Genomic DNA, 72,089 nt, shown 5'->3' with positions numbered 1-72,089 from the left:
ACCCGAGGGCTTTTTAGAGGAAGGAGGCAAAGATGCCCCATCTTGCCGCCCTCTAAACTGTATGCTAATAAAGAACGAGAACAAATCTAGCAAAAACTAGGAAGAGAGGGGCGCGCAGAGGATGAGGGGAAGGGGAAAAGATGCAACAAGTGTATATGTAAATAAAGCAAGAGAAAGAAAAAGTAAGCATGGGCCATGAAAAAAGTAAACAAACGAAAAGGAAGAAGTTTTTTACCTGACATGGCGGCTAGCTTTCCGAGAAATAGAGTATTGTGGTGGCTCCCTTATATAGGGTATAAAGTGTAACCTAGGTTTCCAAAAATAAGGGGTCAAAATATAAAAAATTGGGCCACATCTTTTGGAGTGCAGTTTTTTAGTATTCTCGATCATCTTCAAAAAAATTAAAATTGGTCGAGAGTGGGGGGCTTATGATATTTACTAGTTTAAAAATAATTATGTTTTAGTATGATGAACATATTAAATTTGGGACAAATTCATTTGGAGCCTATATGTTGGAGCCCAAGAGAGAGACCCATATTTTAGGAGGCCGATGACCCATTAAAAGATGTTCTAGAAATAGAAGACTCACTTCCATTCTTGAAGGTACACTTACTTTCTATCAATTTATGCTCTAAAAGTTCTTTAGTTTTTGTGAGTACATATTTTGGGTAGATCGCTGACTTGAGCTCAGAGGGTTTTCGTCGGGCATCTCTCGGCGCCTCTAACCTCATTTTGTGACGCAGGTGACCACCCTAGTTTTGCTGAATTGGATACGTGAGGAGTGTTTGGCTTCCTAATATTTCAGTTTACTCTAACTGACTGGAGCACGCGGAAATCCCTTTTCAGAGTAGCAAGGTTTCGTGTAGCATCAATTTGTTTCAAAATTTTGATGGGGAATAAATAGGGATATTAGTAAACAAAGTGAGGAAAAAATGTTTTCATAACTGTACGAGTGATCAAATTGGTCTAGTTTAAAAAATTGTTCAACCAATATTATTCAATACTGTCACTTGTTTCACGTCATTTCCTTCATCGGCTGTAGGTGTATCAATGAGCGTGGAGAAAGGAGATGGAGATGATTCGCCATCAATATTCTTAAACTTCTTGGTCGCATTTTCCGCATCGCCTTCGTATTTTGCAAACGACCATATCCTTCATTTCGGTTGATCCTTAAGGACTAACCAAGCTTTCTCGTCGGACCATGTGGTTCCACAATCTTTCTCAAACATTGTTTGAACTTGAGCATACTAATTAAATATTTTTTTTTGTATTTCAAGTAGAATAAAATATTGTGATAAGATTTTAAGAATACCTTCATCTCAAATGACGATCCACTTAGATTGAGAGTTTCTAGTTCGCTCATTTTGTTTTGGAAAAAGAAAACTTTTTTTGCAAGATCTTGGAAATGATGGCTCTTGTTGTACCTTGAACGAACTTTTCATCTCATTAGCAACTCTTGGTTATATTCTTTTTCAACCAATCCCAAACACTAGCGTTTCTTTGGTCATTTCCAAGTGTCGGATTGGTAGAAGCGTTGCACCATGCCTTTGCAAGACGTTCATCTTCGTCTTTCAACCACTTTTTCCTCGTGATGGAGTCATCCCCACTTGCAACAACAACTTGTTTCCTTTTCCTTTTTGATTTTGAAGATGTGGTTTCAAAAGTAGGAGAAGAGACTCGTTTGGATTTTTGAAGAATTGAGTTTGATTGAACATGTGGCTCAACATTTGCTCATCGGTGTATTAAGATCGGAAAAGAACAATTTATTGAGAATTGAATTGCGAAAAGTTTGGTGAAGGACAATTGAGATCATCATTGTTTCATGGATTCATTTTCGGATTTGGATGAAATGAAATCAAAGATAAATAAATTTATTTTTTGTAGAATGAAAGTAAAAGAAGTTGTTAATTTTTGAAGGAATAAAGAAGAGTATTTATAGAAGATTGAAGAATATAGCCGTTACTAGCCGTTTTTTTAAATTTTTATATATTTATCTATTGTTTAAAAAGAATTAAGGATAGGATGATCTTGGCCATTTATTTACAACGATCAAATCACCTCCTTCACTCCTTGATTTTTTTTTTTAAAAAATATTTTATTATTAATTTTTAAATTTTTAATTTTTAAATTTTTTTAAATAATTTAAAAGTTTCAGATTAATCTGACTATTGGATCTAATTTTATTTAAAAAACAAAATAAAAAATAATATAAAAATAATAATAATAGGGTTGTAGGCTGGGCAACCACGTGGGCTCCGCTTGCAACATCACACGAGGAGTCTTCCTCTTGTGGGGTGGGGCTTCCTCACCCGTTGTACACGCCCTCACATATATAATCAAAATGTAATTTTAAATTACCTCCAAAAAAAATATAATCACAATATAATTTTAAATTACACAAAAAAAATTTAATTTAAGTATAAGAAATAATCAAATTCTAAAAAAGAAAATGGTGAACTGGTTGGATCAATTTTTAATTGGTTGGATTGATTTTTAACTATTCATTGGCTATGAAACCTGTTGTTGAACCACTAAAATTGTTTATGAGCTTGGTCTGTACTGATCTGTTCCAAGGCCGGCTCCAAGGGGAGGTGGCCTAGGCGGTTGCCTAGGGCCTCCCCTTGGCAGGGGCCTCAAATTTTTTTAAAAAAAAATTTTAAATACTTTTTTATATTTAAAATATTATGTAAGTCTATTTATTTTGTTAAAAATTCGAAATCGTGGTCAATTTTTTATATTTTTTTTCATCATTTCTTTAGTAAAAAAAATTATCTTTCTATTTAAACAAAAATCTATTTTTTTCGTTAAATTAATCATCTCAGATGAGTTAGGGTATTCAAATTAGGCTAATCATCTTTTGTTTATTTATTGAATTAGATGAGATTTATTTTTGTCTATTTTTGTACCGCAGTTGATTTTTTTTATTAATTTAATTTTTTATTTCGATAAATTAAATTCTTGTAATTTTCTTATTCGACAGTGAGAATGATTTTTACTTAATTATATTATAACTATTCCTTGTTTATGTTACTATTTAAATTATAATTTTTTTTTTCAGATTTGTTGTGACAAAAATATATTATTTATACTTTCTTAATTTGGAGATTCTTATTCAACTTGTAGTATTCATTAATTCATATCTGACTCATTAAATTTGAGTATTCATTGAGTTTTTTTTTTTGTTTTAGTTTTATTTTTTTATATTTTGATTCAATTTTTGTTTATGTCATTATATTTAGTTACAAAAAGTTGAAAATTTGATTTTTAGATAATGAAATGATTGTATTGATATTTAATTAAAAAATATTATATAGCTCTCTCCCCTGAATATTTGTCTAAGCCTCTAATATTCTGGAGACGACTCTGATCTGTTCTCATTCAAACCAGTCCGTCCGATCCAGTTTTAAAAACAACGAGCCCGAGAAATCATTTTGAACCATGCATCATTTTTATTTTCCAGTCCGTGTAGGACACAACGCAAACCAGCTTTCTTTCTTTTTGTTTTTTTTTTTGGACACAATAAACGAAAGTAAAATGGTCTATTCTTGAAGTTTGGAAACGTCACGCAAGCTTTATTACATAACTTACAAAGATGGACTATACATAGATGAAAATGGATGAAGCACACACTACACTGTTGAAAACAACGAACAACAAGCCTAATAGACAAAGTAGTATCCAAGTCAACGGCAAACAAAGTGACTCTAATCCACTAATTTACATGACTCTTACTTATGTCTTGAGTTCCCCACCATTATCGGTGCCTAACAGATAACAGAACTTTCGAGTTTCCAACCATCTCTTATTCTGTGGTTGCAAGAAGACTTGGCCCCTCCACCTGGAACACCCAAACACATAGGTCATCATCAGCTAGCTAGAGACTGGAAAAAAATATGTGGCTACAAAGGCCATGCTTTTTTAAGTTGGATATCTGTCAATTTTTCAGCTAATGGATTTGATACACGTTAGAAATACTCTGGTAGATCCTCAATATGGTCCCAAATTAGTCACTATTCTTCTCATAATACAAATTTGACAAATTTATCAATCTTGTTCTATCTACATGCAAGATTATCCAGATAGGGTCATCCAGAGTAATGGCATACAAATGTCAAGTGTGCATTTCGAACAAATGTTCGTAGAATCTAAACACTTTTCTTAGTATGCGGATTTGGTGGCCTCTCTTCACGATATGCCCCAAGCTTGTCCTGGTTTTTCGGTTCACAATTTTTATGAACAATGAATCGCTAAAGAAGAGTTCTAGACAATCTTGCTTGACTTTCTAAAGTGCAGAGAGTAGGATTTATATTAACGTGAAAAGGAAATTTGGCCATAAACAAAGGCGTGTAAGTTGAATCGTGCTGCAGCTTGCGCCTTTATTTAAATAGATCAGTGGCCCCAGATAATATGTGATGTTGGATCTTATCAAACAGAATCTCCCAAGAATATACCATGAAGCCGGCTACCAGGTCCAAATACCAATATATGTGTAGAGAGGTATTTGTATGTATGCATAAAGTTATTTAGCAAGCAGACAAGCATAATCGATAGAGAAGAAAAATTGATTTTTACCATGAATTTGGCTCCCCATATTTCTTCTTCTTGAGCAGGAACGGCTGTGATCTTGTTTTTGGGATTCTCGTAGCTTCTAAGTTCCCCAACTGCCGTGGAAAAGAAGCATCCTGAACAATCAAGAACAGATTCATCGTTAAATAGGATAATTACTTGTTTTCTGTTGTTTGTAATTTCATGGTATGATTCTCTGCTACTAGCCGTAGTACATCATTTGCAAATATTGAATGGTCGATGCATGATCTATACTGCAATGGATGGTGAACATCGAATCGATGCACAAACCAACAAACAACAAATCAAAGCAAAATTTGCAATAGAAAGCACGACATCACTTTTGCAGTTTGCCCACTCACCTTGTGGGAAAGAAGCTAGTGACTTTCCACAAGCGCCCTTGAGCAACTCCGCATCATTGGCAAATGCTACATACCCATCAGCGGTGATTCCCCAATAAAGAGGGACCTTGGCCAATTGGTCCTGTCAATTGTCAACACACCACCAACTTAAATTTGTAGGTGAATGCAACTTAAATTAAGCAAGCTTCAACAAGGCAATTGGTAAGTGTTATTACAGTAGCAACAAACAGAGTAGAAGTGGACTTGTCGAAAACGATGAAGGCGAAATTCCCTTGGAGGTGTCCAACAACATGGTTTGGAGGATAAGGTGCTCGATCACGAAGTGCCTTATACGCCTCTATCATTAACAGAACCTCATTTGCAGATTTTGCTAGCCCATACTGTTGCTTCAGACTACCCAAGTTGTCGAGTACTCCTTCAAACAAGCAGAATATTTCATCCTTGACAGCAAATGATCTGCCATATGATCAGCCAAACCAAGTTCAAGATTCATAATTTTAAAGACCGAGACATGCAGCACCAAACAAAGCAACATTTAACAAAATCTACAGCCTTGCTATAGCCGATCTAGTATGGGATGATCAGATGATTCAACTGGAAAAAAAAATTCGATTTATGCAGACTTTTTACAAAAACTAAGTTTCCACCTTCAAGTGTTGTAATCATCAAAGCTGCCAGCTTACCCCGTAAAAATATTATCATGGAACCTAAAAATGTTAATGCTAGATAAATGTAGACAGGAAAATTAAATTTTTTTTATCCCAGTAATTTACCAAATCTCGTGGTCTGAATTTCCTGCCTTGTGATATAAATTATGACCGCATTCGGTGGAATGTTTTCATTCTCCTATTTGCGTTAGAAGTACTAGGCAGGCTATCGTATAATTTTCAAAACCTCGCTCTTATAGGGGAAAAGCAATTAAAGTAAACGATCTTTTACATAAAATAAAATAAAAATAAATTTCAATGGGCTTGGGTGTAATCAAGAAGCCTCGAGATTTTATTACATCTAAAAGAAGAATCCAAGAAATCGATAACAATCTTTGGCCGGAATCCCATACACGTGGAATCATTCAATAAAATCGGGGGCACAAAATTCCAAAGTTGGGACCACGATATCCTCAGTTAATTTTCCCTATTGCATCTATCCTGCCTCTAATATAATAATCACCAAGTACTCTTCATTTTTGTTGAAAATGAAATTTCAAGTCAGCTAAACAAATTTCCCATAATTTATATCGCAATCAATACATGGTCATCATTTCAGAGACCTTCAACTCCTCGCACCAGATAAAGGAATCTGTAAATCAAATTTCAACTAAACATCCAATCAATAACATCACACCACCCAACCTGAATAATCTTATTGAAAACATAAGTTTTTATTTAAATTTTTTATTAAACTCTCAGTTTCACTTCGGGCCTAATTACTGGAAAATAAGATCAATATTATTAGATCGGCAACTGCAAGAGTGTAATCAGTCAAAACCTTCTTTCTCCGATCACGAATCACGATACAGCTGAATACCGGCACAAGTACCGATTAGATTAACTGCCACGTAGATGCTGCAAAAGCACACGGTTTTTGCATCTGAATTCAGTCTAATTACTCCGATTACCTTTTCCAATATCAGGAGTATAATTTAGATCGCCAAAATTCATCATCACGATACCAAAATTCGGCGTCCAAAAGAAATTCCCAATTACAGTTAGCTAACAAACTTGTGCAAATTCTAAGTGCGCGACTGTCACGTACCTAGGCTGAATAGCGGACTGGTTATGGTGAGTGTAGGCCAGCTGCACATCGTCCCCGATCTGCACGGAAACCGCCGAAGAATTGGCCTCCAGGAAGCGCGCCACCAGCTTATCCGCCGTGACTTTCGGCGACGGCGTCCTGCTCCCCGCCGCCACAAGCTCGTCCGGAGGAGACACGATCGAACTGCTGAAAACACCTAGCATCTTAATTCTCTACAGGATTTTAGTACATGCAAACAATGCATGTATTTCTCTCTCTCTTTCCCTCTTTTCTTTTTACTTTGGTAAATAAATGTGAATAATGGAGGTGTTAATTGTTATGGATGATTGTTGTTTTGGATTTATAGAAAGAAAGTGAGGGCTAATTCGTCATTTTACATGGGATTATTCTTTTCATTATTATCGATTGGCCCCTATAATTAGTTTGTTTCCACAATCTCCTCCCACATATATGAAAATAAAATTAAATTTTTTTTTTAAAGTTTGTGTGAGAGTTGTTTTGTTAACATTAGGTCTCAAATCAAATATCTCATCTTAAATTTTGAATATTAATATCAAATAAGCTATAAATTATTAATCTAGGTTCTGGATAGTTTCAAACCCAAAATATAGAAATAAATGATAAATAATGAATTTTTAGAAATGATAAGATAGTGGTAGATGGATGGGAAAATATTTTTTTTTTCTATTAACTTCTTTATTTTTTGTTTTGATTTATTAATTTTTCAAAGTTTGGTTTGATAGACTACTTTTTAGTTTTCGGGTATTTTGTTCCAATTTGCATTCGTGACACCGAAAATGATGGTGTAGCATTGGAAAATACTCACGTGTCAAGTTGTCGCGTCAGTAAATATTAGATCAAAAAAGTCGAAAATTAAAAGGTAATATTTCAAAACCAAACTTCGAAATATTAATAGACCAGAACTAAAAAAAAAAAAAAAAAAAGACAAGTTAATATATCAAAAAGATCATTTTTCCGTAAATGGAATTGCATCTTTATTTTCTAAACGCAAAGAGCTAGATAAATTATATGGTACCTTCTTGTGTGAAGAATGATTATTCATCAACTAATAATACATTTTTGTTTTTATGCAGTATTTTGCTCAAGTTCTACAAATTATTATAGTTATAATCATAATTTTATCCATATATATTGATTTATCATATGTATATCCAATGGAGGAGCTAGGATCCGAAATCCACCCGGGCTAGAAATTTTAACGAGAAACAAAGAATAATGCATAAGAATTAAAATGATGAGTAATACCTATTCATTGTAGCCTTAAAAAGTTTTTCATTAATAAGATCTTCAATAATTTTTTTGGAATCGTATGTAAGATTTAAAAATATTTGTTTGATATCATATCCAAATTTGTTTTCAATATGACATCATATCATCAACATGAGATCAGTGCATAATCTAATATAAATAGAAATTTGAATGGAACACAATTAAAATTTTTATGAAATCAAAAATTGCAATTCTAAAAAAAATCATTTCATTGCAATGCAGTTACTTTTAAAATAAGCAATATCACAAAGTAAATTTTTTTTTAAAAAAAACAATAAGAATGAGTGAAAATACTATTAAAAGATCGGAGATTGATAGAGATGAAAGTTAAATTAAATTAAATCTAATCAAGAAAATAAGGTACGAAAAAAACCAATTTTGAGACATATGGTCTACTTCATTTTTTTAAAATGGGCTAAATGTGGGCTATTTAATTTTTTTAATTTGATTACCCGTACTAATATAACATTTGTCCAAAAATAACATATAAAATTATTTATAAAATATATATAACACATTTATAAAAAAAAATTAAAAAATGTGCCACTATGTGTGCCTCCGCCCTTGTGTATATCATACATCAATAATCATCTACATGAGTCAAACTATGTATATGTAGTATATAAAATAAAGATGTCATCGCCATATGACACATGTTTTCTATTTGATGAAGATATGTGAGTTTAAACTCGTGTGAAAGAAAAAAAAAAAAAAACTCACACATTTACAATTTATGATTTTATATATCTTAATATTCACAAAAGATTTAAACAGTTGTATGTCTCTCGATAAACATCTATTTTACTTCTTTTTCTTTTTCAAAAAAAAAAAAAAAAACAACAATGCTAGTACATTATCATAAATCAAGAAAAATATTAGAAAAATTACATTTGATGTATGCAAATGAATTGCCAAAAGGGCAGTCGCCAAATAAGGAAAAAAAATAAAGTAAAAGGGACAATATGATAATTTAATTTATTCTGCAATGGAATTGTCAGAATTGATTTCATTTGTCAAGTGCATTTGTCTGGTCCTGCTCAAGTATTCCAAAAAGTAGGCGGTTGGAGTGAAACGTAAAAAGGGGGAATATAGGGGTTAAAAGGCAATAAAACAGAAAGTAGGGGCCACTGAATAATGGGCCAGGATTCTCGTGTCTGATTTCAGCCATATAGGTGGATTCTTATGTAGACTTGTCAGTCAGTGGCGATAAAAGCAAGGGAGGAATTAAGGGCCTGTTTGGCGGATAATATTAGCTCACTGTTTTATTCTCAGAGGAATTATCGTCATACAAAATTAAAATAATACACCAAATTTTAAAAATGATAATATAAAACAAACTAATGATATTGTTTCGGATATAATTATATGGGTTTTTTTTAGTCGGAGAAAGAATTATTACAATTAGATCTTGATTTTAAGATCTCATTTCAAATTTGTTATTTTGATAGAATCAAACTACAAATCATAGATAATTTAGTGATTCTCTTGGTGAAGACAGAATGATTTATTTGTAAATTGATTTTAATATTTAACGCATTGATGTTATCCAATAGGTTGAACTTCATTTTATGATCAAAACTTAATGGAGGCCAAATGAGAAGCTAACAATATGAAATGTAAGAGAATATTTGAATAAGATCTTGAATATCTTTTTGTGTGTGTGGATTGAGAAAATGAACACACTATTTATAAGCTGCAAAGGACACACAAGATTCATGCGAGATTAATTAACTCAAATAATCTTGAAATTAACTCAAAAATATCAATAGCCAAAGTTTCAAATTAACTCAAAAATGTGTAGAGCTAAAGGACACTCTCATATTCATAAACCATAATTTTCATTCAAAATTTTAATTAATTAAAACAAATTTCAACAATCCCACACATTAATGAAAATTGATACGAATTTTGGTGATGAAACTTTACAGTTGAATCCTGCATAGGATAGGTACGTGTTATCCTTTGAACCTTTCCTTGTGAAATATATTTGTTTTACTAGCCGACCAGTAGATATGATGTCCTCGAACTGTTTTGACGTTTGTGTAAATTAAGATATAATTAACATAGGACTCTCCCTGATACTATTCAATTCTCATGAATTTGTTCGTTTTGTCCATGAACACGCGTCGTTCTGCAAGAGGTTTAGAATTGAGTCTTACAATTCCTTCGAAGCGGCCACACTTCTATCTCACATAGGTGATTCTATGTTGAATTCCATCAGAATCATTAAAAGTCATATACTTATCCTCAACATTCACTGTTTGCAATAGAAATAGACTGGGGATAACCCCCACAGTGATATACCAAAACAATACGATTAAGTTGTCCCATTGAACTTAGTTCTTGGGATTTCCAGTTAGCATAGGTTGAGTTTTTCTTCGCACCAATTATTCTATAGTCTTCAGTCATATTCCTTTCGATGATTTTGCAACTAACTCTCTGTTTAACCCTTTGGTTAACGGATCCGCTATATTATCCTTTGACTTTACATAATCAATAGAAAATAACTCTTGATATGAATCTTAATAGGCATGAAAAGCAAACATGATTATAGATGGAATCGCGCCCTCAATTCAATAACAAAAAAAGACTCAAAATTGTGTCCCGATATTTGAAAGAAGTAAAAGTTTGGACATTCATCTCTAGTTTACAAGAAACTAACAATAAATAATCACGATAAACAATTGTGATTCAAGAAAACTTTCAAAGAACTTGTCTTTGACAATCCACTATGAAGATCAATTGAAAATCGCCACAAAATTGTTAAACTTTGATAAGTTTGATTTAAAAAAATAAAGAAAAATTTTGGGCAAAATTCTAGAGAGAATTTTTATAGAAAATATCAAATCTGAATATCAATAATGAATTGCGTTTTCTAATATTGTTACAACTTTAAATAGACTAAAAATAATGCAAGATATCAGTGAATATCACAAAATTAAGTTTCCTAATAATCTAAAACTCGTAAAAAGGTAAAATTTTGAAGAATCCAAGTAGAAAAAAGTTTTCTTATCGCGAACGCGCTCGAGCGGACAAAAGTTCTCACTAGAGCATGAAATTTTCTGTCCCGCAGCTTCAAAATCACGTACTCGCGCTCGAGCGGTATAAAGTTGCGGCTCGAGTAGATTTTGAATCGTTTGTTTCTACCTCTTGTTATTGTTTTTTTTCCGGAAACTCCAACAAATCCATAGCTCTCTTAGCAACTTGATTACTTAGAGGGCTATCCATGATCGCATCAAATCCAGTTGGAAGTAGTTGTCTAATGATATTGTGTCTATGACGTATTTGTCTAGACTTACCATTATACATATTTCTTTGTGCCCTTTCGATCGCAGATTGGCTATCACAATATATGCATATAGCCGGTACAGGTTTCACTCATTCTGGAACATCTTCTAAGAATAGACGCAATCATTCAACCTCTTCAGCACACTTATCTAGGGCTATAAACTCTGATTCCATCGTGGATCTGACTATTACAGTTTGTTTAGAATATTTCCACGCAATTGCTGCACCTCCTAAAGTAATACAAATCCACTTGTAGATTTTGAGTCTTTCAAATCTGATATCCAGTTTGCATCACTGTATCCTTCAACAACAGCGGGATATCTGGTATAGTTCAGCCAATGGTCACGAGTGTACCTTAAGTACCTTAGCAATCTGATTATTGCTTTCTAGTGTTCAGCTTCTGGATTACTCGTGAATCTGCTCAATTTTCTTACTACATAGGCTATGTCTTGTCGTGTATAACTCATTAAGTACATCAGACTTTCAATGACTCGAGAGTATTCTAATTTGGAGATACTCTCACCTTGATTCTTCGATAGATGTTGACTTGTATCATCAGGGTTCTAGCCAATGCAGAGTCATCCTTATTGAATTTCTCAAGTATTTTATCCACATCATGCGACTGTCTTAGAACCATCCCTTCTGATGTTCTATGAATTTAATTCTAATTATAACAACGGCTAAGCCTAAATCTTTCATGTTGAATTTTGAGTTCAACAATTTCTTGGTGGATTTAATTATCTTATCATTGCTTCCAATGATAAACATGTCATCTAATAAAGACATAAAATAACATAGCCACTTTTAGTGTTCTTAACGTATACACAATATTTGTCACATGTTGGAGAACTCGTCGATCAGATCAATCAGAATTGATACCCGGTGCAGCGGAAGTTTAAAAATTTTATATGGAACGATTCCATATTGGGTATCAAAACTTTTACGATTAAATTGTGTGTGTAAAAATTAAATAACAATTATAAATTTTTACCTCCAATCTCGAATCGAGATTATGGACACCAACAGATTGCTCTGCTCTTGTTGTATATCCCTGGAACTGATGGACGAACTGTTCTTCAATCAGGTCCACGAACGGATAATTAATCCCTCTGATAGATTGCACTAGAAAATCTATCAGAAGTTTCTACGAAGAGATTAACGAATTTGATCCGTTAAACCAGACTGTAATTCAAAATTCACAGACTGGATTTTACCGAGCAGAGGGGAAAAGGGGGCGGCCACTTCAGAGGAAAAATACTAGGGTTTTTTGAAAATTTTGTGACCTCTTGTATGTAATTTCTGTACTGCAATAACTTATTTATAATGCAGGCCACTAACAGCTTAGGGCCCATTAGTCATAAGTTCAAGCCCGACAAGCAAAGCCCGCATGTTCAAAAATTAATATAAAATTCATCATGACTCCGATTGATAAACTGATTTCACCAATGTGCACAAAAACCATTTCTGCACCTTTTAAAGTCAAGATAAATTTTTCTGAATCCGAATTCAGTGGTTTTCAAAAATGCCCATCTCTATGTCATTTTAGGAAATCTTACTTCTCTACTCATAATTAAGAAGTCCAACTTCTTTGTTCATTAAATTTAACTCTTTAAATTTTACTATCTCAACGGGGATTAAAAATCCATTACTCTGTGTGACCCTCAATGGTTCAGGGATACAGCTAGCCGTGGGCTCACAACTCCTTGTGACTCGGAACAACAATTTCCGACTTGCCCATCGAATCATGGTAAGAGCTCCTAGCAACATCGTCCCATGATTCCCTAGGTATCACTGATAGTGCCTGCAAGAACCAATAGATTTTGGTTAGCGTACAGTACGGTCCCTTCATCCATATATCCCGATCGAATCAACAACCATTGGTAAATCGAGAGTCGTTCGAGATTCGATAACTATGCAATACATCTTGAAGATCAAATAGTGACATCGCATGTGCTACTAAGAAACCATTTCTTAAATCACATCATGTACTCTGGCCAGAGATTCGTCACACTAATATCTCCTCAGATCGCATAGGATATCCACACTCGCAAGTATGTGGTGAATCCTTGACAACAAAGCATCGAATCCTATATGTGTTGTAACTGTACCCAATCCCGACACCTGATGACCCCAATAGAGTCGGTAAACGAGTCAAAGGACAGTACTAGCATATAGAGTCTCAATGATGTTTCAAGTAGTAAGGACTAATGGTGTACAACCAAAACCGCGGACTTTATCCACTCGATAAGTGATAACCACTTGGAAAGTTCGGATAGGGTAGTTCGATCATTCATCATATGAATATCCATTTGCATGCTTCGAACATCTCTATGTTCCTTACCAATGAAACGTGGTACTCTACATCGCAAATGCTAGTCTCAAACTCGAGCGATCCTTATCCTTATTATCGGACGGCTCAATCGACTAGGAACAGTTTAGAATATACAGTGACTATAAGATGTGTTTCATGATAGACATCCCCATGTTCTACCACATCTTACATACACTATAGTATATTCAAGGTCTTTATCAAAACAACAATAGTATATCACAATATAACAATATGAAGAAAGATAAAGTCATTGCCATCAATAAAAGTGTAAATTATATTAAACAAAAGATTGTTTATACAAAGAGTCATCAAAGCCCTTAGCCACAAGTTGGCTCACCGGGCACCCACTCTTTCATCACACTCATTGAATTTAAATCCACTTACTAACATGACTTTACCGAATTTTTCGTGTCCTTGTTTTGATGCTTGCTTTAAGCCATACAGAGACTTCACCAATTTACAATCCTTATTTTCTTGTCTAGGTACAGAAAATCCATCAGGTTGTTCCATGTAAATTTGTTCTTCTAAATATCTATTTAGAGAGGCAGTCTTTACATCCATTTGGTGTACTTCAAGATTCCGCAAGGCAGCAATTGCAAGTAGCACTCGGATTGAAGTTATTCTAGTTACTGAAAAATAGATGTCAATGTAGTGACCCTGCATGGAATCACCTACTAACTGGCAACTAATAGCATGCATTAAACTTAATACAGCAAAATATTTAACAGAGTAAAAACGTGCGGAAACATAATCCATAATTTACATATCAGCTTAGTAATATAATCCAGGCTTAAATCTGTAGTGATACAACCATCGAAATTCTTAAAAGTAAACATTATACAGCTAATAAATCGTGCTGTATAAAAACTTTCAAAGCTCCTGCTCCCTAGTCCTGCCTTGAACTACCAGCTCCGTCCATCCTGCGACCTGCCCCATGGAATAGGGTGTCCAAGATAAAAACTAGGACGTGAGCGTTACGCCCAGTACATAGACATGAGTAAACATATGTATATAATGCATGCAACATGATGACTGGTACAAGGTCATCTGAAAAGTCATGCTCAGAACCGGCGCCACATGAGTGCTGCCACCGCACGGATCAACCTCTGGGTGCAACCACACTCGTCTAGTACACCAGAGTAGACAGACATAAATGCCCCCGCCGTCGCGGTACTCTCAGTGACAGACTATCGAGTATAGAGCTGAGCGGCTCTATAATCAGGTATAACAAGAAATAGGCTCAACGTGTATATGCACATGACATATGAGTATAGAAAACGGTAAATCATACATCATGCCATATAATAATGCCAAATAAATGCAACATATAAACATGTATACTCGCTGGCAATCTCAGTCAATGTGTACGTACCTCTAGGCTAGTTCAAGTATAATAGATCCTAGGTTCCAAGCCTATATTCAAAAGTTCACCGTATCACTACATAAATTCTATAAGCCTTAACTAAGCTAATAAGTACTCCCAAAACTTAAATAGATTCCCGGACCATACCTTCGTCCGTAGTTAGCCTTTTGGAGTCGCTAGTCCCGGATGACTATAACCACACCTTGGTTATTCCAGAACCTCTATTATAACCGATAGGGCCCTCAAGTGTATATCTCACACTATATAACTGAAGAAGGAAACTCGGGAATTCGTAATTGAAAATGAACTCTGAACGGCCCTATTTATAGCCAAATTTCTCGGCCAGGATCGGAACTTCCGATTTCGGGATCGGAGCTTCCGATCCAGCTCATTGCGTGCATGTCTGCCACGCCAGGATCGGAACTTCCGATCTACAGATCGGAGCTTCCGATCTGTTCTATGATCGACACTTGTCAAAACTTACGACTGAGTCATCGATCATTTCTGGCAGCTGTGGATCGGAACTTCCGTTCCAGGATCGGAGCTTCCGTTCCGATCGGAGCTTACTATCCGGGATCGGAGCTTACTATCCGGGATCGGAGCTTACTATCCGGCCCAAAATGAAAAAGCCCAAATTTTACTTCTGAAGTCCAATAACACTCCGAAATTGGTTAAATACCAACCCTTAAACATGTTTAACATATTATTATCTTAAAATGGTATCTGGGTTACTACATTCTCCCCACCTTTAGATATTTCGTCCGCGAAATAACATCTAAAGACAATAAAGATAACAATATGAAACATCAAACTATGTCTTATTACAACAACGGTAATTACATCTTATATGGTAATCAAAAATACAAAGCAAACAACTCAGGATATTCTGCTCGCATACGACTCTCAGTTTCCCAAGTTGCTTCTTCAACGCCTCGGCGCTGCCACTGTACCATCACAAGTGGTATAGTCTTGTTCCGAAGAACTTTCTCCTTCCTGTCTAGGATACAGATTGGTCGTTCAACAAAAGACAGATCTGGCTCTAGCTGAATATCAGTAGATTGAATCACATGAGATTCATCAGCTATGTACTGTCGAAGCAACGACACATGAAAAACATTGTGTATACTGGAAAGAGATGGCGGTAAAGCCAAACGATAAGCAACATTTCCGATCTTCTCCAGTATTTGGAAAGGCCCAATGTAACGAGGAGACAACTTGCCTTTCACACCGAATCTCATCACCTTCCTGAAAGGTGATACTCGCAGAAAAACATATTCACCAGGCTCAAACTGAAGTGGCCTGCGGCGAATATTCGCATAACTGGCTTGTCTATCTTGAGCAACTTTGATCCTATGCTTGATCAAATCTACCTTGTCTACAATCTGCTGCACCAATTCAGGACCCTCGACTTGCCGTTCCCCGACTTCATCCCAGAATAACGGAGTACGACACCGTCGACCATACAATGCCTCGAAAGGTTCCATATCAATATTACGATGATAACTGTTATTGTAGGCAAATTCAATCAAAGGTAACTGATCCTGCCAAGATAAACCAAAATCCATGACAGAAGAACGTAGCATATCCTCCAGCGTACGAATAGTGCGCTCTGACTGCCCGTCAGTCTCCGGATGATACGCTGTGCTCAAACTCAGAGTGGTACCCAACGCTTCCTGAAAACTACCCCAAAAAAATGAGGTAAATCGCGGATCTCTATCACTGACAATGCTTACTGGAATCCCATGTAATCGCACTATCTCCTGGATGTATAAGCGTGCCACGCAATCATAAGAATACTCCCGGTTATAAGGAATAAAGTGTGCTGATTTCGTCAAACGGTCAACAACGACCCAAATAGCATCACACTGACGTGAAGTCATAGGCAAGTGGGTGACAAAATCCATAGTTACGTGCTCCCACTTTCATTCGGGAATCTCAAGATTCTGCAGTAATCCACCTGGTCGTCGATGTTCAGCCTTGACCTGTTGACAAACCAAACATCTCGAAACAAACTGATAAACACTTCGCTTCATTCCCTTCCACCAGAATCTAGTTTGCAAGTCCTTATACATTTTCATACTTCCAGGATGAACTGATAATTGACTCCTGTGAGCTTGAGATAGAATATCATTCCTGAGCTCCGCAACATTAGGTACAACCACTCTATTGGATAGGCACAATAAACCATCTGCCTGAAAATGGAATCCAGATGTATTAACTCCATTGGCTAGACGTGCCAATCGCTGAGTCTTAACATCAGATATCTGAGCATCTCTGATTCGAGAATACAATGCTGGCTCAGATAGAATAGTATACAAACGAACCCCATTCCTCCCTTTCTTGTGCTTGAGCGTAAAACTCAATGAACAGCACTCTTGAATCATATGAGATATTTCATTAGTCTGAAATGCGGACAGTCTCACCTGCCGACTCAAGGCATCAGCAGTAAGATTAGCAGAACCTGGATGATATTTGATTTCACAATCATAATCCTTCAGGAGATCCATCCAGCGTCTTTGTCGCATATTCAACTCTGCCTGAGTGAATAAATACTTCAAACTCTTGTGATCCGTAAATATCTCAAATTTCTCGCCATAAAGATAATGTCTCCAAATCTTGAGCGCAAATACAATGGCGGCTAACTCGAGATCATGCACTGGATAATTACTCTCATGCAACTTCAACTGTCGAGAAGCATAGGCAATAACATGACCATGCTGTGTCAAAACACATCCTAACCCCTGACCAGAGGCATCAGTATAGACAACATAACCTCCTGATCCAGAAGGTAGAGCTAGCACAGGTGCAGTAGTAAGACGTCTACGCAGCTCGTGAAATGACTCCTCACAATCCGAGGACCAAATGAAGGCAACATCTTTCCGTGTAAGCTGAGTCAAAGGCCTGGCCAACTGTGAAAAATTCTCGATGAACCGACGGTAATATCCCGCTAGACCCAAGAAACTACGAATCTCAGCAACCGTCGTCGGTCGAGACCAGTTCAGCACTGCCTCTATCTTATTAGGATCAACAGATATCCCTTCATTAGAAATCACATGACCGAGAAATACTACCCGATCAAGCCAGAATTCACACTTGCTTAATTTCGCATATAGCTGCTTATCTCGTAGCGTCTGTAGAACAATTCTCAAATGCTGTGCATGCTCATCCTTGTCATGAGAATAGACAAGAATATCATCTATGAAGACGATGACAAATCTATCCAGATAATCTCGAAATACCTGATTCATCAGATTCATAAAGACTGCCGGTGCATTCGTCAAACCGAATGGCATCACCAGAAACTCATAATGCCCGTATCTGGTCCTGAAAGCAGTCTTAGATATATCTGAGTCTCGTACCCGCATCTGATGGTATCCAGATCTCAGATCTATCTTCGAATAAACAGAAGTACCCTGTAGTTGATCGAACAGATCATCAATCCGCGGCAAATGATACTTATTCTTGATGGTGACACGATTCAACTGCCTGTAATCAATACATAATCGCATCGATCCATCCTTCTTTTTGACAAACAAAATAGGTGCTCCCCACGGAGAAACACTCGGACGAATATATCCCTTATCAAGTAGATCTTGCAACTGCTGTTTCAATTCCCTCATCTCTGACGGTGCCAGACGATAAGGTGCTCGGGATATAGGCGTAGTTCCTGGTACTAGATCAATACCAAATTCAACCTCTCGAACCGGAGGAAAACCAGGAATCTCATCAGGGAATACGTCAGGAAACTCGCTGACAACCGGTAGCTGATCAATACCCGTACTACTCATGGACATATCAACTGCATAGATGAGGTAGCCCTCCCCACCTGACTCCAAGACATGACATGCCTTCAGAGCCGAAACAAGTGGCATCGGAGGTCGCGCACCCTCACCATAAAAGTACCAACTATCACCCTCAACGGGATGAAACTGTACCAGACGCTGATAACAATCCACAGTAGCGTGATACAAAGTCAGCATATCTATTCCCAAGATACAGTCAAAATCCATCATCGCTAATATCATCAAATTAGCCGATAACACATTACCCTCAAATTCCAGAAGGCAACCCATCACTAGACGCTTAGTTACTACCTCCTGCTCCAACGGAGTAGATACAACTAAATCCATATCTAATGATACATAAGGTAATCTATGTCTCTTAACGAAGCGACTAGAAATAAAGGAATGCGATGCTCCCGTATCAATTAATACAAGTACAGGAATACCACATAACAAGAAGTTACCTGCCAACATGCGATTGCTTCCCTCAGTAGCCTGCTCCTGAGACAGAGCAAACACTTGCCCTTGAGTCTGGGGACGATAACCAGAAGAACTCATGTGGTCAAAGTAAGCAACTTCATAGATCGTGCTTGGCGAACAGCCGGAGGAAAATATAATTTCTGAAACTCCCGACAGAAATCCCCCAAGTCACCTGTCCTCTCTCAGTACGTGCTTGAGCAACCTTGGCATCCCACCAAAAACGTGCTCTATCCTCTAGAACGAATTCTAGAACTTCCAGTTTCTGCTCCTCAGTACACTCAAAAGCTCGGAACGTGCTCTCAAGTTTAGACATCCAGCTTCTAGCTTGTTCAGGATTCTCGCCTCCCACTAAGGGTTTCGGTCCTACCTGCATAAACTTATTAATAGTATAGCGACGTCGACCCTCATGAGGACGATGTTGATCATCCTGATGATGATGGCGACGATGATGATGACCACCTCCCTGGCCAACACTACCGTGACTCTCGTCAGCCATATCCTGAAAAAAATTGCACATTAAAATCCCAAATGCGCAAGAATTACTCAAGACTAAACTAAATCCCAAGTACTAATCCCAAAATCTATGCATGCTCTGATACCAAAAATATAGTGACCCTGCATGGAATCACCTACTAACTGGCAACTAATAGCATGCATTAAACTTAATACAGCAAAATACTTAACAGAGTAAAAACGTGCGGAAACATAATCCATAATTTACATATCAGCTTAGTAATATAATCCAGGCTTAAATCTGTAGTGATACAACCATATCGAAATTCTTAAAAGTAAACATTATACAGCTAATAAATCGTGCTGTATAAAAACTTTCAAAGCTCCTGCTCCCTAGTCCTGCCTTGAACTACCAGCTCCGTCCATCCTGCGACCTGCCCCATGGAATAGGGTGTCCAAGATAACAACTAGGACGTGAGCGCTACGCCCAGTACATAGACATGAGTAAACATATGTATATAATGCATGCAACATGATGACTGGTACAAGGTCATCTGAAAAGTCATGCTCAGAACCGGCGCCACATGAGTGCTGCCACCGCACGGATCAACCTCTGGGTGCAACCACACTCGTCTAGTACACCAGAGTAGACAGACATAAATGCCCCCGCCGTCGCGGTACTCTCAGTGACAGACTATCGAGTATAGAGCTGAGCGGCTCTATAATCAGGTATAACAAGAAATAGGCTCAACGTGTATATGCACATGACATATGAGTATAGAAAACGGTAAATCATACATCATGCCATATAATAATGCCAAATAAATGCAACATATAAACATGTATACTCGCTGGCAATCTCAGTCAATGTGTACGTACCTCTAGGCTAGTTCAAGTATAATAGATCCTAGGTTCCAAGCCTATATTCAAAAGTTCACCGTATCACTACATAAATTCTATAAGCCTTAACTAAGCTAATAAGTACTCCCAAAACTTAAATAGATTCCCGGACCATACCTTCGTCCGTAGTTAGCCCTTTGGAGTCGCTAGTCCCGGATGACTATAACCACACCTTGGTTATTCCAGAACCTCTATTATAACCGATAGGGCCCTCAAGTGTATATCTCACACTATATAACTGAAGAAGGAAACTCGGGAATTCGTAATTGAAAATGAACTCTGAACGGCCCTATTTATAGCCAAATTTCTCGGCCAGGATCGGAACTTCCGATTTCGGGATCGGAGCTTCCGATCCAGCACATTGCGTGCATGTCTGCCACGCCAGGATCGGAACTTCCGATCTACAGATCGGAGCTTCCGATCTGTTCTATGATCGACACTTGTCAAAACTTACGACTGAGTCATCGATCATTTCTGGAAGCTGGGGATCGAAACTTCCGTTCCAGGATCGGAGCTTCCGTTCCGATCGGAGCTTACTATCCGGGATCGGAGCTTACTATCCGGGATCGGAGCTTACTATCCGGCCCAAAATGAGAAAGCCCAAATTTTACTTCTGAAGTCCAATAACACTCCGAAATTGGTTAAATACCAACCCTTAAACATGTTTAACATATTATTATCTTAAAATGGTATCTAGGTTACTACAGTCAAAGTATTCAAGCCCTCCACGTTGACGGTAAATCTTGATTACCAATCTGGCTTTATACTTATCTATTGTTCTATCTGATTTCATTTTCCGTTTAAAAATCCATTTATAACCTAGTGGTTTGCTTTCCAGAGGAAGGTCCACTAGTTCCTTTGTATGATTTTTCAAAATAGATCCTATTTCTAAATTTATAGCCTCTTTCCATTGAGGTCTTTCAAATGAATTCACAACATGCATCCTTGAAGCTTTGAGGTTCACTTTCCATCATGGAAGTGACGAAATCCGGACCAAATGATTTTTTAGTCCTAACTCTCTTCCTACGTCTAGGTTCAACCTCGTTGTTAACCTCTTGTTTCATTGTCTCGTGTAATCTTTTGGATGAACTTGGTTCTTCCTTAAATTTTCAAGGGAACACATGTTCAAAGAGCGAGGCATTTCTCGATTCGATTATTGTATTCTTATGAATATTAGATATTTGAGATTCATATACAAGAAAACTATAAGCGCTATTATTGTGTGCATATCCAATGAAAATGCAATCAACAGTTTTAGGTCCAATCTTTACCTTTTTCGGAGTAGGTATGGCTACTTTGGCAAGACACCCCCACACTCGCAAATATTGGTAGGAATGTTTTCTTCCTTTCCATAATTCATAAGGACTTTTATCTTGATTCTTTCGGGGTATCTTATTTAAAAGATAATTAGCTGTCCGAACAACTTTCATCCACATGTTCTGTGGTAAACCAAAAATCAATAACAGTACATTCATCATTTCTTTCAAAGTGAGATTTTTTCTCTCTGCAACGCCATTTTGCTGAGGAGAATAAGGTGCAGTTCTTTTGTGTCTGATACCATGTTGAGCACACAACTCGGCAAATGGTGATTCATACTCACCTCCACGATCACTTCTTAGCATCTTAATTTTCTTGCTAAGTTGGTATATACAATTAAATTTGTCGACCTTCAAATATGACAAGTACGAAATAATTAAATATCAATAAAACAATTAGCTATTTTTAGGAGATTAAATTCCTAAAAAAATAAATAGTTAATTAATTGATATTTTAATATATTTTGTGATCAAATCAATATTTTAAAATCAAGATTGGATCTTGCATCAAATAGAAGAAAATACTAACATTTTTAGTATTTAAAATCAAATCTTAAACCAAATGGAAAAAAATACTAATATTTTTTAGTATTTAAAATCAAATCTTGTGATTAATGGAAGATAATCACCAAATGAATCATGAGGAGTCAATCAAATTACGACACCTCATCAAATCGAAATGGTAGGAATCTGCATCCTTCAGCTATAAATAGGGGACATATGACCAACAAAAGACACAACACAGAATACTGAAGCAAAGAAGTAGAAGAATTCAAGAGTTTTTCTCTCAAGTCATATTCAAGAAGTTCAAGGCGCAATTCAAGGTGTTCTTCTTCAAAATCATCATATTCGATAAGATCAAGGCATGATTCAAGGGATTAATTGCGTTCTTCTTCAAATATATTTAAATTCATTCAAATTCAAGAAAATCGCGTTTTTCATCAAATTCAAGAAGATAGTGTTCTTCATCAAATTCAAGAAAATTGTGTTCTTCATCAAATTCAAGAAGTTCGTGTTCTTCATCAAATAAATCAAATTCAAGAAGATCGTATTCTTCATCAAAATTCAATAAGTTCGTGTTTTTCATCAAATAAATCGAATTCAAGAAGATCGTGTTCTTCATCAAATTCAAGATAACAAATTTCAAGGCGCGATTCAAGGAGCTCATCACATTCTTCCCCAATTTTGAAGTTTAATTCGATATCAAGGTTCTAACCAATCGAGTTAACTTTATCAAGATATCAAATCAAATTTCAAGACATCAAATCGTCTTCCAAGAATATCAAATACTCAAGAAATTCAAATCCATCAATAAATTTTCATTGAAGAGGAAAATCAAGGGATTATTTCGAGATTGCATCCACTATTATTTATTTAATTTCTCAAATTCACTTTGTATCCATTTTATATTTCTTAATTTCAAGAAATAAAGAATTTTGCGCTACAGTTGATTTTCAACTTCACTTTTGTAGTGGGCAAACTTTTCAATAGCTTCATCATTACTTTTAAAAAGATACACATAGAAATATTTTGTGCTATCGTCAACAAAAGTAATGAATTATTTATTTTCACCACGTGTTTGTACTCATTTTAAATCACATATATCAGATTGAATAATATCAAAAGGTTCACAATTTTTTTCAATTGTTTGAAAATGTGATCTCGTTAGTTTTGCTTCAACACAAGTTACACATTTGTGTTGTTTATTGTTTTGGAATGTAGGAATTCTGTTTAAGTTAATTAATCTACGAATAGTATCATAATTAACAAGTTCTAGTCTACCATGTCATAAATTGGAAGACTCAAGCAAGTAAGCAGAAAACTTCATTTTATTAATAACGGGCTTAATAGCTAGTATGTTTAAGCTTGAACATGTCATTGCTTACATAACATTTACCAATAAACACTCCATGCTTTGACAAAACAACTTTATCTGACTCTAAGACAATGCTAAAACCATGCTTGTTTAAAATCGAACCGGACACCGGATTCTTTCGAACCTCCGGCACATACAACACATTGTTGAGAGTCAGCTCTTTCTCAGAAGTCATCTTCAAGATCACTTTTCCCTTTCCATTAATATATGAGGTAGCAGAATTCCCCATGAACACCATTCTCTGATTCATCCAGAGTTGCAAACATTTTTTTTTCATACAAACATGACGAGTGGCACCAGTGTCGATCCACCACTTGATCCAACCACATTCACTTCAGAAATGATAGCACAGAGGTTCATGTTTGAAATCTCATGGGATATGCTCTCCACCATGTTCACCTCTCGGTTTTTTCTTTGGCTTCTTGCACTCAGACGACTTGTGACCAGTACCATCATAGTTGTAACATTTCCCGGATAACTTCTTCTTCGAAATGCTTCATTTTGGTCCCATTTTCATCCTTTTGTTGGAAGGATTTAAGTTTTTATTTTTTGAGCTTTGGCCATGCTCCACAAAATTTGTTTTAGCAGCAACTGGAGAAAACAGTCGTCTTTTAAAACTCTTGTTGTTTTCCTCGATACGAAGTCGAACAATGAGCTCTTCAACATTTATCTCCTTGTGCTTATGTTTCAAGTAGTTTTTTGAAATGCTTCCATGCTGGCGGTAGCTTCTCAACTATGGCATCCACTTGGATGGATTTGCTCAACGTCATCCCCTCAGCGTGAATCTTGTGAAGAATCACTTGGATCTCTTGAACTTGGCTAATCATCTTAAAATCCAGAAAGCAGCCTACAAGAAAATTTTTGGCCCCCGCATCCTCGATTTTGTACTTTCTGTAAATAGATTCCCAAAGCTCATTGACCGTTTTCTTTTCGCAATACACATTGTAGAGCAAATCGGCCAATCCGTTCAGTACGTAATTTTGGCATAGGAAATCAAAATTATTTCATGCCTCCAAAGTACTGACGGATTCAACATCTCTCTCACCCTCCTTGAGCTTAGGAGCGTCTTTCGAGAGGAATCTATCCAGGTTCAACGTCGTCAAGTAGAAAAGCATTTTCTACTACCACATATTGAAGTCTACACCAATGAACTTTTCTAGATTTTCTCCATGACTTTTAGGCACAGGAACTGCAGCACCACGTGGGGCAAGAGGAGGAACGACACGAGGTGGAACATTGACATGAGGGGCAACAAAAGTGGTTTCACTTGAAGCAGAATCCATTTCTGAAACTATTCACGTAATGAATACAAAGGATTTGTTTTAAGATTGTTATCTAATATGTTAAACTTCACTTTATCACCAAAACTTAATGGAGACCAAATGAAAAGCTAACAATATGAAATGCAAGAGAATACTTGAATGAGATCTTGAATATCTTTTTGTATGTCTGGATTAAAAAATTGAACACACTATTTATAAGCTCCAAAAGACACAACAAGAGTCATGCAAGATTAATTAACTTAATTAATCTTGGAATTAACTCAAGAATGTGAATAGCCAAAGGTCTCAAATTAACTCAAGAATGTGGAGAGTCAAAGGACACTCTTACATTCATGAACCATAATTTTCATTCAAAATTTTAATTTAAAACAAATTTCCAACAATTGAACACTCCGTTCTCTTGCATCAACCAAGGTCCAAGGTTGATTAATTAATATGATAGATACATATCTTGTACACTCTTATGATCATTAACGTAAACCAGCGAAAACGAGTTAGTCTGACTGTCTTATACGAGATTTTGAAATAAAATAAATATGTGATTTTTTCTAAAAGTTACTTATAAGTGGAGAGCAAATTCATATTCAAAATCATCATAGAAGTCTTTCCAAAGGTTCGAGTTGAATTTGTTGTTTTTATTCCATAGACGTTGATGAGTTTGAATATTGTTAGTTCAATTATAACTAAAGTTTTTTTTCCCCCAATTTGAATAGCATTTAAGTACTATCAAATTACTATGATAAAAAAGAAATAAAGGAACACAAAAATTAATGTTGTTATATCGCCTCACGAGTCAAGTTAGATCTATTTTCTAAAACAATATACTTTAAAAATTTATGTCCATCATTCCACACAAATCATTTCTTTCTCCAAATTAAAGGAGATTCATTAATCATTCCCTTGAAATATATATATATATATATATATATATATATATATATATATATATATATATATTTTGAAACTGAAAAAATGTATACCTTGATTATAGCTAGTTGTGGGATTTTGATAGATTGAGATACAGACGTGATTCTTATCCTATGAAAATGTCTTACATGTTAATAATGATGTCTATTTCAACATATGAATTGATGGACACGTGGGCATATGATAAAGTCGCTGTTTCAATTTTTAATCAAACGACTCATATTTAAAATTATAAGGTAAGTAATATTTTTGATATAAAATTAATAATTTTTATGAATTAGGTAGAGTAGAAGATTTTTTTTCATAAAATTGATCCGTAAGATTAATTTATAAGAGTTTTTGTGAATATAATATATATTAATATCTCTAACCATATAATGCATGAATATAAAAAACATTAAATTTTTTTAAAATTAATTAAAATAAAATTTTGTGTAGATTATTTTTATATAATTTTTTTTTTTATAATACTAGCTTCCTAACTAATTTACGACAATAAACATTATTTGAATAAGGAATATTAAACCAAATAAGAGTGAATTTAGCATTCGGGAAAAAAATGTACACACACAATTACAAATAACTATATCACATGGCAAAACACCAATTGTTTGATTTTATGTCAATTTCACGTTAGAGTTGATATACCGTACCGAAAATCATATATCGTATAAAAAACTAAAGTATAAGAAAATGTTTTACCGATATTGTACCAAAACTCTCGGTATACCGAAATTTTTGGTACATATAAATAGCATACCAACCATACTGATATTCGTGTTTTGTTTGCATTTGTTAATGTTATTTTGTTAGTAGTTTGCATGCATTTATTTGTTTTAGTTCATGTTTTATCTTAGTTTTGTTTTTATGCATGCATTTGGCTACATAATTTACTCCCGGGTTTAATGTGTAGGAATTATCAAGTTTCATGAAGAAATCAAATTTTCTGCAAAAGTTCATGCGCTCGATCGAATATACTCGCAGGATCGAGCGTGGCTTCTGATGATTCAAGGCAGTAAGCAGCAGATTTTTCTTGCGCTCGATCCTGGAAACTCGTAGGATCGAGCGCGGCCGAGGAGATTGAAAACAGAAGATCGCATATTTTAGCGCGCTCGATCGGACGTACTCATGCGCTCGAGCACGCTAGTCTGTTCGGGAAGATTTGTTTTAATTTTGGAAACTTTGTTATTTTAGATTCTAGGCTTTATTAGACTTTTAATTCCGTTTTGGAGGATTGATTATCAGACTTTTACAATCGGATTGGAGGCTAGGTTTTGTTCTTACAATTCTCTTTTTCAAGTTTTCTTCTCTTCTTTTGAATTTTTCTTGAGTTTTTGGATGAATCGTTGTAGCTAAAATTTTATACTTGGTTGAGGGAGACGAAACCTTGATATAATGTATTCATGAGATTCGATTTTCAGTGTTTAATTCTTATTAAGTATCAATATTTGATCTATTTTATTTCATGTTTGTATGCGAGATTTTAGGATTGGCCATCTTAGGATTTTGTTTTGCAAACTATAGCTAAATTAGAATTCAAATCCGTAATTGTTTGAATTAACTAATTTGCGAAGCAACTACGTTTGATATTTTCTGCTGTTGAATTTATTACATCGTAGGATCAATTATTGACTAGGCTAAATACAACCGTTGGTGTTTGTGTTGTCTAGATTCGTCAGTTTTACTAGTTTGAATGCTACCGTAAATTTAAATCTAGATCGCTGGAATTCGGGTTAATTTATTGGTAAGGGTTAATTTATAATGCTGTTTTCTAATTAGCTAAAATTTAGGTGAAATAGGAATTTGATTTTCAATGACGAATATTTAATAGGATTAATTATTTTTAGGGAATCGATGATTGAATGAATGAATATCAAGGGTGTAGTCGACCGATATCAAGTCTCGTCTCTTATTGATTTCTCTAGTTGAATTTTCATTCTTGCATGATAGTGATACTTTTAATTTTAATTGCTTAAAATTTTTAGTAGTTAATCTCAAATCTCAAAACCCCCTTTTTGTTTATTTAGAACACATTAAATTTACCTTTTCTCGTGAGAACGATCCCTACTCGCACTACTACATTTTTCATTGTTTAATCTGAGTTGGGTTAATTTGGGCGCGACACGACTAAGCGTTACCAAATTTTGGCACCGTTGCCGGGGAACGTTGTTTAATTTATTATGTTCTATTTCTTTTTGTTTTTCTTTGAGTGCGTTTGCTTTTTGTAGATTTTTTTTAAAAAAAGTGCTTTTTTAAGTTAGCTTTTAAAAGTGCTTTTTTAAGTAAAAGTTGTGTTGATTTCATGTTTGGATAAATTGATAAAAAACACTTTTTTAATTAACAAAGGTGTTTGGATGCATATCATTAAAGTGCTTTTTATCTCATTAATTAATATATATATTATTTCTATTATATTTCTAAACCAATCACAATCCAGCTACTTCTGCTATAGTTATTGACAACATAAAATAGAAAAGATGTGGTCGAACGTTTATCACTAGATAACCAGAAAATGTTTTCTTCTTCTTGATGTTTTTGAACCACTCAAGATTTGCATACTGTTCGAATGTTTATCCCATTCTTCGTCTGTATACTATACAAGATTTTTGTATAGAAAATGTGGTTTAATCTATAAATCATTAAATTGATATCATAACAATAAAATATTGAAAATCTGATTAAAAAACATAAAAACAATGGTTAATGTTTACATTCCAGTGCATATAAATTATTTAAAGACTAACTTATATTTCAATGTCGACCGATTGGAAGTGAATTTCTTATGCCATCTCTCACTTCTTTCATTTCATTAATATTTTCCTGGGTTGGCTCCTGCCATCTTGTACCTCTATCAGGGACATAATCATTTTCATCATCTTGCTCGATCTCTTGTAAATCATCAATATTTTCGAGTTGCTCAAGAATATCTCCAGTCGCATCATATCGCCTTATGAAATTATGCAAAGCAAAACACGCCACTATAATTTTAAACTGAGTATCCATAGAAAATGTGGGCATGTTTTGCAATACCTTCCATCGTGCCTTGCACACTCCAAATGTTCTTTCAATAATTGTCCTTAAACTGGAATGATGATAATTAAATACTTCATTTCTTGATCTGAACTTTGGAGCCAATCGAAATTGAGGTAAATGATATCTAGTATCTTTATACGGTCCCATAAAACCTTTGAAAGTAGGATAACCAGCATCAACTAAATAATATTTACCTGCAAAAAATTGGATTCAGGGTCAAAATATTAATATAACAATAATTAACAAAAACCATTTGATATATATTAGTATCAAACCTTCAGGTGGGATTGGAAAATGTAATTTTTATCTTCGCAGGGCCTCTTTGAAGATTTTAGAATCATGAGCAGAACCTTCCCAACCAGCCCATATAAATGTAAAGCACATGTCAAAGTCACATACAGCCATAACATTTGTTGAAGTAAACCCTTTTCTTCCAATAAATTCTACTTGCTTGCTAGGCGGAACACGAATGCATATGTGTGTGCCATCAATAGCTCCTATACAATCTTTAAAATAAGGCCAGTATCTTTTATCATTCTTAATATATTCAGAAACATTTGTAAATTTAGGATCAACGGGTTTGATGATATCTCTCGACAACTTCCATATGGAATGTAAAACACTATGAAAGTGTCTTGAAACAGTTTCACCTGAATGTTGAAAACGCTCTTGAACATTCCTAACAGAAGCAGGTTGACCAATCATATACAAAAATAATCCCACTTTCTCATATATATCAACTCCTTTTGTTACCTTTAAGCTATATTTTTGGAGTAGATCATCACACAGTTTATAAAACACATGTTTTCTCATTCTAAACATTTCAAAACATCGTGTCTCATTGCCATTCAGTATCTCCGCCACCCATTGAGAACCTGATAGCCACGATGTCCTACATTCTTCTTTCATAATATATTTCAGAACATAATTCGTAACACCACACACTGATAATAAAGCTATTCTTTTATTAGAGACAAGTGTATCTCTAATGGAATCAACGAAAAGTTCAGAATCACTTGATTCATCAGAGTCATCTGATACACCTGAACTTGAATTCTCAGACATCCTGTGAAAATGTATGAATAAAGATAAAATATAGAACACAAAACAAATTAAAATAAATGTTTAACATTCTTGCATGAAAAATTAAAACACACTGTGGAATAAAGTTATCTCATCAACAAGAAAAACAAGTGCAAAATTCAAGTAGTTTTCCTAAAACCATAAATCATATCAATAACGCTTCAAATCATCTTTAGTGAAAGTTGATGCCCAACCAAGCTGCAGTTCTGATTCCTTCAATCCGATAAATGTCTGTCTATTTTGCTTTTTCCCCAAAACTCTAGTAACTACGAAGAATTGCTCACTACCAACCACAATACCAGGCAAATTACGAAGAAACTCCAGACAATTTTCAATGCTATATGGATCATCTTTTGGTGTTTCATATATAGACTTTTGAGTCTCAAATTCTTGGAGCACACGATCAAGTTGATTAGCTAACCTAGTGCCAATAGGACCCCTTTTTTCCCCACTCTCGTTTCTCTTTCTCTTCCTTTGCTGTTTAGAGTTGTCAACTCCCATTCTAGAGTTTTCCATAATTTCCTGGTTTTCAACATTAACATAAGCATCACTTTGAAACTCTCCGTCTAACTCAAAATCCCAATCATTTGTATCATCATTCAAATTATTATGAGCTGGTTCATCCTCTGATGGTGCTATTGCAGCATATCCAGATACAATAGAACCTTTAAATATCTTTTCCAATAAATCTAAATTCTTGGGTCCCCTCAACCGAAACTTTTCATACTCGGGATTCTCCTGTAAAGTGCGATGTAACACAAAATAAATCATAATAATTTGATATGTAATTTTAAATGCATTATATAAATTACGTACCTTGAGTTTCTCCTCCCACCAACTATTATCAGCTTGAACGGTCATCTTGTTATGATCCCAACCAAGGCATGTCTCATTATTTCCGATAAGTTGTGCCCACAATGCAAAATATTTTCTCATAGCATCCCATTTATTTTTGAATTGTTTCTGATTCAAAGAAATTCCTGTTCTCTCAAGAAATTTTGAAACTAAATTCGCATACCCCGTTTTGTTTAAATGCTTGGTAGGCTTATTGCCTGATTCAATTTCTTCCTCACAAATTTTTAAAAATATTTCGGTATTCTGATCACTCCAATCTGCCTTAGTACAATCTGTCTTAGTATTTCCATCAGCAACTAATTCAGGGTCAACAACCTCAATCGTATATCTAGGTAATTGGCTTGGATCCGATAATCTTCTTTTAGGAGCTAACTTCGAATTCATTCTATATTCAAACATTTTGAATCATCATCAATGGAAAATAAAAACATAAAATCAACATAACCTGTGCACATGTTCAACCTATACACATCATCACTCCAATATGCCTTATCATTCCCATCATTAATTCATTACTCATTCAATATATATATATATATATATATATATATATATATATTTCACACACGTAACACAATATATATAGATAACACATTAATATAGTACTACACGATAGATTCCTTTCAAAAAAAAGTACTCCACGATAGATATATAAATATATATATATATATATATCTATATAACACAAACGAAAAAATAATATATATATATATATATATATATATATACACATCACCAAAATATTGTACGTAACACCAAAATACTGTAGGTATATATATATATATATAGATATATATAACACAAAAAATATATATATAACAAACGTTCACTTATCAATAAAATCATTCAACGGATTATTGCTAAAAAAATTGTACCAACAGTTTGATTACCTTGAAAAGAATGGAGGAGAAACAAGGGAGCAAAAAGTTGAGAGACGTTGATGGCTTGATGTTTTAGATTAATGAAAAGCTAAATAAAGCTCTAAATTTGGGCTTCTCAAAAAACTCTATTTTTAGCTTAAAAAAGTGCTTTTTTAAGCACTAAAAGCCCACCCAAACACTTTGGTAATTATAAAAGCACTTTTTTTTTAAAAAAAGTACTTTTTTAAGCTTGACTTTTGAAACCAAACGGGCCCTTCTTTGTTTAATCTCACTTTCTTCTCTTTCCTTTGTTTCTAGTTCTCTCTTGTTCATGCTTTCGTTTGTTGAAGAAGACTTTCTCTACGACCCGGAGATTGAAAGAACTTTGCACAGGCGAAGGAGAGAACTTCGTAGACAACAACAAGAAGTAGCTGCTCAAGCTGCTTTTCCAGAAGAAGAGATGGCTGCTAATGCGAACCTGAGTCTTAGACAATTGGGCACCCCTGACCCCAATCAACAACCTTTATGCATTACTTTTCCTACTTTAGAAAATAATGCTACTTTTGAGCTTAAGTCTGGATTAATTCACTTATTACCCTCCTTTCATGGTCTTGCAGGTGAGGACCCGAATAAACACTTGATGGAATTCCATGTGGTTTGCACGAGTATGAAGCCCCATGGAGTGACAGAGGAGCAGATTCAGCTGAGAGTTTTTCCTTTCTCTTTGAAGAGTGCTGCTATGGATTGGCTATATTATTTGTCCTCTGGTTCTATCACAACGTGGACGGAGATGAAAAGAATCTTTATGGAGAAATACTTCCCAGCATCTAGAGCCGCGAGCATCCGGAAGAAAATCTATGGAATCAGGCAATACTCCGGAGAATCACTGCATGAATGCTGGGAGCGGTTCAAGAAGCTTTGTGCTAGCTGTCCGCAGCACCAGATAAGTGAAAATCAATTAATACAATTTTGCTATGAAGGTTTGTTACCTCATGACAGGAGTATGCTAGACGCGACCAGTGGAGGAGTTTTTTTTGGACAAAACTCCAGTACAAGCAAGGAATCTGATAGAGAATATGACTGTCAATTCTCAACAATTTGGCACCATCAGGAATGAGCATGTACCAAAGAAAAACAACGAGGTAAATGTCTCTTCCCTTGAGCAACAATTAATTGAATTGACGTATCTTGTGCGTCTGATGGGTTTAGGGAATGGACAACCTGCAAAGGCATGTGGAATTTGTGCTGTAGTGGGACATGCTACTGATATGTGTCCCACACTTCAAGAAGAATCGGTAGAACATGTCAATGCTACTGGAGGATTTCCTGGACCACCACAAAGGAAATATGATCCTTATTCCAACACATACAATCCTGGTTGGAAGGATCATCCAAATCTGAGATATGGGAATCCTCAAGCAAATCAATCGGGCCCTCAAGCACCACCGCACAATCAATCTTATAGGCCACCGTATCCTCAACAGCAGCAGCGTCCTCAGATTTCCAATCCGGGTGAGTTTCTTGAAAATATTGTTAAGGAGCTTGCTACTAATACTGTAACTTTCCAACAGGAAACCAGAGCAAGTATTCAAAACTTGAATACCCAGATGGGACAGCTCGCCACCGCCATCAATAAGTTAAAAGCACATCATTCTAATGCTCTACCATCTCAAACAATTCCAAATCCAAGAGAGAACACAAGTGCTATTACTCTACGAAATGGAAAGGAATTGAAAATTAAAGAGAAAGAAGTGGAGGCTTCACCCAAGGAGAAACCACAAGAAGAACCGAAGGCGACTAATGGAGAAGCATCCAAGGAAGAAGCGCCAAGAGGTAAGTTTTCTCCACTTTCTGAATATAAGTCTGTTGCCCCTTTTCCCTTAGCACTTAAGGAGTCTAGAAAAGATGAAGGGATAAAGGATCTTTATGAGACTTTTCGTAGATGTGAGGTAAATATTCCGTTGTTAGACGCTATTAAGCAGGTACCTCGATACGCGAAGTTCTTGAAAGAATTCTGCACAGCAAAGAGGAAGCAGACACTGAAGGGTTGTCAAAAATGGAACTTGGTGAGAACGTATCTGCTGTGATCCAACAAAAATTGCCTACAAAATGGAAGGATCCAGATATGTTTTCTATCCCATGCACTATAGGGAATGTTAGACTTGAGAAGGCCATGTTAGATCTAGGAGCATCAATCAACGTTATGTCATATTCTATCTATGCATCCTTGAAACTTGGTCAATTGAACAAAACTATAATTGTTATTCAATTAGCTGATAGGTCTAATGCATACCCTAGGGGAATAGTGGAAGACGTTTTATTGCTAGTAAATGACTTGGTATTTCCTGCAGATTTTTATGTGCTAGACATGGAAAACGGTGATCATAATAGTATTATTTTGTTAGGCAGACCATTCTTGAAAACTTCCATGACTAAAATTGATGTTCACAGTGGCACACTCACTATGAAACTTGATGGCGAGGTTGTGAAATTTAATATTTATGATGCTATGAAATTTCCTGACAGTGATGATTGTGTGTTCTCTGTTGATATTGTGGATTACTTGGCACAAGATTATTGTGAGCATGCAGAAAAAGATGATCTAGAGGTGGCGCTCATTGCACCCATTCAGCAGGATGATGGAATTGGATTCAGCGAAGTGAAGGATATTGAGGGAATTTTGAATAGTTCGCTTGAGCTACCTCTGTCAGGTAATGTCTCTTACATATCTTTACTAATCTCTAATACTCAACGCCTTCCATCTGTTTTGCAGGCACTAGTGATCGAGCTAAAGAAGCTTCCAAACCACCTGAAGTATGTTTTCTTTGGAGAAGGCGAAACATTACCAGTCATCATTTCCAACAGTTTGGAAGCCGATCAAGAGGAACAGTTAGTCAAAGTATTGCAAGAGCACAAGACTGCTATTGGATGGACCATAGCAGACATCAAGGGAATTAGCCCTTCTACATGCATGCACAAAATTTTGATAGAGGAAGGAGCGAGTCCCTCGCGTCAGCCACAAAGGAAGTTTAATCCACCCATGATGGAGGTGGTCAAAGCTGAAATTCTAAAACTACTTGAAGTTGGGGTCATCTACCCAATTTCTGACAGTTAGTGGGTCAGTCCGATCCAAGTGGTACCCAAAAAAACCGGAATTACTGTGGTGAAAAATAAGGATGAAGAGATGGTTCCCACCCGTGTTCAAAATGGGTGGAGGGTTTGTATTGATTATAGGAAGCTGAATGCCGGAACCCGAAAGGACCACTTTCCTTTACCCTTTATTGATCAAATGATTGAACGTTTAGCATGTCACCCTTATTATTGTTTTCTTGATGGATATTCTGGTTATTTTCAGATTGCTATTGCGCCAGAGGATCAGGAAAAGACGACATTCACTTGCCCGTTTGGCACCTTTGCATATCGACGAATGCCTTTTGGACTTTGCAATGCACCGACCACTTTTCAACGGTGTATGGTTAATATCTTTTCAGATTTCATTGAGCATATCTTAGAAGTTTTTATGGATGATTTTACTGTCTATGGTGATTAATTCGAAAACTGTCTGTCTAACCTTGCACTTGTCCTTAAGAGGTATGTCGAAACCAACTTGGTCTTACATTCTGAAAAATGTCACTTTATGGTTGGGCAAGGTGTTGTATTGGGGCATGTCGTTTCATCTAAGGGAATAGAGGTAGATAAGGCTAAAATTGATATTATTCAGTCTCTCCCTTATCCCACATGTGTGCGGGAAGTGCGTTCTTTTCTTGGCCATGCAGGTTTCTACAGGAGGCACATTCAGGACTTCGCCAAGATCGCATCCCCCATGTGCAAATTGTTGCAAAAAGATGTCCCGTTTGAGTTTGATGAACCATGCAAAACATCTTTTGACAAACTCAAAGAATCATTGACATCTGCACCAATAATCCAACCACCGGATTGGAGCAAGTCATTCGAGATCATGTGTGATGCCAGTTACTATGCAGTTGGCGCTGTTTTAGGCCAAAAAGTTGGGAAAGCATCTCATGCTATATACTACGCTTCGCGTATCCTGAACGATGCCCAACGGAACTACTCCACCACTGAAAAAGAGCTTTTAGCTGTATTTTTTGCATTAGAAAAATTTCTCTCTTATTTAATTGGTGCTAAAGTTATTGTTTATTCTGATCATGCAGCTCTTCGCTTTCTGATGGTGAAGAAGGAGGCAAAACCAAGGCTGATAAGATGGATATTACTTTTGAGCGAATTTGATGTGGAAATCAAGGACAAAAGAGGAACCGAGAATAGAGTTGCTGACCACTTGAGTCACCTAGTTCATGTTGATGAGGAGCTGAATTTGCGAAAAGAATTTTCTGATGAGCAATTATTTTCAACAAGCGCCGAATTACCCTGGTACGCAAATATTGTTAATTATTTAGTGACTAAAGGGTTTCCTTCTGAATTTTCTAAGGCGCAAAGGGACAAAGTACGGAGCGATGCAAAGTATTATGTATGGGATGATCCATACTTGTGGAAACACTGCGCTGATCAAGTTATACGTCGATGTGTACCCGCGAGCGAGGTAATCCCTATCCTCACGTTTTGTCATTCTTATGCATGTGGTGGCCACTTTGGAGCGAAAATGACAGCAAGAAAAGTGTTAGATTGCGGATTTTTCTGACCATCCTTATTTCGAGACGCTTACATGTTCTGTAAGTCGTGCACTCAATGCCAAAAGACAGGTAATATCTCCCAACGTAAGGAGATGCCCCAGAAACCTATTTTAGTTTGTGAGATCTTTGATGTTTGGGGCATCGATTTCATGGGACCTTTTCCAAGTTCATATGGATTTATTTATATATTACTTGCTGTGGACTATGTCTCGAAATGGGTGGAAGCAAGGGCCACCCGTACTGACGATTCTAAAGTTGTTGCAGAGTTTATCAAGCATAACCTTTTCTCTAGGTTTGGAATCTCGAAAGCCATCATCAGTGATAGAGGCACATACTTCTGCAACCGAACTGTGGCTATTTTGCTTAAAAATTACCATGTGACGCATAGGATCTCCAATGCATACCACCCACAATCCAACGGTCAAGCTGAGGTATCGAACAGAGAAATTAAATCCATCCTAGAAAAGACCGTGAATCCGACAAGAAAGGACTGGAGCTTGCGTTTGGATGATGTCTTGTGGGCGTATAGAACCGCATTCAAGACGTCGATTGGAATGTCTCCATATCGGCTGATTTTTGGAAAAACATGCCATCTGATAGTGGAATTGGAGCATAGAGCCTATTGGGCTATAAAAAAATTTAACATGTAGATGGATGAGAGTGTCGAGCACCGAAAGCTGCAGTTGCAAGAATTGGAAGAAAGCCGCAATGATGCTTATGCCAGCTCCAAGATTTACAAGGACAAAACAAAGGCCTTCCACGACAAGATGATCTCTAGACGAGACTTCGAAGTCGGTCAGAAAGTTTTGCTCTATCATTCACGTCTTCGGTTGTTTCCAGGTAAGTTACGTTCACGTTGGAATGGACCGTTTGTTGTAACTAATGTCTTTCCTCATTGTGCAGTCGAAATTCAAAGCTTGGACACATCCAAAACATTCAAGGTGAATGACCACCGGCTTAAACACTACTATGAAGGAGTCCAAGCGAACGTAGGAGGATACGAGCATGATATCACTCTAGATGCTCCGCCAAATGTCGACTAAATCGCAACAAACAGTCGAGCTATAGACTGACTGTAAATTTAGCGCTGACTAGGAGGCAACCCAGTGTTTCTTTCCCTTCTGTTTTTATTTTCTTTTATTGTGTTTTGGTTTATTTTTTGCTTTAATTTTTTTTTCGGAAAATTTTGGAAAATTATATAAAAAATTTTTTTTAGCATTCTGCGCTCGATCCTGCGTACTCACGCGATCTAGCGCACGTTATTTCCTTAGTTCTCTGCCCGGATTTTGTTTAGGGCGCGCTCGATCCTGCGTACTCACGCGATCGAGCGCGCGGTTTAACCCCTGTTCTCTGCCCCTTATTTTTACGAGGCGCACTCGATCGAACGAACTCACGCGATCGAGCGCGCTATCCTGTGCGTGTTATTTAAGTTATTTTCTTTTTTTTTCCCCTCACTTTTCCTCCCCTCTTACTCGGTTAAACTAGAACCCTAAACCCCCCAATTTTGAATTTGTTCAATCTTCACCCATTTTTCCTCATCTCTTGCAGGCATCATTCCAAGGATTGAATTCATCATCCCTTCTCTTCTCTCCACTTCTCCATCGCCTTATTTTGCTCAGAAACACTGGAAATTTTGGTGCCCGCCAAGTGTTCGATAAATTTCCCCGGTCAAGTTTCTTACTCTTCTCACACCATTATGGGCCCGAAACGCACTCGAGAACACGGCGAATCTTCTCGCCAAGGAACAAGAGATGCCCACGATTCACTCAACCTTTCCGATCGATTCGTAAACCAAGCGGCTCAAGAAAGGTACGATCATGCGAAAACCCATCGCTCCCCTATTGCTGAGAGGGGTTTTGATATAGCGGCTTACGACAGCGATGTGGCTAACCAAGTCGTGAACCGTGGGTGGGAAAAATTTTCTCGACAACCGTCTCCGGCTATTGTCCCTATTGTGAGGGAATTTTATGCTAATGCTGCGGAGCGCACGGATAGTAAGGCCTTCGTTCGAGGCATTTTGGTTTCATATGCGCCCCAAGATCTGAATAGCCTTTTGGAGACGCCCGACTTCGATGATAGTTTGTACCAGAGCATAGCCTTCGCCCCGGATTTGCACGAGGTCATTCAGCAATTATGCATGGAAGAGGCTGCCTGGCAGGATCCTGTTACGTTCAAGTGCTTTAAAGAAAAGTACCTGCTGATGGATCCGTCCACTTGGTACATATTTGTAGCCCGCCGTCTGATGCCCATTTCACACACGAGTGAAGTCCATGTTGAGCGTGCCGTTCTACTTTATGCTTTTGATCTTAATCTGCCGATAAACACGGGCCGAGTGATTCACGCACAGATGAGGTATTCCATCACTACCAGGACATCGGGTTTTTTCTTCTCGATGATTATCACGCAGCTGTGCTTACGCTTCGGTGTGCCACATCGCCCCGACGAGGAATGGTTGCCACCAATGCGCCCCATTGACAGTGCGACTATCAATGCCAAGCGTGCATATCGAATGAGCGAATTCGAAGTGGACGATCGATTCGTGCCGGTCCCCGATCCAGCACGCCCTCCGCCGCTCGCCCGCCGAATTACTACTGTCACTGTTAGGGAGTTGGCCCACCAGGCTCAGTATCAAAATGCCTTCAATGCCGTTGTGGCCTCAAATTTTCAAGTCCTGGACTATATTTGTCGTGGCATGTCTGAGAGGCTCGGGATCGACCCTACCATGCTTCCACCGGCTGTCCCATTTCCACAGTCTTTCGACTTTCCAGGCGCCGATCATGTCCTTCCTCCCGAGCATGAAGAGGAAGACGCCGCCGACCATTGAACCAGGGGAGTTTCGTTTTACATTTTCGCATATCATTCTGTTTAAGTTGTTTTGTTTGTGTTTTGTGTTGGGATGCATTGGGGACAATGCTTAGTTTAAGTGTGGGGGGGTTGCATTGCATGCCTTTTGTTTCCTTTTTTGTATTGCATTTTCTTGTTTTGTTTTTGCATAGTGTTGTTGTTGTTGTCGTTTGTATGTTTGTGTCTTGTATGCATGAGTTGAGGATGAAATTGTTAGCCTATGACAAGGTAGTTGAAAAATTATGAATTTTTGAAAAATTTTCACTCTTGATCAGATTTGAGAAACCGTAGGTTGTTTGTTGAATATTTTTAAGCATGCATGTTTAAATCGGTGAAGTGTAGCGATGTATTAGATATCGTGGATGTCTGTTGGACCATTGCACGTCAATAGGTGTTTGTGGAACATGATAGTTCTTGAATTTTGATGATTTCTTTGATGTGGCATATACTTTCTTGGGCGTACCTAAAATATTTTGTTTTTAAGAAGGAAAATCAATTTTTGGAAACCAATTAACTCCATCCGGGTTGCGAGCAAGATGTTTGAAATTCTATTCATCTTGTTTGTGGCTAAGTATGCATATTACATGGGGTTAATCTTTTGAAATAAATAACTTCTAATTCCATCCGGATTGTAAGCAAGGAATTAAAATCCTAATGTCTTGCTTATGGTTAAGTCTGCGAAAAAAATGGGATTAAATAATTTTTGAAAAGTTTTGAAATAACAATTCCATCCGGGCTTGGAAAGTGATTGAAATTCTAGTCACTATTCCATAGCTAAGTTTGCGAACTTAATGAGATTGTAGTTCCATTCGGGCTATAGACGAGGGGATTAAAATTCGAATCCTATCTAGTTATAGCTAAGTATGCGGGTAATTATTGGGACTTTAAAAATGTCGGGTGCAAAATCCGACGGTGCGTAATTATTCTCAAGGAAGTTGTGTTGTGTTGAAGGATTGTTGAGAGGAGGGTTCTGGATTGTGAGGATTACACTGAATTGTTCTAGGTCGACGAACAGTCTTGAAGCTTTGTCTTTTGAAGTTGCATGTAACTGGGATAACATGATACACACACACATGTTCGCATTTGACTGAAGGTGTATCATTGATGATTGAGAGTAGCTATGAATTTGTTTTAGATGAAAGTAGTCTTCTCTAAGGCTGTGTTGTGTATGCTCATTATTGCTCATGTATTTGCTTGTTTCATTTGTTCTGCATGACTTGCTCGAGGGCGAGCAATGATTAAGTGTGGGGGTATTTGATAGTCGTATTTTGTTTGCATTTGTTAATGTTATTTTGTTAGTAGTTTGCATGAATTTATTTGTTTTAGTTCATGTTTTATCTTAGTTTTGTTTTTATGCATGCATTTGGCTACATAATCTGCTCCCGGGTTTAATGTGTAGGAATTATCAAGTTTCATGAAGAAATCAGATTTTCTGAAAAATTTCATGCGCTTGATCGGATATACTCGCAGGATCGAGCGCGATTTCTGATGATTCAAGGCAGTAAGCAGCAGATTTTTCATGCGCTCGATCTTGGAAACTCGTAGGGTCGAGCGCGGCCGAGGAGATTGAAAACAGAAGATCACATATTTTAGCGCGCTCGAGCGCGCTAGTCTCTTCGGGAAGATTTGTTTTAATTTTGAAAACTTTGTTATTTTAGATTCTAGGATTTATTAGACTTTTAATTCCGTTTTGGAGGATTGATTATCAGACTTTTACAATCGGATTGGAGGCTAGGTTTTGTTCTTACAATTCTCTTTTTCAAGTTTTCTTCTCTTCTTTTTGAATTTTTCTTGAGTTTTTGGATGAATCGTTGTAGCTAAACTTTTATACTTGGTTGAGGAAGACGAAACCTTGATATAATATATTTATGAGATTCGATTTTCAGTGTTTAATTCTTATTAAGTATCAATATTTGATCTATTTTATTTCATGTTTGTATGCGAGATTTTAGGATTGACCATCTTAGGATTTTGTTTTGCAAACTATAGCTAAATTATAATTCAAATCCCTAATTGTTTCAATTAACTAATTTGAGAAGCAACTAAGTTTGATATTTTCTGCTGTTGAATTTATTACATCGTAGGATCAATTATTGACTAGGCTAAATACAACCGCTGGTATTTGTGTTGTTTAGATTCGTCAGTTTTAATAGTTTGAATGCTACCATAAATTTAAATCTAGATCGCTGGAATCCGGGTTAATTTATTGGTAAGGGTTAATTTAGAATGTTGTTTTCTAATTAGCTAAAATTTAGGTGAAACAGGAATTTGATTTTCAATGACGAATATTTAATAGGATTAATTATTTTTAGGGAATCGATGATTGAATGAATGAATATCAAGGGTGTAGTCGACCGATATCAAGTCTCGTCTCTTATTGATTTCTCTAGTTGAATTTTCATTCTTGCATGATAGTGATAATTTTAATTTTAATTGCTTAAAATTTTCAGTAGTTAATCTCAAATCTCAAAACCCCCTTTTTGTTTATTTAGAACACATTAAATTTATCTTTTCTCGTAGGAACGATCCCTACTCGCACTACTACATTTTTCATTGTTTAATCTGATTTGGGTTAATTTGGGCGCGACAAGACTAAGCGTTACCACATACCAAAATTTTGGTGTGGTATCGGTATATACCATTTTATACCCAAAAAAACCTTATATTTTTAAAATTTTAAAAAATTATTATTTATAAATATTATATATTTTTATATTTTTTATATTTTTTCGGTATTTCGGTATACCAGTATGTCGAAATTTTCAAATTCATACCGTTACCGTACCGAAATATTCGGTATACCAAAAATTCGATAGATTTGATATTTTTTCGATACGATAACTTCGGTATATCAAAAATTTGATATTTTCTCTACTTTATAACGTATTCAATTCACACGGATAACAAATAATGCAAATTTTGAAAGAGAGGTAGTTGGAAGCAATAGTTATCCCTGTTTGAAGAACGATCGACACAAAGTGTTTAGATTGTTGTATAATTTTAAAAATATTTGAGTTATATCGTTACCACCCATATGTATTGATGCACCGATTTGAAATATAAATGGCGCAGGTATGAATAATTTAGGGATTTTCACGGATTCACTTTACAATTAAACTCTAACACTAGAGTAAAAATGTATATTTTATTTTCTCAAATATGCCTTGTTTTTTTAGTGTCATCGAATATAGGGGCGGTTTTTCGGTATATCTTACTAAAAATATTAATACGAAAAAAATTCATACCGATACCAATAGAGAAATTTCGAAATTTTGGTATGAAAAAAATCCATATTGATACCGTATAGATACCGAAAAAAATTCGATATACCGAAAAAATATCTGTATATCGAAAAAATTTCGGTACGATATGACAAAAATTCGGTATTTTGGTCCGATATGATAGCCCTAATCAAATATATCGGTATTTCGTGTGATTGATCGGCGATAATTGGGATTTTTTCCCTCGGACTGCAAAATTCTCATTTAGAAAAATGTAGAATATTACTTATCTTAGGTGAAGCATGTAAAAACTAATTAAAAATAAAATTGTCTTATTTGGGGATATAAAATGATTATTAGACATTGGATATTTAATTTGTAAACGATTTCCTAAGGAAAAGAATATCCGGGTCCAACTTTCCAACGTGAAACTGTGGATGGTCCGAAGTTTGAGCACACAAGAACTAAGCAATTATATTATCGATCCATACAAAAACAAATTTTAAGTTGTCTCATAAAGTATTGTAAATATTTTTAAAAATAATTAAAAATAATTTTTTTTTGAAAAAAACATACGTTCTAAAAAAGTGAGCAAATAAGATATATATATATATATATTTAGTGAGTCGTGACTACATTAAGAGTACCGGTGTTGCATAATATGCACACGAACATTTCAGTACAAATAATAAAATAATGATGAACTCTTATACAAAAACAAAAATCGAGAATGCTACTCTCGATATCGCATATACTCACTCATATATATATATGTATATATACATGTATGTATTCCTATCTAGTAGTGTTTGAGAGATTAATTTTTAAGAAACACAATTAATAAAATTTCACAAAATTTTAAAATTTTGTTAAGAAAAAGTTGAGAAATACGTCCCGTAAACTCTCTCAAACAATGCTTTAGTTGATCTTCTCTTAAAAGCAACTAAACAATGCAAATTGACAAGCATCATAATTCCTTTAGATGGAAAAAAGTAGAATCGATCGATTCAATAATAGGTACCTCGGAGGAAAAAACGAAAAGAAAGAAATTGGGATATATTCTAATAAAAGAAGATGAATTATGCTAATGGCCGATGTAACGTCAGATTTTAAAGAATTAGTTCATGTCATTGCCAAACTATGCTCATTTGTCAACACCATACGAATTAATATATTAATGTGGTGGACCTGGTGGTGGTGAAAGTGATGCATTTCCTGAGACGAAGGAACTAAATAATTATCAATTAAAATACATCGTAAATGATAAGCATATTAATAGAGTCGTGGGTTATCAGTTTCGTAGAGCAAAGATGAATATAAATACTTGATGCGAGAAAGTTTATTGGACACCGTAATTAAAATGTTTCGTTAAAACATCATATTAATTAGGACAATCACTTAAAGTCTATATATATATGAAGAAAATATTGCCCAAGTATTTTAGTTCGCCTTAATTTTATCTTCTTTTTTTTTTCCAATCAAAGTTTATTTATTTATTTAAATGACAAGTTTTTTTCTTCTTCTTTTTTTGAGAGTATTTAAATTGGCAAGTGGAGGAAGTTGCGTTGGTGATGTTAACCTCTACGACTACTCATGTCTGCCCATAGTATTGCCAATGGCACCATGCTTTATGACGTCACGGAAATTGTCTTGTTTCCCTTTAAAATTACTTTTATTTGCCTTAAAAAAATTACTTTTATTTTATTTTATTTTATTTGTTATCTTGTCGTCTTCATTTTAAATGTATTTCATAGGAGACCGAGTGTCACAAATTTTTTTTTTTTTTTTTCATACTTTAGTTCTTTTATGAATTGTTTTGAATCTTTTTATCTTTTGCAGTTTTAGTTAACACAAAAATATGTATAAGATTGTTTCTCTGTTCGATTTTATGAAATAACTCTCTTATTCAATTGGATCAATAAAAATCGAATCGATCCGTTTTGTAACATATTATCTCACTAAAAACGAACTCTTTTATTATTTCTTGCTTGCATGGTTGGTCTCATAAATTATATATTTTATGGAATCAGGGGCGTAGTAGGATAATAGGTCAGTGTAGGCGACAACATACAACAAAAAATATAATATTTTCTAATCATAAAACATTACAAATTAATAATTCTAGACTTCTTATGTAAAAAAAATAATAATTATAGATTAAGTATAATACATTATGCATCAAACCAAATTCCAAATTTTTTTAGTAACACACTAAGTCACTAAATGTTGGAAATTCAAAGCAGGAAGCATATACACTAACTGTATTTATTCAAGAAATTTTTTTTAGTAACACACTAAGGATTAATTATAGACTAATTATATTTCGCAAAAAGTGTATTTATTTAAACTTAAAATTTTGAAATTCAAAGCAGGAAGCATATACATAAATCCCATGTTCTATTATTAATTTATTATTATTTTTGGAGAAGAAAAAATTCATTTAATCAATTTAAGACGAAACTCAAGAAAATCATCGAGTGACTCAAGGGAATTATCGCATACAATTCTACCATTTACATTGTTTTCGAAATCACGGAATTGCATTGGATTTGGTGGGATTTGGAATTGAAAATACGATTTTAGTGTTTGGCAAAACGAGATTGGTATTTGATGAGATTTCATGGGATTTCATTGAACTAACTGAAATCCTTATAAAATTGGTCGAATTTCATAAGATTTCACGGGATTTGGGTTTATAAAAATAATAAAAATATTTTAATAATAAATATATAAACGTTGGTTATAAATTTTAAGTTTTCTTTAAATTTTTTTACAAAATATCATTTATATAAAATTTATACCATCAAATTCCAAAATATATTTAACTTTTTTTCCAAACAACAAAATGTCATTCCAATTTCATATATATTTAAAATTCAATTTCAATTTCAATTCCAATTCCAATTCCAAATCTTATTTTTTAGGTATCCAAACACACTGTTAATATAATTCCAACTTCTAAACCAGAGTTTCAATTTGAAACCTAATTAATATCTCATGAATTCATGGCAAATAAAACTGGCTACGTATATTTTTAAATACTTAAATAGAAAGCACGATCTAATATGAAATCATAAAAGTGATAGGCATAAGACAGGCCGAATTGCCGATCTTGATATTCAAAGAAAACAAATATGATAATTCAGAGAAGCTAGAGTGTGCGGCAAAGCTTTCATCCCGCCATCCCGATTCCGCAGTAGAAGATAGATTTCAAAATTAAAAGCCTAATTCTCACATGCTGCTAATTAAAAGAAAAATTGGTCTAGATATGGGTAATTGTGGGTTGGGCTTCAAATTTTTGTTTTAAAAATAAAGGGCTATAAATTCTGGACCTATATACATATACTATTTTTTTTTGGGCTGGGCCTGGCCTGGGCAAGCTCCGCCCCTATATGGAATACAAGCCACAATCAATAGTTGACGATGTTTTAATATCAAATTACATATTTTAATGGCATATAAAATTTTTTGATGGGACACTTGTCTGGGTGAAAGTTGTTGCTACGTCACATATAAATTGTAATGTAATTATCTCAAACTGTAAATGTTGAGTAGTTTCATAATTCAAAATATTTCGAACAACATCAACCATGCTGAAGATTCGCTATCCAATTTGTCTGTCTGATCAATTTTTTTTTCTAATCGATCTCAGGTTCAAATTTTTTTTCTTCCCATTGTTCGTATGCGACGAGCTGATAGCAAGTTTTAATATTTTCTTAATATATATAATATAATTATATATTAACCAATATATTTCAAAATTTTCGATATCTTATTTTCAAGCAATAATTCAAATAGACCACATATTAAATATGTTTAAATATTACGAATCAAACCAAACTTGGAAATAACCCTGGGCAAAATTTTTTAAATTAAGCTTTTGTATCGAGATCTTACTCGAATATATCTGATTCGATCATTGAAATGTTCTTCATATTTAGCTCAATTTGATTTGATTTGTTTGCTCTCCAAGTTAATATTGGGGAAATAAAATTTTTTGTCCTGTAAATTTACCTAAATTCAATGTAAGTACTCTAATTAGGGGTGCAAACGAACTGAACATGTTCTTGAGTTTTACGAGCCCGCTCGATAAATATTTGATTCGTATTCGAACTTAACGAACTCTAGTCGAATTCGAACATGATCGAACTTTTTTTCGAGCCGAGCTCGAGCCGAAATTATACTGTTCGATAGTTCGCAAATAGTTTGCGAACCTTAATATTTAATTAATATAATATAATTATATAATAAATATATATACATTTCGAACTTTTTTCGAACATTTCGAGCTTTTCGAACCATAATATCCGAATAGTTCACGAATAGGTTCGAATATTTCGAGCCGAACTCGAACTCGAACTTCATTTCGAGCCGAGCTCGAGCCAAAATATTTGAAACTATCGAACTTCGAATCGAGCTCGAACTCGAATATACTCTTATCGAGCCGAATTTGAGCCTTAAAATTTATCATTATTCGGCTCGATTCGGTTCGTTTGCACCCCTAACTCTAATTAGGCAAAATTAGGTTGCAATAGGTACGCTTCTTTTGCAAGTTTTATATATATTTTTTATTTTTTACCAAAATGGAACAAATCAACAATGTTGGGCGATGACGTATCACATACAATCCAAAGATTCTAAAAAACGTAAATGTCACTGTTAAGTAATATTTAAGTTTTGGTGTTTCGCACAATTAAGTCAAAAAGCATGCATATAAACTGCATCGCGAAACTGGATCAGTTAAGTAAACTGATCTCGCATTCAGTAAACTGATCTTGTATACCCAGACTAATGATCAAGCAGTTGGCCATGTTAAACTGTACATACCCAGATTGATTAGTCAAGAAGTTGGCCGCATTAAACTACTCAAGTTGCTGAACTACTTATATTTCAGAAATAATCAGACTTGAATTCAGTCTACCTTTCGACAGTCAACTCAAGATTGCGCAGGCAGTTTACCAATATTCCAGGAATATTCAGTCAGTTTACCTCAGCAGATAAAGTCTTCTGTACACTGACACTCTGCAACAATCTCCGCGTACTCAGATTGTACTATCGCGGCAGAGAATGACAATGTAGCAAATAGAAATAGAGCAACGGGAAGTGAAACGACCCTACACTCTATACTTAATTAAATAATAAAAGAAAATACGGATTTTTTAAAAAAATTTTGCCATGATTTGTTTGTAAGTAGACAAGCCAACCTGTCTCAAGCAACCATGCGAGCATAAAAGATAAGAAGAAGACGTAGAAGAAAAGAAGGTTTCATACTACGACAGTCATCCATAAAAAAAAATAAAGGCAACCCACACGGTTGCAATAATATCGATAACAAACTTTAAACCATAAACTCCAAGCACAGGGAAAACACATCCTGGCTATCACCAAAAGTACTTAGTTTAAAAATTCATTATTACATCATTACTAATGCGGAAAAACATGAAATAGCATCGGTCATAGGGCCTCACTCCACCGGATACCTCCCCTCAAGGACCCTGCCCCTCGGTCCCTACAAACTCCTCCTCACCTAGCAATGAAACAAGCATAGTAAGTCTAATGACCCAGCAAGTATAAACAGTGTAATAACAAGGGTTTAAAATAACTGCAGTAATACTCAAAATACTATACATAATATACTTGAAACATAAGCTGTAAAAATGCGCATGCTACAAAAGAATGAGACAACATGTAAATGATGAACACACGCCAACTCACGCTATGAAACTCTTGAACCTTCTTAACTTAACTGAAACTCATGCATGACTGAAAACTGAATGTAATAAGACGAGTCAACTGATATTTAAACTGAAACTGAGAACTTAGATTCTTGAATTGTGATCCTCTGTTTTGATCGATCAATGGCTGCAGTATACTATGCCGACAAGAAGCCGAGATTTCTCCCGACTGATGTTGCCCCTTTATGGAAAGGACACCGAAATTTCTCCCGGCCCCACATTGCCCTTCTTGGCAAGGACAACGAAATTTCTCTCGGCCCCACATTGCACTTCTATGGGTAGGGGAAAACAAGATGTCTCCTGGCCCCTCCCAAAACCTCTGATTTGGCAAGTAAGCCGAGGCATCTCCCGATCTAACATTGCCCCTCTCGTCACAATCAATTCACTTCCTTCGAAAAATATTTTCTTTTAGTTCTTTGACTCGACTAAAAAATACTAGGTATGCTTGTATGGAAAAGACTTCCTTTGAAAATATTTACTCGGCTCGAGGACGAGACTCACACACACGAATATGCAACTTTAGGGAATGAAACTCAACTCAAAAATTGTGGACATAGGGTGGGAGAGTGGCTGCCCCTAGGTGTTAAGAATCATACTTAACTCTATTGCTCACAACCAAGGCATAACCCGAGCAATCGCACCCAAAAACCCATATCTCATTCTTACCTTAATCGAATTTGACCCCGCTCAAACCGACACTCTCCATACACTACCAACAAGCCATAGGACCAGTTTGTAACTTCATTTGACCACTCAAACAATCCTATCAAAACTCAATTCCGGACAGCCACTTTTACTCCTAAAATTCTGCACCGACACCTTAACTTCAAAGACCCATAACTCATTGAAATCTTAACCGAAACGAGCCCATTTTATACCGACGCGACCACAACATCATAACCTAGACCTAGGACCATCCCTAACCACGCCCAGACCACGTTCAGATCCTCCCCTGCCCCGAAATCAGACTGCCCTGCCCAAGGAGATCAACACCTTACACCCATTATACTTGGAGGAAACCATCCAAAGCCCTTTTCCCTTGCCTCTAACTCCTTCCAAACCACCAAACACACCTATAAAAATGTCTTAGGACTTTCCACAAACACATAGGCAGCCCTCAACCACACTCCAACTCCACATTTTAAAAACTCAAATGATCATGCGCCAAAATGCCTCAAATTCATGAATAATCAATCAAGCCCAATGCTAATCAATAAAATGCTTCAAAATCATTTCAATTCCAGCCCTTACACATGAAAACTTTCGAAATTTAGGGCACACAACTTATGGAAAATTTGAAAATACACCGAACATTCAAAATACCTCATGCCTCCAATCACAAATCACCGTACAACAACTTAGAACCCAAGCTAAAGCATAAATTCAAAATTTACCAACCACATACTGAAAAATCCAGCAAAAACCGAACCCTAGCATGATGAAATTCATGTGCATTTCTAAATTAAAGAAAAGATTAGGTGCAAGAACATAGTAGCTAGCTTGAATGCTCAAGGAATGCTCATACTTGCCTTAGCTAGTTTTACCCACAAAATCGAAATGAAAGAGGGGAAAGGGCTGGAAATCTTGGACTAACACCTAGAAGAACCTCTCTAGGTGACCTTCCGGCGACGATGGCGGCGGCGGCGGCTAGAGCTTGGAGGAGGGGACAACCGATTGGTGGGAGAGGGAATGAGGAGAGTGGGGCGACTAGTGAGGGGTTTTGGGTGGCTAGGATTTCAAATAAAATGATTTATGTGTTTTAAAAGTTGAGTGTGTAGTGTGTAGTGTGTACATGTGTGTGTAAGCATAGGTGTAAGTATTTAAAAGTAGGTGTGAGTGATGCTTTAATAATACAACTTTAAAGTACAACTTTTACCTACTAACTTACACTAATAAAATTCCTAAGTTTAAAAACCCTCATATTAAAAATATTAAATTGAGTTTTACTAATCCGGGTTTATGAAAATTCTAACTTTTGAAAAAGTTGAAGAATAAACCCAATATTGAAATAAAAAGAAAAATGCTTTCTGATACCCGAAAACTTCTAACTTTTGAACTCTCATCTAAATTCCTCCTACCTCCCTACTAAACTTTTAAAATAACAAATCTTGGAATTCACCGTCGAAATCCACCATCGCCAAACGCCGGAACCGGAAGTCAATGTCTCAAAAATTTCAATAATAAATAACTTAAAATATTTGAGCACTAAAACTTTAAAGGAAACTTAAGCAATTAATTCCAAGCAATTAAAATCATAGGCACTATCTTAGGAATTAAAATTAACACTTTAAATATTTTGATGTCGCAAAGATAATTAAGATTTTTAAATAATAAAAAGAGCGATTAAAATAATTTAAACAAACTAGACGAACGTTTAAAAGTAATTTAAATAAATACATGAGCAGAGCTAAAAATCTTAAAATGATTTGGACAGATAAAATCTTTTGAATAAATAAACTAAGCATTAAAATAATTTAAAATAACTAACCACTAAATTTAAGTTATTTAAAATAAATAAATTGGGCAATCAAAAGTATTTAAATAAATAAGCTAAATAGTTAAAATAATTTTAATGAATAAACTAACAATTAAAATCATTTAAATATGCAAGCTTAAACCTTTAAAATATTTAAAGCAATTTAAATTGCACAATAAAATCATTTGGACAGATAAACCTAAACAATTAAAAAAATATTAATTAAATAGCTAGTGAAATAAAATCATTTGAATAAATAATAAAAATATTTATTAACACATAATTCACATAAAGAATTTAAATCAATTAAACTTAAAAATAATAATCCTAATATTTATTAAATTAATTCATGCGATTTAGTAGATTGAATTTTAGGCGTCACAATTCCTTCCCCCCTTAAATGGAATTTCTTCCTCGAAATTCAAGGATTTACTAACTAGGTTTGAATGTCTTAGATCAGATCAACACTAAATTTCCAGCTTTGCACCTACATGAGTTGGCCCAAAACAGCTTTCGCTGCGCGCTCTGATGCTTACTGTTATCTATATCATCAAGGAACTGACTAACTCTTATTGCAATATAAAATTTCCAAATTTTTATTTATTCCCAAATGATTGTAACCTAAGAAAATTTTTAATCACTATTCTCATGTGACTGTAAGAGTTTCAATTCGCCACCTAAACTCCTAAAATATCTGATACCTTCAAGAACAACCTAACATCCAATTTGAAATTCTAAAGGTCTACGTCACTTATTAGCAATGACATGCTTAATGCTCTTGGACTATGCTCAATCCCTTATTAGTTACCATAACTCGCAACGCTTCTAAGGATGCTTAAAGTTCTCTTAAACAATGACTCTTGCTCAGTTAAACTTCAAGTGGGGCAAATGACTCTCTTCAACTTAGGATTGATTGACCCATTTCTATAAATAAATCCAATCTAATCCTTGAAAAGAAAACATAACCATAAAATCCATTGTTGTTCAGTCTCAAGGTAATAACCGATAACATATATAATCCAAATAGGTGACTAAACAGATCCCAATTATCCACTCACCAATTTATACGTTCATCTCTAGCATCTTTGATTCTACCGAAAGTTCAACTCTTAGTTAAAGTTCCAACAGATTAATCCACCTTTTCTATCCCAGACGCAACGACTAAGAAATCTATATTTACACCTCAAGTAAAAATATACCACGAGCTATTATTCATTTATTGGGTTATACGGTCTCTAAGTACCAAATAATTCTAACATATCGCCTGAAGACATGTCTCAAATCTCTAGTTCAACTTGACAGCAAGTATGAAAATCCAAGAATTCCCAAATTATTATATGTGCAACCTGAATTCATGATTCAAGAACTTAGTATACAATTGGACACCTCGAATAGTTTGTAACCTGGTCGAAAAGGCTTTCTAATTGATCTTCCAGTACCTCAGTATTTTACCAATAAATAAATATATAACTTATCCAAAAAACTACCTGAATGTTCTATTCAGCATTCTATTCCCATAGTTGATGCATTAGTCTTACCGGTCGACAATCACAAAGTCTTAGAATGCAAATGTAAAGTACTCTAAATTATTCTAGGGACAACTCTATTTCCTATCTCGCAACTGTTCACCCATTCAGCTCACAAAAATCATCTATTTACTCTTAACGATCACGTTTAAAATTTAAAACAACCCATTCAATTAACCCATCAACTAGTAGTCTTCCCGTTAGAACTTGATATAATTGTTAGTCTTCATCCCTCGGATCACCACAATAACTTAGGATTTTATCTGAGTACTAATACTAAATTCAAACGGGTTAAACACTTATTAGGCGGCTACGAGCCAATTCTCTACACAATAATTTGAAATAATAATTAAAATTATGATCCACCCAAATCCTCATCATGATGGATCATGAAAGAAAACAGACATACAAGTAATGCTGCTTAATGTGAGATGAAATAATGCAAACATTACAAACAAATGAGCTGAAAATAAAAATCTAGATAAGTGAAAACAACTCACTCATAGTTCAATTCTAGGGGTGAATGAATAATAATGGAGGCTCCATAAATAATGAACATGGGCCAACAAGATCCAGATATCGTAATCATTCATCCGTGGGTAATGAAATGATGCTCAAACAATCAAAGCACAATTAAGAGCAATCAGTATGACTTCAGTCGAAATAAGTCCACACAAGTCAATAATCAGGAAGAACAATGGTCTCAAATTAAAATCAGATGTCAGTCACACAAAGTGAGTAGAGTACCAAAAAGAAAGGCAGTGAATCTTACTCACATCAACATGTGACTCTAGTACCGAATAAAATTTCAAAAAGTGTGAAACCTTAACAAGATTTTACTAAGAAGTTCAACCAATGCCAAAGTGGCAGAATTCAACGTTGATTAATGTCATACGAATCCATAAATGCTCAAAGAAAGTGCAAAGAAATTTCGGACATTCGAAAGTAGATGTTACAATGGATACAAGCACAAATGAAGAATAAGGAAATAATGATCGAAATATTAGTTCTCATAATTGAAAGACTCATAGTAACCGACTCACTATTTTCCAAAATCATAGTTGCCCAAATAACCAAAACAAGACTCAAACTATCCATAATAATATAAAGCAAAGTACGTATCCCAACTTCGCACGAATTCAATTCACTAACTTAACCGACAAAACATACGTCTATAAATTTTTAAGCAAACTATACACTTAGTTTTATCCGACTAATCCATCCATAAGAGAGTAAATTACTACAAGGACACATCAATTAAATTTCCTAATGCGCAATTTTAATGTTTCCGACAAATTCTTACAATCACACCAAATATTATTAACACTACCTAATAACTCAAACAACATCCACGTACTGTCCAAAACTGGAAGGAATTTTTGTACACTAACTCCGTTTAACTTGAAGTCACATGCTATAAAAAAAATAAATAAACATTTGAATGGTACACTTTAAACTACTAAAAGAAATTTTTAAACAAAATTAAACACTGAAATTACACATTTAAAGGATTTAAACATCTATTATAAAAACAATTCTTAAAAATATGACATCAAAACATTTAAAGCAATAAATCAATTACGACTACCATATAAAATTCATTAAAACTTACAGACCTTGAGGCAAGATCCCTTGAGTTTCGGCAACCGACAGTAGGCTCAGCCCAAACCAAGACCGTGCTCTGATACCAACTGAAACGACCCTACAATCTATACTTAATTAAATAATAAAAGAAAATACGGATTTTTTAAAAAAATTTTGCCATGACTTGTTTGTAAGTAAACAAACCAATCTGTCTCAAGCAACCATGCGAGCATAAAAGATAAGAAGAAGACGTAGAAGAAAAGAAGGTTTCATACTATGACAGTCATCCATAAAGAAAAATAAAGGCAACCCACACGGTTGCAATAATACCGATAACAAACTTTAAACCATAAAATCCAAGCACAGGGAAAACACATCCTGGCTATCACCAAAAATACTTAGTTTAAAAATTCATTATTACATCATTACTAATGCGGAAAAACATGAAATAGCATCGGTCAAAGGGCCTCGCTCCGCCGGAGACCTCCCCTCAAGGACCCTGCCCCTCGGTCCCTACAAACTCCTCCTCACCTGACAATCAAACAAGCATAGTGAGTCTAATGACCCAGCAAGTATAAACAGTATAATAACAAGGGTTTAAAATAACTACAGTAATACTCAAAATACTATACATAATATTCTTGAAACATAAGCTGTAAAAATGCGCATGCTATAAAAGAATGAGACAACATGTAAATGATGAACACACGCCAACTCACGCTATGAAACTCTTGAACCTTCTTAACTTAACTGAAACTCATGCATGACTGAAAACTGAATGTAATAAGACGAGTCAACTGATATTTAAACTGAAACTGAGAACTTAGATCCTTGAATTGTGACCCTCTGTTTTGATCGATCAATGGCTGCAGTGCACTATGCCGGCAAGACACCGAGATTTCTCCAGACTGACGTTGCCCCTTTATGGCAAGGACACCAAAATTTTTCCCGGCCCCACATTGCCCTTCTATGGGTAAGGGAAAACAAGATGTCTCATGTCCCCTCCCAAAACCTCTGATTTGGCAAGTAAGCCGAGGCATCCCCCGACCTAACATTGCCCCTCTCGTCACAATCAATTCACTTCCTTCGAAAAATATTTTTCTTTTACTTCTTTGACTCGACTAAAAAATAATAGGTATGCATGTATGGAAAAGACTTCCTTTGTAAACCTTTACTCGGCTCAAGGACGAGAATCACGCACACGAATATGCAAGTTTAGGGAATGAAACTCAACTAAAAAATTGTGGACATAGGGTGGGAGAGTGGCTGCCCCTAGGTGTTAAGAATCATACTTAACTCTATTGCTCACAACCAAGGCATAACCCGAGCAATCGCACGCAAAAGCCCATATTTCATTCTTACCTTAACCGAATTCGACCCCGCTCAAACCGACACTCTCCATACACTACCAACAAGCCATAGGACCAGTTTGTAACTTCATTTGACCACTCAAACAATCCTATCAAAACTCAATTCCGGACAGCCACTTTTACTCCTAAAATTCTGCACCGACACCTTAACTTCAAAGACCCATAACTCATTGAAATCTTAACCGAAACAAGCCCATTTTATACCGACGCGATCACAACATCATAACCTAGACCTAGGACCATCCCTAACCACGCCCAGATCACGTTCAAATCCTCCCCTGCCCCGAAATCAGACTGCCCTGCCCAAGGAGATCAACACCTTACACCCATTCTACTTGGAGGAAACCATCCAAAGCCCTTTTTCCTTGCCTCTAATTCCTTCCAAACCACCAAACACACCTATAGAAATATCTTAAGACTTTCCACAAACACATAGGTAGCCCTCAACCATGATCCAACTCCACATTTTAAAAACTCAAATGATCATGCACCAAAAGGCCTCAAACTCATGAATAATCAATCAAGCCCAATGCAAATCAATAAAATGCTTCAAAATCATTTCAATTCCAGCCCTTACACATGCAAAATTTCAAAATTTAGGGCACACAACTTCTGGAAAATTAAAAAATACACCAAACATTCAAAATACCTCATGCCTCCAATCACAAATCACCATACAACAACTTAGAACCCAAGCTAAAGCATAAATTCGAAATTTACCAACCACATACTGAAAAATCCAGCAAAAACCGAACCCTAGCATGATGAAATTCATGTGCATTTCGAAATTAAAGAAAATATTAGGTGCAAGAACATAGTAGCTAGCTTGAATGCTCAAGGAATGCTCATACTTGCCTTAGCTAGTTTTACCCACAAAATCGAAATGAAAGAGGGGAAAGGGCTGGAAATCTTGGACTAACACCTAGAAGAACCTATCTAGGTGACCTTCCGGCGATGGCGACGGCGGCAGGAGGCGGTGGCGGCGGCGACGGATGGAGCTTGGAGGAGGGGACGACCGATTGGTGGGAGAGGGAATGAGGAGAGTGGGGCGGCTAGTGAGGGGTTTTGGGTGGCTAGGGTTTCAAAAAAAAGATTTATGTGTTTTAAAATTTGAGTGTGTAGTGTGTACATGTGTGTGTAAGCATAGGTGTAAGTATTTAAAAGTAGGTGTGAGTGTTGCTTTAGTAGTATAACTTTAAAGTACAACTTTTACCTACTAACTTACATTAATAAAATTCCTAAGTTTAAAAACCCCATATTAAAAATATTAAATTGGGTTTTACTAATCCGGGTTTGTGAAAATTCTAACTTTTAAAAATGTTGAAGAATAAGCCCAATATTGAAATAAAAAGAAAAATGCTTTCTGATACCCGAAAACTTCTAACTTTTGAAATCTCATCTAAATTCCTCCTACCTCCCTACTAAACTTTTAAAATAACAAATCTTTGAATTCACCGCCAAAATCCACCATCGCCAAATGCCGGAACCGGAAGTCACTGTCTCAAAAATTTTAGTAATAAATAACTTACAATATTTGAGCACTAGAACTTTAAAGAAAACTTAAGCAATTAATTCCAAGCAATTAAAATCATAATTATTAAAAATGAATTTAGGCACTATCTTAGGAATTAAAATCAATACTTTAAATATTTTGATGTCGCAACGATAATTAAAATTTTTAAATAATAAACAGAGCGATTAAAATAATTTAAACAAACTAGACGAACGTTTAAAAGTAATTTAAATAAATACACGAGTAGAAATAAAAATGTTAAAATGATTTGGACAGATAAAATCTTTTAAATAAATAAACTAAGCATTAAAATAATTTAAAATAACTAACCACTAAATTTAAGTTATTTAAAATAAATAAATTGGGCAATCAAAAGTATTTAAATAAATAAGCTAAACAGTTAAAATAATTTAATGAATAAACTAACAATTAAAATCATTTAAATATGCAAGCTTAAACCTTTAAAATATTTAAAGCAATTTAAATTGCACAATAAAATCATTTGGACAGATAAACCTAAACAATAAAAAAAATATTAATTAAATAGCTAGTTAAATAAAATCATTTGAATAAATAATAAAAATATTTATTAACACATAATTCACATAAAAAATTTAAATCAATTAAACTTAAAAATAATAATCCTAATATTTATTAAATTAATTCATGTGATTTAGTAGATTGGATTTTATGCGTCACATGAAGAACTTGAAAATATCAAATAATATTTAAAATTATTATCGTTGGCATCCAAGCCTATAAATGGGCTTCTCGATATGTTTTAAAAAGCCCTAGAAAGTCTTACATACGAACTCGCAATCTTCGACCAAAAAGCTTTCAAAGTTCATCAAGCTAAACTGATCAAAATACTCGAACACACATTCACAGATATCATCTGATCATTGAAGGATCAATTTGTGCTATTATAATCGAGTTGTAATCACTTTGTATTAAATTCTGTCGAGGACTGTCTTAGTTGTTATTGTTTTTGTTAGGAGTTCTGATATAGGTTGTGTGATAAGTCCTAGTCTTGGAGTTGGATTTTTCAAAGTGTTGCAAAATTCAAAATCTTCTAGTATAAATATTTCTGCTGGAAAGAAGGATGACATAGGAGCGTTTAATTCTCTGAACATCCAAAAACATCCGAGCGTGTTATTCATTTCAGTCTATTTAGCACTTTCGGTCTCGCATTCATTTTTATAAGTTATGGTTCAGAATCTATTTGTTGACATATTCCGCACATTCATTTTCTTATCAACTCACATCGACAGTCAAGAAATAAAGAAGTCGATCGTCAACCCGATTGAGTTCTAACTTTTAAGTGATAAGAAAATTTTGAGGTGTATTCACCCCCTACACCCAAATCGATTCTAACAAGTGGTATCAGAGCACAAGATCTTCTTGTCTCTGAATATTATATCTAAAATGTCTTCATTCAGCGAGATTCCTATGTTCTCCAGAGAGAATTTTGATGATTGGAAGATAAAAATACAGGCACATCTATCATACTTAGATGATGACATGTGATATGTCATCACTGATGGTCCCATTACCATCACGAAGGCCAATATTTCATTTGTTGTGACAGAAGGAGCTCCTCAAATGGTTGAGAAGCTCAGAAATGAACGGACTACCGAAGACAAGAAGAAAGCAAATCTAGACAATGTGGCTAAAGATATATTGTACAAGATCCTTGACAAGAACACATTCAACAAAATCAAAATGTGTAAAACTGGAAAAAAATTTGAGAAAAACTTATTCAGCTACGTGAAGAAAATGAGAAAACTAAAGAGAACAAACAGTCTATGGCAACACAGAAGTTTGACAACATCAGAATGAAGCCTGGTGAATCAATGTCGGAATTTGATTAGAGAGTTAGCAGTATCATCATCGAGCTCAATGCACTCGATAAAACCTATCCAAACCAAGAAGTTTTCTTGTAAGTGATTAGAGGACTTCCCAAGGAGTAGGATGTCAATACCATGGGAATAATAGAATCAAAGGATTTAAACAAACTTGAACTTCATGATTTGTTTTTTGATCTGAAAACATACGAGTTTGAGCTGAAGGCAAGGGAAGAAGATCAATCTACTCCGCAGCTGACCAAAGCTCTGGCAGCTGTCAACTGGAATCATCAGTTTCTGTCAAAAGTACAACAGAGCAGTTGAGCAGTGATGCTATGTCACTGTTCGTAAGAAAGTTTGTAAAGTTCTTGAGAAATAACTAAGGAGGGTCCCATGGGAGATATTATCAGAATAAGGATTCAGTTGAGGAGTCCAAAGCATGCTTTAACTGTGGGAAGAGTGTACACTTCATAGAAGACTATTCAAAGCCCAAGAAAGATGAAAGAAGGTCAACTAACAAGGGAAATAAGCCATACAAGAAGGGGAGGAGTTTAGAGATGATAAAAGATTATCTAAGAAGAAACATAAAGCCCTGGTTTCTGAAGAAAGCAAGGCTAAATGGGCGGAAACTGACAGTGACTCATCTGAGTCAGACTAATCTTCTAGCTCAAGTGACGATGAAGGAATCACATGTTTGATGGCAAACAATCAAGAACTGGAATCTACTAGCGAACAGGTATTTGATTTCAGTTCTGAAGAATTTACTCGGGACGATTTAATTCTTGCACTTCATGAGATCGCAGATGAGTACCAGAAACTGTCCATATCATCACATCCCATTATTATCCAACTGACGCAGAACAACAGTTTGCCTCCAATGTGAAAGAGAAACAAAAGGTTGAGGAATTCCAATCTGTTGAAGAGGAAGATGCTGAGATGTTTTCATTCGAAATGGAAGAAGATGAAGCCTTCTTAACCAAAGACAAACAATCTGTTAACTTCAAGCTTGGTCAGGAAGAACCTTCACATTCTTGCAATGTGGAACTTTCAGCAGAAGAGCCGAATACAGAAGAAACATTTGATTTCTTGACCAGCACTCTAAATGGAATTGAGTTCTCGTTGGTGTCACTTTCTAAGGATATTCAGGCGATCAGAAATGATCAAGGCCAAAATGGAAATCACCTTTCAATTATTCGAGAATCAATGACCAAATAGGTAGTGATGCTTAAAAAACAGTTCAGTTTGCTACTCAACTCTTTGGGAGATCTTAACCAAGTGGCTTCTTCTTTGCCTCAACTGCAGTAGTCTCACAACTCTCTTGAACATAAAGTGGATACTCTGTCCACTAAAGTTCAGTCTATGCAAGGATCCTTGACTAATAACTTTCACGTCATGTCAAATTAGATTGAATCTTTATCATCTCTCACTCACAAAATTTTGCACAATCAGATTAGCTCTCCAAGAACTCAGTTGAGATATGGTCGTCAGGGCCAGTTCAACAGGTCATCTACTCTCAATCAACGATACAGTACTCATCATCATTCTTCAAGTCATCGATAATTGTTAGATTTGATTATATTATCTACACATTCCTGTTGAATTATTGATTGAATGAATGTTTTATTTTCCCAGACAAATGATTATTTTTACAATTTTGTGTTAGTAAAAAAGGGTGAAAAGCGATGGTATTGACCGCTTAAATCGGTGTGAATAAATTCTACTGGCAAGCGTACCAGGTCAAGTAATAGTAAGATGGACAAATGTCCAGATATCGAACCCACATGGACTGTATAATAATGACTACCAGAATATATTTACTTCTACTTAATATAGACTAATCAAAAAGAGTGATTTTAGATTTTAACTAAGAAATTAAATTTTATATAAATTTTAACTTAGTAAAAACGCAGCACAGATTTTTGGATTAAATTCAAATTAGGAAGAGCTCGATCAAGGACACACGTAGGTACCAGACAATTCATGCAACAAGTAATCGATTTAAGACTCAGACTTAATCTTAATTCACGGGAATTCTCCTAAATTATTCAAAGGACTATTTCTAGAACAATCAAACCTATTCCAAAATTGACGGATTAATTTTTCGTAATTCTAATCAAATTTGAATGCATGACGAACTGTGAAAATTCAATTTACACCTAAACCGCACACTGAAATCGAATTCTATTTCTAGTCGGTTTTACACTATGTTGATTATCAAAGTGATCAAAATCGAAATCCCCTCTGTCGACTTGAAATCAATTAACATGCAAGCAAATACCTGGGCAGGTAATTCACAAGACAAATATAAATTCGATAATCAATAAATAAAATCAAGTCTAAAAATTCTCGAATAAACAATCAAGTTTTCTACATAAATTGTCTGGCTCAATCACGTGGCCTTGATCGAAGAAGAAAAACTACTCAAAGTTCAACATAGTTCAAAAACCAAAGTTTTTAATCCAAAACATAAACTAGGAATCAAAAATGAAAAGAAAAGAAGAAAAGCAGAATCAAAGATGATGTTGGCCGCCTCTTGCCTTCAACGAAGTTGTGTAACCCTTATTCTGATGATTAGATTTGTATTTATATACCCAAGGGTCTTCAAAAGATAGTATCCTTCCCGAGAAAGAGTTTTCTTTTTAAAAAATTCTGTATGCGTTGCTTGCTCGAGCGAGCACAAGTCTCGCTCGAGCGAGACACTTTCTATCCCAGGAATAAATTTCTTCGCCTCGCTCGCTCGAGCGAGCATAGCCTCTTGCTTGAGCAAGAAACTTTATCTCTCGATGATCTTTCTTCGCTCGCTCGAGCGAGCACAAGTCTCGCTCGAGCGATCAACTTTCTGGAAAGTTTTTGGCCCGAGTTTCCCTACAAAATGGATTAGGAAGAGTATTATACAGACAAAAGAATTAAACATGCTAAAACTAAATAAAACAACAACAAAAACATATGAATGCATGAAAGACAAACACCAAAAATATGCATATTAAACACAGTGATCAACTCCCCCATACTTAAGTCTTGCTCGCCCTCGAGCAAGACATAAACAAGCACAATGCATCAACACAAGAAAGAATTAATCATGTACAAGACAGCCTTAGACTAGTTCCACTTCAATCAACTAAAAACCATAACAACTTCTAATTGTCCACAATACACTGTCAGTTTAACGTAAACGTGTGTGTGTGCCATGTTATTCTAGTTTCATGCAACTTCAAAAGAATCCATTCTAAGAATGCTTAGCGACCTATGACAATTCAATGCAAGTATCACAATCCAACACTCCGTCATCTCAACGATCCCAAACAAAAACATGCACTTTCTTGAAATTAATTACGTACCTCCGGATTTTTCTCCCTGTTTTCTAATGCCCCAATAATTACCTGCAAAATTATCTATAACTAAGATAGGATTAGAATTTTAATCCCCTCGTCTATAGCCCAGATGGAGCAACAATCCCATATAACCCGCAAACTTAGCTATGGAACAATGATTAGGATTTTAATCATTGTCCAAGACCGGATGAAATTGCTATTTTTAAAATTTCAAAATGTTGTTAAACCCATTGAATCCGCATACTTAGTCCAAAACAAGGGATTAGGATTTCAATCCCTTATTCGTGACCTGAATGGAGTTAACTTATTTTTTCAACAAAAATTTTCAAAAATTTTATAGGTACGCCCAAGATTATACAAGCAATGTCGAACAACCATCAATAATCCAAAGCACTATCATGATCAACAAGCATCTATTACCGTGCAATGGCCAAACAAACACGAATATCATCAAATACATCGCTACACTACACTAGTCTAACATGCGTTCTTAATATGATTCACGAGTCGACCAACAGCTTCTCATGTTCAATCAGAAGTAACATTTTCACAAAAATAATTTCTTTTTCAACTCTATCCTCATCGGCTAACAGTCATCATTCTACTCGCATCCACAACACAAACAACAACATAATGATATGCATGATGATGAACAAAACACAAAGCACTAAACCATATGCATGAACAAAATGAGAAACAACAAAACAAATAACTAAACACCCCCCATACTTATCCAAAGCATTGCCCTCAATGCTTCAGAGGCACAAACAAACAAACACAAAACCAACAGAGAGCAACAAACAAATTCAATGCAAAACAGAAACAGAATGCACAAAACATAAAGGGAACTCCCCTGGTCTACTGCGGTTCATGACTGTCTGGATCCTTCTCATGGTACTCCGGAGGCGGCATCTCTCGTTCAGCTGATTCGAACTGGAAAGGTGGCACTTGATATGAGGGTGCTGGAGCAGCATACTGAAAATGGAAAGGAGGTGGATATGACACAACAACAGGAATGGACGAGGTATCGAGCCGCAAATGAGTGGTAATACCACTGAGTAGAGCATCCATCCTGTTAAAATTAGCAGTAGCAGCAGCCATAAATTCATTCTGAACATGAGCAAAAGCAGTAAGCTCATGAATGGCCTCAGAAAACGATCAACGACGGGGCTGCGGTGGTGGTGGTGCAGGAGCGGAACTAGAAGCCGCTCAACTGCCCTTAGGAAATTCTTTCCTCCTCTTCTCATTTTTCTTTTGAACCAATGCAGCATCAACGGGTTGTCGCGACTGCTGCCATTCTTTGTCAGCTCAAACTTGAACCCCAGCCTGAATGCATAACTCTAAAATGATGCTGGGAAAGAAAAAGGCCCAAGGATGACGAGTAGATAGAGCGCCAGATCTCACTGTGAATAATTCGGCCGACATTGATCGGCCACCCCAGACTCAAAGCATAGAGAAGAATAACACTGGCCATGTTGACACTGCTCGTATGAGAGATAGGAATCAAGCGCTTGGTAGTAAATGCAAACCAAGTAGACGCATCGACCAACAAAAATCTCTCCGAAAAATGAAGATATGTGTTTGGGTCATGCCAAGTCGCCCCGTCAAAGCACAATTGTTCCAAAACTCATTATAATCGGGGTCGACCTTCAAACTCAGATATAACATATCATCAACAAAAGGAGTTAGAAGTAGGGCATTCAACGCATTTTCATCAAAAGAAACAAGTTTACCCCGAACATATGCTTTACCATCCTCTCTCTCAGCAGCATTTGCATAAAACTCTCGCACTAAAGGCACAACCGCCGCCTTGGGTAGTTGAAAAAAAACATCTCAATGTCTATAGACAATGCCTATCGCTACACCACTGTCCCTATGCGTTAATTCCACACCCCTTTCAGGAATAGGGGTGCGATTAAGTTTAGCTCTATCGTATCTTTCTTTTGCAGCGGCATTGACAAATTTTCCCGCGATGCCCGATGAAGACAAAGAAGCCGGAGCTCTTTGGGAAGAGGATTCACCTTCCAACCTTGCTCGTTTTGGCCCCATGGAATTTGATAAATGAAAATCTAGCAAGATGAGGAGATAGCTCGACCAAAATAGAGTTGCCGAGGTGATAGCGCTCGGCGGCCTGGCGGAGATGGACGACTGAGACGAGTTGAGATGGATGGCCGGATGGTGCACGGCGCAGGGGATGGAAAACTGGAATGAGAACAGCAGGCTCGATGGCTGGTGGTGAAAAAGATTCGTCGGCGTGCGGCAAGTGGATGGCCGGATGTGGATGGAGGACCGGCGTGGTGCTGAATCGGCGATGAAGATGGTTCAGTAGTGTAGCAGGTGGAGGATGGCATTCTGCGGCGAGGTGCAGCAACAATAATGGCGGCCGGCGAAGAGATGTACTGTGAAGGATCCGCTAAGGGAAGAGTAATGTCGGCTATTGTGCAGCGGCAAGTGGACGGCGGATGATGCTAGTGCGATGGCCCTAGAATTCCTTACCATGCAAATTTGGGAATCAATTCAAATCATGCGTAAAATTGGAAGAATTGGGGGTTTAGGGTTCGACAGGGAGAAGTAAAGAAGTGAGGGAGAAAATGTAAGAGTGGGTGCCCAGTGAGCCAACTGTGTGGCTATGGGCTTTGATGACTCTTTGTATAAACAATCTTTTGTTTAATATTATTTACACTTTTATGGCAATGACTTTATATTACTTCATATTGTTATATTGTGATATACTATTGTTGTTTTGATAAAGACCTTGAATATACTATAGTGTATGTAAGATGTGGTAGAACATGGAGATGTCTATCATGAAATACATCTTATAGTCACTGTATGTTCTAAAACCGTTCCTAGTCGATTGAGCCGTCCGATAATAAGGATAAGGATCGCTCGAGTTTGAGACTAGCATTTGCGATGCGGAGTACCACGTTTCATTGGTAGGGAACATGGAGATGTTCGAAGCATGCAAATGGATATTCATAGGATGAATAATCGAACTACCCTATCCGGACTTTCCAAGTGGTTATCACTTATCGAGTGGATAAAGTCCGCGGTTTTGGTTGTACACTATTAGTCCTTACGACTTGAAACATCATGGAGACTCTATATGCTAGTACTGTGCTTTGACTCGTTTACCGACTCTGAGGGGGTCATCAGGTGTCGAGATTGGGTACAGTTACGACACATATAGGAGTCAATGCATTGTTGTCAAGGATTCACCACATACTTGCGAGTGTGGATATCCTATGCGATCTGAGGAGATATTAGTGTGACAAATCTCTGGCCAGAGTACTTGATGTGATTTAAGAAATGGTTTCTTAGTAGCACATGCGATGTCACTAATTTGATCTTCAAGATGTATTGCATAGTTATCGAATCTTGAGCGACTCTCGATATACCAATGGTTGTTGATTCGATCGGGATATATGGATGAAGGGACCGTACTGTACGTTAACCAAAATCTACTGGTTCTTGTAGGCACTATCAGTGATACCTAGGGAATCATGGGGCGATGTTGCTAGGCGCTTTACCATGATTCGTTGGGCAAGTCGGAAAGTGTTGTTCCGAGTCACAAGGAGTTGTGAGCCCACGGCTAGCTGTATCCCTGAACCATTGAGGGTCACACAGTGTAATGGAGTTTTAATCCCCGTTGAGATAGTTAAATTTAAAGAGTTAAATTTAATGAACTAAGGAGTTGGACTTCTTAAATAAGAGTAAGGGAGTAGGATTTCCTAAAATGACATAGGGATGGACATTTTTGGAAACCACTGAATTCGGATTCAGGAAAATTTATTTTGACTTTAAAACGTGCAGAAATGGTTTCTGTGCACATTGGTGAAATCGTTTCATCAATCGGAGTCACGATGAATTTTATATTAATTTCTGAACGAGTGGGCTTTGCTTGTCGGGCCCCAGCTTATGACTAATGGGCCCTAAGGTGTTAGTGGCCTGCATTATAAATAAGTTATTTCAGTACAGAAATTACACACAACAGGTCATAATTTTTGAGACAGAGCAAAAATCGAACCCTAGCCTCTCTCTCAACAAATCGGCCGAACCCTCCCCCTCTGCCCGAGAAAATTCCGGTCTGTGATTTTGAATCGCAGTAAGGAATAACGAATCAAATTCGTGTATTCTCTTCGCAGAAAACTTCTGATAGATTTTCTAGTGCAATCTATCAGAGGGATTAAACCTCTGTTCGTGGACCTGATTGAAGGCGTTCATCGGTTCCAGGGAGAGACAACAAGAGCAGAATTGTTCTGTTGGTGTCCATTAATCTCGTTGCGAGATTTGAGGTAAAATTTATTTAATTGTTATTTAAATTTTACACACACGTAATTCAATCGATGAACGGTTGATACCCAGACCATGGAAACGTTCCATGAAAAATTTTTAAACTTCCGCTGCACCGGGTATCAATCGTGATTGATCTGACCGCCAGTTTTCCAACAGTGGTATCAGAGCCAGGTTGCTCAGATCAATCGATTGAATTAATCAATTGTACAAAATTTTTGAGTCTCGGTTTATGAAACAAAATAAATATTTTTAAATAAAAAAAAATTTTTTTCGGGGCAAAACCCGGGCAGCGATTGGATCGCTGCCCGGTGGGGCAGCAATTGTTGCTGCCCCGGGCGGCGCACGGCGCCGCCCAAAGGGGGCGCACGGCGCCGCCCAAGGCGGCGACCGTCGCCGCCCAGGGCGGCGCACGGCGCCGCCCAGGGCAGCGCTGTGCGCTGCCCAGCGCAGCGCAGGGCGCTGCGCAGGGCAGCGCTCGGCGCTGCGCAGGGCAGCGCACGGCGTCGCCCAGGGGCGGCGCCAGGCGCTGCCCTAAGGGGGCAGCCGGGCTGCCCCCGGCCCGCGCCCCGGGTGCGGGCCAACCCGGGAGTGTCCCGGGTGGCCCGCGGGAAAAATTAATATTTTATTAAAAATTAATTTTAATATGTTAAAATTTTATTTTTGGTCCGGTCAAAAATTGTTTTTGATTGGTTCACGAGATTTCGGATCGAATTGTTCGAGTCCGTAAATTTTAAAATTGATTTTGGATAAATTTGAATTTTTGGAAAATTTTAATATTTTATCCGTAAATTGAATTTTGAAATCAATTATTTTGGTACAATTGATGATAAGATATGATCTTATGATATATTAAGTAAAATATGATTTTATTTGTAAAATTGGATTTTATAGATAAAATATGATTTTATTTGATATGGAGATAAAATATGATTTTATATGTGAAATGTGATTTTATATATAAAATATGATTTTATCTTGTTTAAATTTGAATTGCCACAGCATGTTATCCAATAAATTAATTTTGAATTAAATGTTATTGGATAAGGATGATCGATTGCCATGACCAATTTTGTAGGTGTATGTTAGGAATTTACATTTTGTCTTTATTGTTGTTGGTTTTATTAATGGGCCTGGTTTATGGCCCGATATGAATGTCATATGTAATAAAAGTGGGCTTGGTTTATAGCCCGTTCCCACCCCCTAAAAATGTATCCCCTACTTGTCATTGTTATTTATTGTAAATACATTAGATTTAGTGGGAGATCAAGATTTGAAGATGGTGGGCCCAGCAGACAATGAAGACTGAAGAAATGTAAATTGGAAGCATATGTAATAGGATTGCATTTGCATACTGCATATTACCTAGGATTGGACTAAGACCCGTGATTGGCAACCACGGGTCAATTAGAAATGGAATCGATCATCCTATATAATATGTGATATTATGATTGTATGCATGTTTAGACATAAATTGCGTGAATCCGGCAATGCATGCAATAAATTAAATATGATGAGACAAATATTTTTATAAATAAAATCCCTCATTTTAAATATGATTTAAAATTTATATCAAGATAAATAAAGGAAATTTAAATATTGTTTAAATGTTCCTACCTTCCATCAACGGTCAATGTATGTGATGCTACCCGCGGATACGGTCCGGCTCATATTATTGGGGGGGCCCGTCCGTCGGAAAGCTGTACATTGGATCGACAAATGTTGTAAGTTGGGTGGAACTCCCATGGGATCGGCTCATATTATTGGGGGATCCACATGGCGACCGTCCATCACAACTTAATATTGATGGGTCATCTTGACATGTCACTTTAAACGGCGTCATATTATTGGGCCCTTATTGGACATGAGGTAAACACATGGGGGTTGCTTTGGAAGCAATTGGGCTCTACCTTTTGAGAATTATGGTTGGCTGATATTATTCGGGACCATAAGTTTGTCAATTGGACTCCATGTTCTCACTAAGGAAAAAGTTTCCCGTTTTCACTAGAGGGTGGTGAAATCGTTAAAATAGTGGGAGTGAGATTCATAAAATTAAATTCGCCTATTTTATGTCTTAGTAAATTGTTAAACAATCATTGATATATGTCTGTTTTTCCTTTTCAGTATTTCATACAATGAATTCGCGAAATCCTTTATTCTCGATCCTCGAACAAAACAAGCTGACTGGCGCCAACTATACGGAATGGTTCCGGAAGTTGAAGATTGTCTTAACTTCGGAGAAAATGCTCTACGTGTTAGAGAAAGCACCTCCGAAGGAAGCACCAGCTGACATAAGTCCGGAGGAATTGGCCAAACTTGATGCATGGTGTGACCATGACATCAAGACCAAATGCTATATGCAAGCCTCGATGTCTGATGAACTCCAGAGGCGATTTGAGGACACGGTGAATGCTGCTGACATTCACGCGCAACTCAAGGAACTTTTTGGGGCTCAGTCGAGGGCTGAAAGGTTCTCTACTGTTAAGGAGTTGATGACGTGCCGCATGCGTGAAGGGACTTCGGTCCGTGATCATGGGGTACGAGTGATTTGGCTCATACAGAAGTTAGCGACCCTTGATTTGGTGTTGGAGCATGAACTCAATGTGGACTTGCTGCTTCTATCTCTTCCTTCTTCATTTGATGGATTCGTGATAAATTTTAATATGAACAAGATAGAGGCCACCCTTGAAGAGATGGTCAATATGCTCGTTACATATGAATCCACACTTAAGAAGGATAAGCCAGCTTTCTTGGTGGGCTCCTCATCTTCTGCTAAGAAGGGGCCAAGTATGAAGGGCAAGAAACGTTCTGCCCCACCCAAGAAAGTGGAACCCGAGAAGAAGCAAAAGACAAAGGCTTCAAACAATGGAAAATCCAAGGATGTTTGCCATTACTGCAAGAAGCCGGGTCATTGGAAGCGCAACTGCAAGGAGTATCTTGAGCAGTTAGGAACTGCAAAGGGTATGTTCTATATCGAAATAAACATGTCACTTAATACAACTTCTTGGGTATTGGATACCGGATGTGGATCTCACATTTGCAATGATTTGCAGGTGATGACAAGAAGTCGCAGGCTTAGAATGGGTGAGACCCAGCTGAGGCTCGGGAATGGTTCCAGAGTTGAAGCTACGGCCATTGGAGATGTTTGTTTGATTTTGCAGAATGGTTTTAAATTATTGTTGAGAGATGTTTTATTTGTGCCAGATTTAATTAAAAACATTATTTCTATTTCTATGCTTGATAGAGATGGTTATTCTTGTAATTTTGTGAATGAGATTTGCAATATTTACAAGAATGAATGTTTAATTGGAAATGGACAACTTGAAAACGATCTATACAATTTAAAACTAAAGACGTTCCAGTGAATTGTATTGACAAACCGGCGACAACAAACAAAAGGAAAATCGATAGTCAAAACCCGGCAAACCTTTGGCACGCTAGACTAGGTCATATTTCCTCAAGGAGGATGAACAAGCTAGTGGGAGAGGGCATGTTTGATATGTCTGATATTAACTCTCTACCTACTTGTGAATCCTGCCTAAAAGGGAAAATGACTAAATCTCCTTTTAAGGGGAAGCCTGAGCGTAGTCAAAATCTGTTGGATTTGATCCATACAGATGTTTGTGGTCCATTTAGAGTAGGGACTCAACATGGCCACACCTACTTCATTACCTTTACTGATGATTATTCTAGGTATGGGTATTTATATTTAATGAAATATAAGTCTGAAGCATTTGAAAAGTTCAAAGAATTCAAGGCTGAAGTAGAAAACAAGCTAGGTAAAAGTATTAAAGCACTTCGATCGGATCGAGGTGGAGAATACTTGAGTACCGAGTTTTTGGACTATCTAAAAGAGAATGGGATTCTCTCTCAGTGGACTCCTCCTATGACACCACAGCTTAATGGTGTATCGGAGCGTCGTAATCGAACTTTGTTGGACATGGTTCGATCCATGATGAGCTTCACTGAGCTTCCACCTTCGTTTTGGGGCTATGCGCTTGAAACGGCGGTATTGTTGTTGAATAACGTCCACACTAAAGCAGTGGACAAAACACCATACGAGTTATGGAATGGCAAAGCTCCTAAGTATTCATACTTGAGGATTTGGGGATGTCCTGCTTACGTGAAGCGGACAGTGGGAGATAAGTTGGATAGTCGATCCAGCTTGTGTTATTTTGTGGGGTATCCGAAGAATTCAATCGGATATTATTTCTATTATCCTGCTGAAACAAAGGTGTTTGTTTCACGGAACGCCACCTTCTTGGAGAAGGAGTTCTTATTGGATAAGAAAGGCGAGATGATGGAACTCGAAGAAGTTTGAGAAGAACCCGAAATACAAAATAACGATCCCACACCTCAGGAACCATTGCTGGACACGCCTGCACCTAGAAGATCCGAGAGGACTTCTAGACCTCCAGTTCGATATGGTCTTCTTCTTGAAGAGGGTCAAGATGAACCCGACATTGGATGTGATCCAAGAAGCTTCAAGGAAGCAATTTCTGATGCGGATTCGAATTTATGGCTTGAAGCTATGCAGTCTGAATTGGATTCGATGCATACTAACCAAGTCTGGTCTTTAGTGGATCCTCCCGATGGAATTGTTCCAATAGGGTGTAAATGGATCTACAAAAGAAAGCTTGGGCCTGATGGTAAGGTATTGACCTACAAGGCGCGATTGGTGGCGAAAGGTTATACTCAAAGGCAAGGAGTTGACTATGACGAAACCTTTTCACCAGTTGCAATGTTCAAGTCCATAAGAATCCTAATTGCCATAGCTGCATGGTATGACTATGAGATATGGCAAATGGATGTGAAGACTGCTTTTCTTAATGGAGACATTAAGGAGGAAATCTATATGAAGCAGCCTGAGGGGTTCACATCCATGGGAAGCGAGCATAAGGTATGCAAGCTTCAAAGATCAATTTATGGTCTAAAACAAGCATCAAGAAGTTGGAACCAGAAATTTGATGAAACAATAAAAGATTTTGGTTTCATCAAGAACCCGGAGGAACCTTGCGTGTACAAGAAAGTAGTTAAGGATGCAGTAACATTCTTAGTACTTTATGTTGATGACATCCTACTCATTGGGAATGATGTAGGGATGTTGCAGTCAACAAAGATATGGTTATCAGGTAGATTTTCGATGAAGGATTTGGGTGAGGCATCCTACATTCTTGGGATACAGATCTATAGGGATAGATCTAAGAGAATGATAGGACTCACTCAATCAACCTACATCGATACCATATTGAAACGGTTTTCAATGGATGGGTCCAAGAGAGGACATCTACCCATGTGTCATGGAGTTTCTCTATCCAAGTCTATGTGTCCCAAGACTGATGAAGAGATAGAGAATATGACACATGTACCATATGCGTCAGCTATAGGTAGTATCATGTATGGGATGATATCTACCAGACCGGATGTAGCATTTGCTCTGAGTGTCACGAGCAGATATCAGTCTAATCCTGGTCAAATGCATTGGAAAGCCGTGAAGGACATTCTTAAGTACTTGCGAAGGACTAAGAATATGTTCATGGTTTATGGAGGACGAGAACTCAAATTGGAAGGCTATACCGACTCTAGCTTCCAAAGTGATGTGGATGACTCGAAGTCAACCTCTGGATTTGTGTTCATGCTCAATGGCGGTGCTGTCTCTTGGAAGAGTTCCAAGCAGGACACCACAGCGGATTCCACCACTGAGGCTGAATACATTGCAGCATCAGCTGCTGCTAAAGAGGCCGTTTGGATGAGGAATTTCGTCCAAGAGTTGGGCGTCATTCCTGAATTTGTTGGTCCAGTCCCGGTGTACTGCGACAACACGGGTGCCGTTGCTCAAGCAAAGGAACCAAGGTCTCATCAAAGATCCAAACACGTACTGAGGAAATACCACATAAT

General features: G+C 36.4%; 3 protein-coding genes across 3 annotated transcripts; all 3 read right to left on the bottom strand.

Moving 5' to 3' along the window:
• Positions 1 to 3,526: 3,526 nt before the first annotated feature.
• Positions 3,527 to 6,999, bottom strand: LOC140885333 (stem-specific protein TSJT1). Its single transcript, XM_073292303.1, has 5 exons — positions 6,684 to 6,999; positions 5,144 to 5,384; positions 4,929 to 5,049; positions 4,573 to 4,682; positions 3,527 to 3,838 (listed from the first exon to the last, which is right to left on the bottom strand). The coding sequence occupies exons 1-5, from the start codon at positions 6,884 to 6,886 to the stop codon at positions 3,803 to 3,805; spliced, it is 711 nt and encodes a 236-aa protein (XP_073148404.1). The 5' UTR covers positions 6,887 to 6,999; the 3' UTR covers positions 3,527 to 3,802.
• A 21,725-nt stretch (positions 7,000 to 28,724) lies between these two features.
• LOC140874338 (uncharacterized) lies at positions 28,725 to 30,071 on the bottom strand. The gene is made up of 2 exons (XM_073277624.1): positions 29,357 to 30,071; positions 28,725 to 29,200 (listed from the first exon to the last, which is right to left on the bottom strand). The coding sequence occupies exons 1-2, from the start codon at positions 30,069 to 30,071 to the stop codon at positions 28,725 to 28,727; spliced, it is 1,191 nt and encodes a 396-aa protein (XP_073133725.1).
• A 168-nt stretch (positions 30,072 to 30,239) lies between these two features.
• LOC140874337 (L10-interacting MYB domain-containing protein-like) lies at positions 30,240 to 31,328 on the bottom strand. Its single transcript, XM_073277622.1, has 2 exons — positions 30,906 to 31,328; positions 30,240 to 30,827 (listed from the first exon to the last, which is right to left on the bottom strand). The coding sequence occupies exons 1-2, from the start codon at positions 31,326 to 31,328 to the stop codon at positions 30,240 to 30,242; spliced, it is 1,011 nt and encodes a 336-aa protein (XP_073133723.1).
• Positions 31,329 to 72,089: the final 40,761 nt, after the last annotated feature.

The sequence above is a fragment of the Henckelia pumila genome, chromosome 1, assembly GCF_033568475.1.
Source record: "Henckelia pumila isolate YLH828 chromosome 1, ASM3356847v2, whole genome shotgun sequence".
In the NCBI taxonomy this organism is placed as follows: domain Eukaryota; kingdom Viridiplantae; phylum Streptophyta; class Magnoliopsida; order Lamiales; family Gesneriaceae; genus Henckelia; species Henckelia pumila.
The sequence above is the reverse complement of the archived record's forward strand: the minus strand, read 5'-3'. Positions and strand labels throughout refer to the sequence as shown.

Bases quoted from the DNA above. Each gene is read 5' to 3' on its own strand.
- LOC140885333 (XM_073292303.1), bottom strand. From the start codon at position 6,886: ATGCTAGGTGTTTTCAGCAGTTCGATCGTGTCTCCTCCGGACGAGCTT. The intron at 5,050-5,143 runs GTAATAACACTT...GACAATTGACAG, and splicing joins CTACTCTGTTTGTTGCTACT to GACCAATTGGCCAAGGTCCC. The intron at 4,683-4,928 runs GTGAGTGGGCAA...TTGATTGTTCAG, and splicing joins ACTAGCTTCTTTCCCACAAG to GATGCTTCTTTTCCACGGCA.
- LOC140874338 (XM_073277624.1), bottom strand. From the start codon at position 30,071: ATGTCTGAGAATTCAAGTTCAGGTGTATCAGATGACTCTGATGAATCA. The intron at 29,201-29,356 runs GTTCTGCTCATG...AATTTTTTGCAG, and splicing joins TATATGGGCTGGTTGGGAAG to GTAAATATTATTTAGTTGAT.
- LOC140874337 (XM_073277622.1), bottom strand. From the start codon at position 31,328: ATGAATTCGAAGTTAGCTCCTAAAAGAAGATTATCGGATCCAAGCCAA. The intron at 30,828-30,905 runs GTACGTAATTTA...CGCACTTTACAG, and splicing joins GGTGGGAGGAGAAACTCAAG to GAGAATCCCGAGTATGAAAA.